Raw genomic sequence first — 72,089 nt, forward strand, 5'->3', positions numbered from 1 at the left:
GCTATAAACAAACTTCTGTGTGTGAATCAGAGCTGAGAGCTAACGTGATAGAAGATTACAGTGCGGGGAAGACGGGAAACCTTCATATAGAGGCCAGTTATTTCGCATGTTGCGTGTAATGAATATCTCCTGCAGTATTGCTAATGACGATTCCAGGGTCGGTAAATGAGACGAGAATTAGCGTTATGGAAGATGAGTCTATTGGGAACGTATTCAGCTGCCGACTCCGAGGAAGAAACTGCTTGTTGTCTGTGGCCTAAATATATAGGATTTATTAGTAGATGTAAAGAAGGAAACTAAATACTGTAAAATAATAGATCTCCTCATATGTTTCCCTTATTATCTCCAGTAATTGTATTATTACACAGGATTCTTATGATGTTACATTGGCTCATCTTCTCATTCAGGTCTCTACAATATTGGATCCTCTCAGTGAAGATCTTCTACAAAAAAACATTTTCCTGATTTACCCATCAAAGATGGATATGGACAGAGACAAGATGGCGGAGAGGATATTACACCTCACCCTAGAGATCCTCTTCCGGCTTACTGGAAAGGTGAGAGATTCTGATGACGTCACATTACATCATTCTTATCTATGGGAATAACAGATGGACAGAACTGGGGAGGTGAGGACACTGGAAATGTCTGTAGTGAGATTTATTATTGTGTCTCTCCATTACCAGGATTACACAGTGGTGAAGAAGACCTCTAGTGATCGCTGTCAGGACCCTGTGTCTGAGGGATGGGGAAGACCCCTGAGCCCAATCACGGGGCCTCCACCTCACCCCCTGATCCATGAGGACATCAATGACCAGAAGATCCTAGAACTCCTCTACAAGATGATTGAGCTGCTGACTGGAGAGGTGACACTGCTGGGAATGCTGGGACATTATACAATAACACTATGAAGGGATCGGGGGATGACGGTATCATTGTATGTGTCAGGTTCCTATAAGGTGTCAGGATGTCGCTGTCTATTTCTCCATGGAGGAGTGGGAATATTTAGAAGGACACAGAGATCTGTACAAGAACGTCATAATGGAGGTTCCCCAGCCCCTCACATCTCCAGGTAATAGACAGGACTAAATACACACGGCCTATAATTATCTGTATGTAAAGAATGAATTCACTCCCTGTATGTGTTTCCTCCAGATGTATCCAGTAAGAGGACAACACCAGAGAGATGTCCCCGTCCTCTTCTTCCACAGGACTGCAAACAAGAAGATCCTAATGCTCCTCAGGATCATCAGGTAGATGGAGAGAAGGTGTCAGGAGATCTCCCCTATGATGTGTAGACGCCGGTGAAGGTCTTGTGCTCAGTCTTGTTTTATCCACCAGTATTATATGTTTTATACTTGTGTAATGAGAACGGTGGAGATGGCAGGATTAGAGCTGATCATAGAGGTGACTTCTCCATCTGTCGGTGACTTTTACAATATTTGTTTCAGGGTGAAGATCTGACCCATATTAATACTACAGAGACATATGTGAGGGGGGATGAGCGGTGTAAAGAGGAGATTCCCACATATGGCTACCCAGGTGAGGAGTAACCACTGAATGCAGAGAAGTCACAGATTCTTCTCAGTCACCGGCTGTGGCTGCTTTATCGGTGGTGTAGTCCGGCCGTATTACCATGATCACCATTTTGCCTCTAGACCACAACATTCTCCTCCACCCAAAACTGTTCAAATGACTTTGGTCATTAAAAGCCCTTTTCTATAGAACTCACAACCTGGTAGATCCACCTACCCCCTGGGTTTAGGAGATGCTGTTACCTGCCCAGATCTGTAAACTATAAAGTCAAATGACAGCGTACGTAGAATGTGCTGACAAGATAGAAAATCACCTGAAGAAAAATATGATGATGGGCCTGTAAGAGAAAGCGGGGGGTAATGATGCTGTTGGCTTCCTAGAACCCTGAGATCTTATCGGAGGAATCTCCCTTCTCTCCCTTCTGTGCTGCTGAATGTGATCATATGGTCCCTACAAGACCAGGTCCCGTCTTTCTGGCCAAACTTCACTTTTATGATCGACAACATTAAATGTGCAGTGAGGCCAAGTGTGAATTTCTGGACAATAACAGAGTTTCCCTTTATCCCGACTTTTCAATTTGTATTAAAACCGACTAACTTCCAGGAGGATTGTGATAATCTACATAAACCCATCACACCGGTGCCATGATATATCTCTGAGCTGTGCGTGGCTGATGGCTGTAATATACATTTATTCCCGCCTGCAGGAGATGTGTTGGCTCCAGCCCTGGTTTCATGGATTCACTCCACCTCATAAATTACATTGTTTTTGATCCAAAGAAATTCAGATTACTGCACAATCTCTCCTGAAATGGGGAGCAATATTATTTTCTCTAATCTTCTGGGCAGTATTCATAGTAGCTCCAATGGTCCACCATAAATGAATGCAACTCTGGTTTACTGTTGTGGAATCTGTATTTGTAGTTTTCAGTTAATGGGATTCTCGTGCTCAGTGAGTGGGGCTGTGGGCGGGGCTTTATGTGGTGCTCTGGGGCGGGGCTGTGGGCGGGGCTTTATGTGGTGCTCTGATGACATATTCATCTGTATTGGCCTATGACCGGTCGCTGATCCCTCACTGTCCTGCCCCCATTTTTACATAATGCATATAATAGTGTTGATATTATTGTTGATAATGCCTATAATATTGTGGTTATTGGGAGGCTTAGAAAAAAAATTTATCCAGCAAAATGAAACCAGAGGCGCTTGTCCAGTAGCATCTATCTCTAACTTATAGAAGCTACTGCGCAGGCACCGCCATCGATCTTATGACCTGTTATAGGCCAATACAGATTCATATGTAATCAGAGCACCACATAAAGCCCCGCCCACAGCCCTGCCCCAGAGCACCACATAAAGCCCCGCCCACAGCCCCGCCCCAGAGCACCACATGAAGCCCCGCCCACAGCCCCGCCCCAGAGCACCACATAAAGCCCCACCCACAGCCCCACCCCAGAGCACCACATAAAGCCCCACCCACAGCCCCGCCCCAGAGCACGAGAGTCTCATTAACTGAAAACTACAAATTTTCAGTTAAAACAGGTTAAACAACAACCACAAGACGGATTTCATCACCAGGTATCAGTGTAATCAGTATAACGGCACCAACCTGACAGTGTCTGTAGTCACTGAGCACAATCCTGCTGACAGGTTCCGTTTAAGACATCTCCGCTCTGCACTATTATACACTAGGGTTGAGCGAAACGGGTCGTTCATTTTCATAAGTCGACGACTTTTGGCAAAGTCGGGTTTCATGAAACCCGACCCGATCCCTGTGTGGGGTCAGCCATGCGGTATGCGACTTTCGAGCCAAAGTCGCGTTTCAATGACGCTAAAAGCGCCATTTCTCAGCCAATGAAGGTGGACGCAGAGTGTGGGCAGCGTGATGACATAGGTCCTAGTCCCCACCATCTTATAGAAGGGCATTGCAGTGATTGGCTTGCTGTCTGCGGCGTCACAGGGGCTATAAAGGGGCGTTCCCGCCGACCGCCATCTTACTGCTGCTGATCTGAGCATAGGGAGAGGTTGCTGCCGCTTTGTCAGAAGCAGGGATAGCGTTAGGCAGGGTCCATTAACCCCGAAACCGCTTGTGCTGTAGCGATTTCCACTGTCCAACGCCACCTTTTGTTTGCAGGGACAGTGGAGGCTACATTTTTTTTCCTCAGCGCTGTAGCTCATTGGGCTGCCCTAGAAGGCTCCCTGATAGCTGCATTGCTGTGTGTACGCCGCTGTGCAAACCAACTGCTTTTTTCAAAGCACAAATCCTGTTGTTCCTTCCTTTCTGCACAGCTATCTTGTTTGTTTGTCCACACTTTTGATTTAATTTGTGCAGCAGTCCACTCCTTGTTATTGCTGCTTGCCATACCTTGCTGAAATTACTGCAGGGAGATAGTAATTGTAGGACAGAACCTTTTTTTTGCTTTTTTTTTAATTCTCCCTGAAAAAAAATAAATAGTAGGAGATTAATATTGGCATTTGTGCTTGAGTGCCAGTCGTGTGTGCCATCTCTCTCAAATTGTGGGGCACAGAAAGCCTAGTGTGTAATACTGGGCCTGATTTCATGACAATTCTCCCAGAAACAAAAAAATAGTGGGAGATTAATATTGGCATTTCTGCTTGAGTGCCAGTCCTGTGTGTGCCATCTCTCTCAAATTTTGGGGCACAGAAAGCCTAGTGTCTATAATACTGTTTTTTTGGGGGGGCGTTTAATTCTCCCTTAAAAAAAAAAAGTGGGAGATTAATATTGGCATTTGTGCTTGAGTGCCAGTCGTGTGTGCCATCTCTCTCAAATTGTGCTGCACAGAAAGCCTAGTGTCTATAATACTGTTGTATTTTTTTGGGGGGATTTAATTCTCCCTTAAAAAAAAAAAAAGTGGGAGATTAATATTGGCATTTGTGCTTGAGTGCCAGTCGTGTGTGCCATCTCTCTCAAATTGTGGGGCACAGAAAGCATAGTGTCTATAATACTGTTTGTTTTTTAAATTCTCCTTAAAAAAAAATAGTGGGAGATTAATATTGGCATTTCTGCCTGAGTGCCAGTCCTGTGTGTGCCATCTCTCTCAAATTTTGGGGCACAGAAAGCCTAATGTGTAATACTGGGCCTTATTTCTTGATAATTCTCCCAGAAACCAAAAAATAGTGGGAGATTAATATTGGTATTTCTGCTTGAGTGCCAGTCCTGTGTGTGCCATCTCTCTCAAATTTTGGGGCACAGAAAGCCTGGTGTGTAATACTGGGCCTGATTTCTTGGTAATTCTCCCAGAAACCAAAAAATAGTGGGAGATTAATATTGGCATTTCTGCTTGAGTGCCAGTCCTGTGTGTGCCATCTCTCTCAAATTTTGGGGCACAGAAAGCCTAATGTGTAATACTGGGCCTTATTTCTTGATAATTCTCCCAGAAACCAAAAAATAGTGGGAGATTAATATTGGTATTTCTGCTTGAGTGCCAGTCCTGTGTGTGCCATCTCTCTCAAATTTTGGGGCACAGAAAGCCTGGTGTGTAATACTGGGCCTGATTTCTTGGTAATTCTCCCAGAAACCAAAAAATAGTGGGAGATTAATATTGGCATTTCTGCTTGAGTGCCAGTCCTGTGTGTGCCATCTCTCTCAAATTTTGGGGCACAGAAAGCCTAGTGTCTATAAAACTGTTTTTTTTTTTTTTTTGGGGGGGGGGTAAGTTCTCCCTTAAAAAAAAAATGTGGGAGATTAATATTGGCATTTGTGCTTGAGTGCCAGTCGTGTGTGCCATCTCTTTCAAATTGTGGGGCACAAAAAGCCTAGTGTCTATAATACTGTTTTTTTTTTGTTTTTTTTAAATTCTTCCTAAAAAAAAAATAGTGGGAGATTAAGATTGGCATTTCTGCTTGAGTGCCAGTCCTGTGTGTGCCATCTCTCTCAAATTTTGGGGCACAGAAAGCCTAGTGTGTAATACTGGGCCTGATTTCTTGATAATTCTCCCAGAAACCAAAAAATAGTGGGATATTAATATTGGCATTTCTGCTTGGGTGCCAGTCCTGTGTGTGCCATCTCTCTCAAATTTTGGGGCACAGAAAGCCTAGTGTCTATAATACTGTTTTTTTTTGGGGGGGGTTAATTCTCCCTTAAAAAAAAAAGTGGGAGATTAATATTGGCATTTGTGCTTGAGTGCCAGTTGTGTGTGTCATCTCTCTCAAATTGTGCTGCACAGAAAGCCTAGTGTGTAATACTGGGCCTGATTTCTTGATAATTCTCCCAGAAAGCAAAAAATAGTGGGAGATTAATATTGGCATTTCTGCTTGAGTGCCAGTCCTGTGTGTGCCATCTCTCTCAAAATTTGGGGCACAGAAAGCCTAGTGTCTATAATACTGTTTTTTTTTGGGGGGGGGTTTAATTCTCCCTTAAAAAAAAGTGGGAGATTAATATTGGCATTTGTGCTTGAGGGCCAGTCGTGTGTGCCATCTCTCTCAAATTGTGGGGCACAGAAAGCCTAGTGTCTATAATACTGTTTGTTTTTTTTTAATTCTCCCTAAAAAAAAAAATAGCGGGAAATAAGATTGGCATTTCTGCTTGAGTGCCAGTCCTGTGTGTGCCATCTCTCTCAAATTTTGGGGCACAGAAAGCCTAGTGTGTAATACTGGGCCTGATTTCTTGATAATTCTCCCAGAAACCAAAAAATAGTGGGAGATTAATATTGGCATTTCTGCTTGAGTGCCAGTCCTGTGTGTGCCATCTCTCTCAAATTTTGGGGCACAGAAAGCCTAGTGTGTAATACTGGGCCTGATTTCTTGATAATTCTCCCAGAAACCAAAAAATAGTGGGAGATTAATATTGGCATTTCTGCTTGAGTGCCAGTCCTGTGTGTGCCATCTCTCTCAAATTTTGGGGCACAGAAAGCCTAGTGTCTATAATACTGTTGTTTTTTTTTTTTTTTGGGGGGGGGTTAATTCTCCCTTAAAAAAAAGTGGGAGAATAATATTGGCATTTGTGCTTGAGTGCCAGTCGTGTGTGCCATCTCTCTCAAATTTTGGGGCACAGAAAGCCTAGTGTGTAATACTGGGCCTGATTTCTTGATAATTCTCCCAGAAACCAAAAAATAGTGGGAGATTAATATTGGCATTTCTGCTTGAGTGCCAGTCCTGTGTGTGCCATCTCTCTCAAATTTTGGGGCACAGAAAGCCTAATGTCTATAATACTGTTTTTTTTTTGGGGGGGGTTTAATTCTCCCTTAAAAAAAAAAGTGGGAGATTAATATTGGCATTTGTGCTTGAGTGCCAGTCGTGTGTGCCATCTCTCTCAAATTGTGCTGCACAGAAAGCCTAGTGTCTATAATACTATTTTTTTTTTTTTTTTAAATTCTCCCCAAAAAAAAATAGTGGGAGATTAAGATTGGCATTTCTGCTTGAGTGCCAGTCCTGTGTGTGTTAGGGCTAGCGGAACGCACCAAATAATAAGACTGATAGTGTACGGTGCGTTCGTAGCCCGGGGTCCACCGTGCAGAGATGGAACCTGCTGCTGAGTAATGACAGACTATATGGCGGTACTCATAAGTATACTCGCGTGGGTTAAACTTCACCCAACGTGAAGGAAGCGATCCTGTTGCGTCACAGGATCGCGGTACCGCACATAGAAGGCGAGCAAGCAGTCAGCGAACTTAACCCCAACTAGGATTGAAGTCCGATTAGACCACTTGCTGACACAACACCGCAACAGGGTGTGTTAGGCAACTCTTATAATTAGAGCACCGAAGTGCGAACTGTGCCGTGCTGGCAGGCACCACTAAGCACCCAGACGTGGGTCAGGAAGCGCACTACTGGCGCGTGGCGCCGCACTGGCGGTCACAGCAATAGACGCTGATACGTGTGTGACACGTTGAGTGATTTGTCGGGCGCTAGATAGCAGCCATACTCCATACGCGAACAGTCATACAATAGGGTAGGGGTATTTAATGAACGACTTGCACTCACAACAAACACACGTATTCAATTGTACACTAGCGCATGGCCGTGCGGTCATGCGCAGTTTATATAATTGCAGGACAGGAAGTGGCCACAGAAACGTTGCCCTTCCAGGGCCTGCCAAGAGGATCAATGGAATGCGCTGCAGAGCCAGAGCACATGACCCTCGATCTCCAACGGGAGATCTTGCTCTGGGCATGCTCAGTGTGCGCAAACAAGGACTTAGTCCCAGGGAAGTCCGCTCGCCGCTGACCAGCACTGACTTTAATGGCAGGAGCTGAAGAAGCAGCAGTAACTCTCTGTACAGAGTGAGAGCGAGCAAGACACTGGGATCGACGTCCCTGCTGAGCAGACTCCACTGCGGCTGGAGGAGAATGGGAGACCGCAGCGGAGACGGATCGAGATTCCCCCTGTGCAGCAGAGGAAACTCGACTCCTAACATTACCCCCCCTCCTAGGGCCCCCCCCTCCTTGGGCCTCGCTACGCTCGAAGGCAGCAATGAGCTGTGGGGCCCGAATGTTTTCAGCAGGCTCCCAAGACCTGTCCTCTGGACCATAACCCTTCCAATCCACCAAATAAAACTTTTTGCCGCGTACCACCTTGCACCCCAAAATAGCGTTCACCTCGTAATCGTCCGTAGACGAACCCGATGTCCCGGCAGATGACTCGGAAAACCGGGACATGTATACGGGTTTCAAGAGGGACACATGAAAGGTGTCGGTGATACCCAAGCGTGGAGGAAGAGCCAGGCGGTAGACCACAGGATTAACCTGTTCGAGAACCTTGAAGGGACCCAAGTAGCGAGGAGCAAACTTAATGGACTCAACTCGCAGCCTGATGTTACGGGCGGAGAGCCACACCAAGTCGCCAGGGGCAAAAGTCGGAGCGGGGCGCCGATGAACATCGGCGGAGGACCTCATTCTCTTCTTGGAGGCCCGAATGGCATCCTGCGTGCGATCCCAAATGTCCCGTGCCTCCACAACCCAGTCTGCCACCCTGGGATCAGCGGAAGACACAGGCATGGGCACAGGAACACGCGGATGCTGGCCGTAATTTAAGAGGAATGGAGTCTGACCGGTGGAGTCGGCTACGGCATTGTTAAGTGCAAACTCTGCCCACGGTAGCAAGGATGCCCAGTCATCCTGTCTGGCAGAAACAAAATGTCGCAGATATGTGACCAAGGTCTGGTTGGCTCTTTCTACCAACCCATTCGTCTCGGGATGATATGCCGAAGAGAGATTTAACTCAATACTGAGTAGACGACATAGCTCCCTCCAGAATCGAGACGCAAACTGGGGACCCCGGTCACTAACAATTTTGTCTGGCATACCGTGTAAGCGAAAGATATGCTTGATAAACAAGACAGCCAACGCCCGTGCAGATGGTAGCCGTGGAAGAGGCACCAAATGCACCATTTTGGAAAAATGATCGGTGATCACCCAGATAATGGTGCAATTACGAGACTTGGGTAAGCCAACCACAAAGTCCATCCCGACCATCTCCCAGGGCCTGTCAGCCACGGGCAGAGGATAAAGCAAACCAGCTGGCCGTTGCCGAGGAGTCTTGTTCCTGGCGCAAGAGACACACGCCCGAACGTACTCTGCGACATCATGAGCCATATGCGGCCACCAGTATGCCCTCGCCAGTAACTCTGATGTCCTTTTAGTACCAAAATGTCCACCCACCCTGGACGAGTGCGCCCAAGAGAGAACCTCCGGTCGCAAACTAGATGGAACAAAAGTCTTGCCCGGGGGCACAGACTCCAGCGAAACCGGGGCCACGGTTCTCAAACTCTCGGTGGGGACAATAAGCCGAGGCTCCTCCTCCTCCTCCTCCGCAGATGACACAACGGAGCGAGAGAGAGCGTCAGCCCGAATGTTCTTCTCCCCAGAAAGGAAATGGAGGGTGAAATGAAACCGGGAGAAGAACAAGGACCATCTGGCCTGGCGAGAATTCAACCGCTGAGCTGTCTGCAGATACACCAAATTTTTGTGATCTGTGAAGACTTGGAAGGGAAAACGTGCTCCCTCCAAGAGATGTCTCCACTCCGAGAAAGCCAACTTCATGGCTAGCAACTCCCTGTCCCCGATGGAATAATTCCTCTCTGCTGGTGCGAAGGTCTTGGAGAAAAAGAAGCAAGGATGCTTCCGACCTTGAGCATCCTTTTGGAAGAGGACTGCTCCAGCACCAACAGAAGAGGCATCCACCTCCATGATAAATGGCTTATCAACATCGGGGCGATGAAGAATGGGAGCGCTAGCGAAGTGTGACTTTATAGAGATAAAAGCCTTGGAGACCTCCTCAGACCACAATTTGGGATTCGCCCCCTTCTTGGTGAGGGCAACCAAGGGAGCTACCAAAGTTGAGAAATGCGGGATGAACTGGCGATAATAATTGATGAACCCCATAAAGCGCTGCACCGCTTTAAGAGAATGGGGTTCCTGCCAGTCCATCACAGCCTGTAGTTTGGCAGGATCCATAGCCAATCCCTGGGCTGAGATGATGTAGCCTAGGAAAGGTAAGGACTCCTGCTCGAACATACACTTCTCCAACTTGGCATAGAGGGAGTTTGCCCGTAGGAGGTCGAAGACTTTGCAAACATCTCTCCGGTGGGAGTCAATATCTGGAGAGTAGATGAGAATATCATCCAGATAGACTACGACCGAGGTGGAAAGCATATCCCGGAAGATATAATTCACAAAGTCTTTGAAAACGGCTGGGGCATTACAGAGCCCAAAGGGCATCACCAGATATTCATAGTGCCCATCTCTGGTGTTAAAAGCCGTCTTCCATTCGTCCCCCTCACGGATGCGAATCAGGTTGTAAGCACCCCGCAGATCTAATTTAGTAAATACCCTTGCTCTCCGAAGCCTTTCAAACAGTTCAGATATCAAAGGCAAAGGGTATTTATTCTTAACGGTGATGGCGTTAAGACCCCTGTAGTCTATGCATGGACGCAATTCCCCACTCTTCTTCTGCACGAAGAAGAACCCTGCCCCAGCAGGTGACACTGACTTCCTGATGAACCCTCTTGCCAGATTTTCCTGGATGTACTGTGACATTGCCTCCGTCTCCGGGAGAGATAGCGGATAGACTCGACCCGGGGAGGCTCAGCACCAGGCAAGAGGTCAATAGGACAGTCATAAGGGCGATGGGGCGGAAGGGTCTCCGCCGCCTTTTTGGAGAATACGTCTGCATACGACCAATACTGCTTGGGGAGAGAGGAAAGATCTGTGGGTACCTCAGTTGTAGCTACCTGAACGCACTCCCTCTGACACCTACCCCCACAAGATTCACCCCATCCCAGAATTCTGCCTGAGGACCACTCGATATGAGGAGAGTGGTACCGTAGCCAAGGTATTCCCAACAGGACTTCATCAATTCCCTCTGGAATGACGAGCAGAGAAATAATCTCCTGATGAGATGGCGACATGGACAGAGTAAAAGGGATGGTCTGGTGAGTTATCTGTGAGGGCAGAGTCGACCCATTCACCACTCGTACCGTTACAGGTTGAGCTAGCATAACCAGAGTTATTGCATGGCGTTGGGCGAAGGCAGAAGACATAAAATTGCCCTCCGCCCCAGAATCCACGCAGAGCTCTACCGAGTGGGAGAATGAGCCTAAAGTAATTGTCCCCTTAAAGGACAATTTAGAGGCAAACGTCGCCGTGTCTAGTGCACCTCCACCTACGACCACTAGACGCTGACGTTTTCTCGAACGCTGAGGACATCTGGTGGCTAAATGTCCAGACTGCTGGCAAACATGACAGACCCTGAGTGGACAAGCGGTCTGGGACTTAGGTCCCGCTTGTGACACTTCCCTGGCCTCATGTGACTCAGGAACCAGGACCGGAGATTCCAGAGGTTTGGCGAAAGTAGGAGCCAGCCGAAACCTCTGCCTACACTGGGCTCGCTCTAACCTCCGCTCGTTAAAACGGAGGTCAATTCGAGTGGAGACTGTTATTAACTCCTCCAGTGTGGCAGGAATCTCCCTAGTGGCCAGAGCGTCCTTTACATGGTCAGCCAAGCCCCTCCAAAATATGGGGATAAGAGCTTTATCCGACCATTCCAGCTCAGATGCTAAAGTGCGGAATTGGACGGCAAAATGACTGACCAAGGACTCACCCTGAGTTAATGCCAGCAGTTGGAGCGCAATGTCATGGGTGACTTGAGGTCCTAAAAAGACCTGTTTTAAAGTGCTCAAAAACAGAGGAGCACTCTGCACCACATGATCGCCATGCTCCCACAGCGGCGTAGCCCATTCCAACGCCCTGTCCGACAATAGAGACACAATAAATCCCACCTTAGCCCGCTCTGTGGGGAAACGTGCAGCCAGAAGCTCGAGATGAATAGAGCACTGACTCACGAATCCCCTACAAAATTTGCTATTACAAGAAAAATTTTCTGGCAGCGGGAGGCGAGAAAATGTCGGAACAGGGGTGGCAATGGACAAAGTTGCTGCAGCCACGCTGGCAGCCTGTACAGCAACTGCGGTAACATCCACAGCTGGGGTTGCGCTCTCGAGAGCCGCCAACCTACCCTCCAGCTGCTGTATATACCGCAGGGATTGCTGTTTGTCCGTCATCACTAGCCAGACCCTGGCGCTAGTGTAATGTTAGGGCTAGCCGAACGCACCAAATAATAAGACTGATAGTGTACGGTGCGTTCGTAGCCCGGGGTCCACCGTGCAGAGATGGAACCTGCTGCTGAGTAATGATGGACTATATGGCGGTACTCATAAGTATACTCGCGTGGGTTAAACTTCACCCAACGTGAAGGAAGCGATCCTGTTGCGTCACAGGATCGCGGTACCGCACATAGAAGGCGAGCAAGCAGTCAGCGAACTTAACCCCAACTAGGATTGAAGTCCGATTAGACCACTTGCTGTCACAACACCGCAACAGGGTGTATTAGGCAACTCTTATAATTAGAGCACCGAAGTGCGAACTGTGCCGTGCTGGCAGGCACCACTAAGCACCCAGACGTGGGTCAGGAAGCGCACTACTGGCGCGTGGCGCCGCACTGGGGGTCACAACAATAGACGCTGATACGTGTGTGACACGTTGAGTGATTTGTCGGGTGCTAGATAGCAGCCATACTCCATACGCGAACAGTCATACAATAGGGTAGGGGTATTTAATGAACGACTTGCACTCACAACAAACACACGTATTCAATTGTACACTAGCGCATGGCCGTGCGGTCATGCGCAGTTTATATAATTGCAGGACAGGAAGTGGCCACAGAAACTTTGCCCTTCCAGGGCCTGCCAAGAGGACCAATGGAATGCGCTGCAGAGCCAGAGCACATGACCCTCGATCTCCAACGGGAGATCTTGCTCTGGGCATGCTCAGTGTGCACAAACAAGGACTCAGTCCCAGGGAAGTCCGCTCGCCGCTGACCAGCACTGACTTTAATGGCAGGAGCTGAAGAAGCAGCAGTAACTCTCTGTACAGAGTGAGAGCGAGCAAGACACTGGGATCGACGTCCCTGCTGAGCAGACTCCACTGCGGCTGGAGGAGAATGGGAGACCGCAGCGGAGACGGATCGAGATTCCCCCTGTGCAGCAGAGGAAACTCGACTCCTAACAGTGTGTGCCATCTCTCTCAAATTTTGGGGCACAGAAAGCCTAGTGTGTAATACTGGGCCTGATTTCTTGATAATTCTCCCAGAAACCAAAAAATAGTGGGAGATTAATATTGGCATTTCTGCTTGAGTGCCAGTCCTGTGTGTGCCATCTCTCTCAAATTTTGGCGCACAGAAAGCCTAGTGTCTATAATACTGTTTTTTTTTTTTTTGTTTTTTTTTTTTGGGGGGGGGGTTAATTCTCCCTTAAAAAAAAAAAAGTGGGAGATTAATATTGGCATTTGTGCTTGAGTGCCAGTCGTGTGTGCCATCTCTCTCAAATTGTGGGGCACCGAAAGCCTAGTGTCTATAATACTGTTTTATTTATTTATTATTTTTAATTCTCCCTTAAAAAAAAAATAGTGGGAGATTAATATTGCCATTTGTGCTTGAGTGACAGTCCTACGTGTGTGGCATCTCTCTCATTTTGTGCCACAGAAAACATAGTGTGTAACATTGTGCCTGATTTTCTTTGCAGTCTCACCCACCTATAAAGGGATATATAAATCCAACAGAAGTTTTAGTTCACCTTGTAAGTTGTTTTACAGTAACAAATACCGTTACTTTGGTTACGTTTTGCAAACAATGAGGAAGTCTGGTGGAAGAGGTCGTGGCCGTGATCGGTCATTGCCAGCTGGTAATGATGGTAGTGGTGGTGGAGCATCAGGTGGTCGTGGGAAAAGCAATATAGCACCTAAGTCTCGAGTTGTGGAGCCAGGTTCGTCGTCTGGCTACACAAGGCCTCGAACACTCCCTTTTCTGGGAGTAGGAAAACCACTTTTAAAGCCAGAGCAGCAAGAGCAAGTTTTGTCTTTCCTTGCTGACTCAGCCTCTAGCTCTTTTGCCTCCTCTTCTGAAACTGGTAAATGTAAAAGCAGCGCGTCGTTAGTGGATGTTCACGGTCAGGGACAAGTCGCTTCCTTGTCCTCTTCAGCAAAAACAACAACAGAGAAGGATGCGTCAGGCGACACAATGGGTTACTCCATGGAGCTCTTTACACATACCGTTCCTGGGTTAGAAAGTGAAACAGTTAACAGGCCATGCCCATTAGAAGTTGAATCGGACATGGAGTGCACAGATGCACAGCCACAGCCAGATTACTATGCTGTTCCTTTGACTCAGACCAGAACATTGCCCTCGCAGTGTACTGATCCAGAATCAGACCCTGATGAGACTATGGTGCCCCATCACGAACGCTATACCACCGGCTTACATGGTGACACAGACTAAGTTGCACACGAGATAGAAGAGGAGGTCATAGATGACCCAGTTGTTGACCCCGATTGGCAGCCATTGGGGGAACAGGGTGCAGGCGGCAGTAGTTCTGAAGCGGAGGAGGAGGGGCCGCAGCAGGCATCAACATCGCAACAGGTTCCATCTGCCGGGCCCGTATCTGGCCCAAAACGCGTGGCAAAGCCAAAACCAGTTGGAGGACAGCGTGGCCATCCGGTTAAAGAAGCTCAGTCTGCAATGCCTGAAAAGGTATCCGACGGTAGAAAGAGTGCAGTCTGGCATTTTTTTAAACAACATCCAAATGATCAGCACAAAGTCATCTGTCAAAAATGTTCAACTACCTTAAGCAGAGGTCAGAATCTGAAAAGTCTAAATACAAGTTGCATGCATAGACATTTAACCACCATGCATTTGCAAGCCTGGACTAACTACCAAACGTCCCTTAAGGTTGTAGCACCCTCAGCCAATGAAGCTAGTCAGCAACGCTACATCCCTTCCGTCACTGTAAGGCCACCATTTCCCGCACCACCTGCATTATCTGTGCAGGTTTCGTTGCCAGGCCAAAGCAGTCATGGAATCACCAGTTTCGTAGTAGGAAACACTGCATGTAGGGCACCGGCAAGAATACCGTCTCCAACCGTCTCTCAGTCTGCCATGTCCACCGGCACCCCCGCTAGTTCCACGCTCTCCAGCTCTCCAGTCCAGCTCACCCTACATGAGACTCTCATTAGAAAAAGGAAGTACTCATCCTCGCATCCGCGTACACAGGGTTTGAACGCCCTCATTGCTAGACTAATCTCGTTAGAGATGATGCCCTACCGGTTAGTTGAAAGCGAAGCTTTCAAAGCCCTGATGGACTATGCTGTACCACGCTACTAGCTACCCAGTCGACACTTCTTTTCGAGAAAAGCCATCCCAGCCTTCCACCAGCATGTTAAAGAGCGCATCGTCCATGCACTCAAGCAATCTGTGAGTACAAAGGTGCACCTGACAACAGATGCATGGACCAGTAGGCATGGCCAGGGACGTTACGTGTCCATCACGGCACACTGGGTGAATGTGGTGGATGCAGGGTCCACAGGGGACAGCAATATTGGGACAGTTCTGCCTAGTTCATGGTCCAGGAAACAGTTGGCTGTAGCCGTTCGACCCCCCTCCTCCTCCTCATCCTCCTGCAGAAGCTAGAGCTCGTCCACAGACTGCAGTCGCACAACCACTCCATCCGCAGCTCCCACTGTTGCACACCATGTGTCCCATTATGGGGCAGCTACTGGCAGGCGTCAGCAGGCTGTATTGGCAATGAAGTGTTTGGGCGACAACAGACACACCGCGGAAGTTCTGTCCGAGTTCTTGCAGAACGAAACACAGTCATGGCTGGGCACTGTACATCTTGAGGCAGGCAAGGTAGTGAGTGATAACGGAAGGAATTTCATGGCTGCCATAGCCCTTTCCCAACTGAAACACATTCCTTGCCTGGCTCACACCTTAAACCTGGTGGTGCAGTGCTTCCTGAAAAGTTATCCGGGGTTATCCGACCTGCTCCTCAAAGTGCGCAGACTTTACTCGCATATCCGCCGTTCGCCCGTACACTGCAGCCGTATGCAGAACTATCAGCGGTCTTTGAACCTTCCCCAGCATCACCTAATCATCGACGTTGCAACAAGGTGGAACTCAACACTGCACATGCTTCAGAGACTGTGCGAACAGAGGCGTGCTGTTATGTATTTGTGGGAGGATACACATACACGGGCAGGCAGTAGGATGGCAGACATGGAGTTGTCAGGTGTGCAGTGGTCGAAGGTACAAGACATGTGTCAAGTCCTTCAGTGTTTTGAGGAATGCACACGGCTGGTTAGTGCAGACAACGCCATAATAAGCATGAGCATCCCCCTAATGCATCTGCTGATGCAAAGTTTGACGCACATAAAGGAGCAGGCGTCTGCAGCAGAGGAAGAGGAAAGCCTTGATGACAGTCAGCCATTGTCTGGTAAGGGCAGTGTACAGGACGAGGTAGTGGGCGAACAGGAGGAGGAGGACGAGGAGGATGGGGATGAGTATTTTTTTTAATGAGGAAGCTTCTCCGGGGCCAATGGAAATTGGTGGCGTGGCAAGGCCGGGTTCTGGTTTTTTGAGGGACACAAGTGACGTAGATTTGCCTGTATCTGCCCCTCAACCCAGCACAACCGCAGATTTGACAACTGGAACTTTAGACCACATGGCGGATTATGCCTTACGTATCCTCAAAAGGGACCCACGCATTATTAAAATGATGACCGATGACGATTACTGGTTGGCCTGCCTCCTTGATCCTCGCTATAAAGGCAAATTGCAAAATATTATGCCACATGAGAACCTGGAACAAATATTAGCAACCAAACAATCAACGCTTGTTGACCGTTTGATTCAGGCATTCCCAGCACACAGCGCCGGTGATGGTTCTCACACGAGCTGCAGGGGGCAGCAGGCCAGAGGTGAGGTGTTAGAGGTGCACAAATCAGAAGTGGCGTTGGACAGAGGGGTTTTCTGACCAGGTTGTGGAGTGATTTTGCAATGACCTCAGACAGGACAGGTACTGCAGCATCAATTCAAAGTGACAGGAGACAACATTTGTCCAGTATGGTTACTAACTATTTTTCATCCCTTATCGATGTTCTCCCTCAACCGTCATTCCCATTTGATTACTGGGCATGCAAATTAGACACCTGGCCAGAATTGGCAGAATATGCATTGCAGGAGCTTGCTTGCCCAGCAGCTAGTGTGCTATCAGAAAGAGGATTCAGTGCTGCTGGTTCAATATTAAAGGGAACCTGTCACCCCATTTTTTCAGTAGGAGATAAAAATACCGTTAAATAGGGCCTGAGCTGTGCTTTACAATAGGGTATTTTTTGTCCCCTGATTCCCTACCTATGCTGCCGAAATAGCTTACAAAAGTGGCCTTTTTCGCCTGTCAATCAGGCTGGTCAGGTCAGATGGGCGTGGTCACAGTGCTGTTTCTCCCCCACATCTTGCTTATGTTCCCATTGGTGGCGTAGTGCTTTTCACATGCGCAAGTGCCGAATGCACTGCGCAGCTGTAGAAAAAGAGCGCGCTCGCCGCTATTCAGCGGTTTCTCGGTGGGCGCGGCCATCTTCCTGAGGCCGCGCCTGCGCAGATGGAGTCTCCTGCTTCCCGGGGCTTCAGGAAAATGGCCGCGGGATGCCGCGCGTGCGCAGATGGACATCGCGACGGCCATTTTCCTGAAGCCGAGTTCGAATCTCGGCTTCAGGAAAATGGCCGCCGCGATGTCCATCTACGCACATGCGCGGCATCCCGCGGCCATTTTCCTGAAGCCCCGGGAAGCAGGAGACTCCATCTGCGCACGCGCAGCCTCAAGTAGATGGCCGCGCCCACCGAGAAACCGCTGAATAGCGGCGAGCGCGCTCTTTTTCTACAGCTGCGCAGTGCATTCGGCACTTGCGCATGCGAAAAGCACTACGCCACCAACGGGAACATAAGCAAGATGTGGGGGAGAAACAGCACTGTGACCACGCCCATCTGACCTGACCAGCCTGATTGACAGGCGAAAAAGGCCACTTTTGTAAGGTATTTCGGCAGCATAGGTAGGGAATCAGGGGACAAAAAATACCCTATTGTAAAGCACAGCTCAGGCCCTATTTAACGGTATTTTTATCTCCTACTGAAAAAACGGGGTGAAAGGTTCCCTTTAACCGAAAAAAGGACTCGTCTGGCTACCCAAAATGTTGATGATCTAACCTTCATTAAAATGAACCACTCCTGGATTTCGAATTATTTTGCCCCACCTTTCCCGGCTGACACCTAGCTTTCCTATTAAAAGGTCTTGCTTGTGGACTGGTCTGACTGAGTGTTCTAATCTGGTAATTTGCAGCAGCTATTTGTCCAGCATACGACATGTTTACACCTCCCTAAATGGGCAAACTCCCCCCACGGGGCCGTGGTCTCGCCACTTGGCGCAAGCACCCGTGAGAGTGCCGTTTGTCTGAAGAGGTGGGTGTGCACGCTTTTGGTTGACTGCACTGCCACTGGGTCCCTCATAGTACAATAAAGTGTCTCTGGCAGTGGTTGTGCACAACCAACGTCAGACACACTGTTGTAACATGAGGGGCCCTGGGCCTGTACCGCCGGCCACAAGACAGTTCCCCCCCAGCTCAAACAGTGCTCTACAATTTGCAAAATTATCTCTCACAGCTCCACTAATGTTTAGTCTATGCGCTGACATCCTTCAATGCCTGGCACTGACAATACCAATGTGTTGACATGTATGATGCAACTTAAAATAGTCAGGGGAGTGTCCTATATTTTCACCAGTAAATACTAGGTCTGAAACTCAGCAGAGGAGCCCACCCCTGTACCTAAGTATGCTACCCTTTTGTTTTTGGGTTTTGTTGTGTTGCGAGACATTAACATCTATTAATTTTTTGGGAGTACTAACTGTCAGACACTCCTTACAATCGGCCTCCGCTGACAACACCAATGCTGCCTGTGTACCCCTGCAAGATAATTCCAAGTGCATAGAGCCTACTTTTGTTATGTTAGGCCTACTAAGTCTGTCTGCGGTCCATAATTGAAATTGTCCTCCACTGACCACACCACTGCTGCCCGTGTACCCCTGGAACTTATTTTAAAGTGCCTACAGCCTACTTTTGTTATGTTAGGCCTACTAAGTCTGTCTGCGGTCCCTCCTTCCAATAGTCCTCCACTGACCAGACCAATGCTGGCTGTGTACCCCTGGAACCTATTTTAAATTGCATAGAGCATCCTTTTATTAATTGTAGGCGTACTAAGTCTGTCTGCGGTCCATAATTGAAATTGTCCTCCACTGACCACACCACTGCTGCCCGTGTACCCCTGGAACCTATTTTAAAGTGCCTACAGCCTACTTTTGTTATGTTAGGCCTACTAAGTCTGTTTGCGGTCCCTCCGTCCAATAGTCCTCCACTGACCAGACCAATGCTGGCTGTGTACCCCTGGAACCTAGTTGAAAGTGCATAGAGCCTACTTTTTTTCTTTATTTTACATTTGTAAAGCCCATATGGACTACGCTGTACCACAGTACGAGCTACCCAGTCGTCACTTCTTTTGCGAGAAAAGCCATCCCAGCCCTCCACCAGCATGTAAAAGTCCTCATTGTCCATGCACTCAGGCAATCTAAGAGTAGAAAGGTGCACCTGACAACAGACGCATGGACCAGTAGGCATGTCCACAGAAGGTTACGTGTCCATTACGGCGCACTGGGTTAATGTGGTGGATGCATGGTCCACAGGGGACAGCCTACTAAGTCTGTCTGCAGTCCCTAATTCAAATTGTCCTCCGCTGACCAAACCAATGCTGCCTGTGTACCCCTGTAACCTTTTTTAAACTGCATTGAGCCCAATTTTTTGTTTAAGGCCTACTACCTGTGTCTGTCTGCGCCACTCAATACAGCTGTCCTGCTCTGAAAAAAGCTGAGCGTCAATTGTCTGGTTTTCAGCCTATAGGAATTTGAAAACTGCATTGGGGCTACTATTTCGGTAGGGCCTACTAACGGTGTCTGCCACTCCAAGGTGTTCTCCTGGTTGCCTTTCCTGAGCTTCGATCTTCAGGCTCTTGTTAAATAGTTTTTTAATCAAACTGCAGTGGGGCTAGTACTAGGGTTGGGGCCTACTACCAGTGTCTGCCGCTCCAAGGTGTTCTCCTGGTTGCCTTTCCTGAGCTTCGATCTTCAGGCTCTTGTTAAATAGTTTTTTTATCAAACTGCAATGGGGCTAGTACTAGGGTTGGGGCCTACTACCAGTGTCTGCCGCTCTAAGGTGTTCTCCTGGTTGCCTTTCCTGAGCTTCGATCTTCAGGCTCTTGTTAAATAGTTTTTTAATCAAACTGCAGTGGGGCTAGTACTAGGGTTGGGGCCTACTACCAGTGTCTGCCGCTCCAAGGTGTTCTCCTGGTTGCCTTTCCTGAGCTTCGATCTTCAAGCTCTTGTTAAATAGTTTTTTAATCAAACTGCAGTGGGGCTAGTACTAGGGTTGGGGCCTACTACCAGTGTCTGCCGCTCCAAGGTGTTCTCCTGGTTGCCTTTCCTGAGCTTCGATCTTCAGGCTCTTGTTAAATAGTTTTTTAATCAAACTGCAGTGGGGCTAGCACTAGGGTTGGGGCCTACTACCAGTGTCTGCCGCTCCATGGTGTTCTCCTGGTTGCCTTTCCTGAGCTTCGATCTTCAGGCTCTTGTTAAATAGTTTTTTAATCAAACTGCAGTGGGGCTAGTACTAGGGTTGGGGCCTACTACCAGTGTCTACCGCTCGAAGGTGTTCTCCTGGTTGCCTTTCCTGAGCTTCGATCTTCAGGCTCTTGTTAAATAGTTTTTTAATCAAACTGCAGTGGGGCTAGTACTAGGGTTGGGGCCTACTACCAGTGTCTACCGCTCCAAGGTGTTCTCCTGGTTGCCTTTCCTGAGCTTCGATCTTCAGGCTCTTGTTAAATAGTTTTTTAATCAAACTGCAGTGGGGCTAGTACTAGGGTTGGGGCCTACTACCAGTGTCTGTCACTCCAAGGTGTTCTCCTGGTTGCCTTTCCTGAGCTTCGATCTTCAGGCTCTTGTTAAATAGTTTTTTAATCAAACTGCAGTGGGGCTAGTACTAGGGTTGGGGCCTACTACCAGTGTCTGCCGCTCCAAGGTGTTCTCCTGGTTGCCTTTCCTGAGCTTCGATCTTCAGGCTCTTGTTAAATAGTTTTTTAATCAAACTGCAGTGGGGCTAGTACTAGGGTTGGGGCCTACTACCAGTGTCTGCCGCTCCAAGGTGTTCTCCTGGTTGCCTTTCCTGAGCTTCGATCTTCAGGCTCTTGTTAAATAGTTTTTTAATCAAACTGCAGTGGGGCTAGTACTAGGGTTGGGGTCTACTACCAGTGTCTGCCGCCCCAAGGTGTTCTCCTGGCTGCCTTTCCTGAGCTTCGTTCTTCAGGCTCTTGTTAAATAGTATTTTAATCAAACTACAGTGGGGCTAGTACTAGGGTTGGGGCCTACTACCAGTGTCTGCCACTTCAAGGTATTCTCCTGGTTGCCTTTCCTGAGCTTCGATCTTCAGGCTCTTGTTAAATAGTTTTTTAATCAAACTGCAGTGGGGCTAGTACTAGGGTTGGGGCCTACTACCAGTGTCTGCCGCTCCAAGGTGTTCTCCTGGTTGCCTTTCCTGAGCTTCGATCTTCAGGCTCTTGTTAAATAGTTTTTTAATCAAACTGCAGTGGGGCTAGTACTAGGGTTGGGGCCTACTACCAGTGTCTGCCGCTCCAAGGTGCTCTCCAGGTTACCTCTCCCTAAATTCTATCTTCAGGCTCTTGTTAAATTGTTTTTAATATAACACTGCATTTGGCCTACTTGTTTTGTTGGCCCTACTAACGGTGTCTGCCGCTCCTTGATGTTCTCCTCCACTGATCAAACCAGTGCCGCCTGTTTACTTCTGTTACCAATTTCGAACTGCATTTAGCCTACTTACTGATTTGGGCCTACTCACTGTGTCAGCCTCTCATTACAGTTGTACTCCACTGAACAAAGCAATGCCCCCTGGTTAGTCCTGTTACCAATTTTGAACTGCATTTAGCCCACTTTATTCTTTGGGTCTATATCTGTGTTTCCTCCTCATCCTGCCCATTGCCCAGCCAGTGATAGATGAGTCTGCTGGTGCATTGACCCATAACGCAACATTCCCCGTGCACGCTACACAGCCAGAATGTGACCCTGCTGAAAGTCAGGTTCCCCTTCCCGCATACCATACCACCTTTCACGGGGACAAAGAGGAAGGTGCAGATGAAAGTGCAGGTTCCTTCATCAGGTGTGGGGGGGGGGAATACTCTTTGGCGACGTCACTGGCACAGGGCCCCTCATAGTACGCAAAAGTGTCGCTGCCGGTGGGAGGCGCCCCCGCCGTGCAAACACACCGCCGTACTTTGAGGGGCCCTGTGCCAGTGCCAATGCCAAACAGTGCGCCCCCCCTGCTTGCTCAGGAACAAAGCACTTGCAAAGTTGAAATACTTACCTCGCCCTGCTCCACTGCCGTGACGTGGTCCAGATTTCCTGGGCCCACAAAATACTTGAACCAGCCCTACCCCCAACAACTTTAGCCAAATGACCCCCAATTTCCAATGCCTAACTATTATTTTAAGGGAAATTAAGATTGACAAGCTTCATTAAGAAGAATGGATGTTTTTGCCATTAAAATGGGCGCTCTAGGTGTTTTCCTGGCCCCCACTCACTGCCGACTATGCTGCCCCATTGACTTGCATTGGGTTTCGTGTTTCGGTCGATCACGATTTTACGACATAATCGGCCGATTTCACTCGACCCGACTTTTGAGATAGTCGGGTTTTGCGAAACCCAACTCGACTCTAAAAAAGTCAAGGTCGCTCAACCCTATTATACACAGTTCCCTTTAAATGTATAATATTTCTTCTTGAAACTCATCTGACAGAAAATATTGGAGCTTCCGATAGTTTAGATTGTGAAGTCACTGAGCCCCGTGCTCCAATTCCCCCAGAGAGGTTTCACCACTAGCTGCTCATTTATTACTGATGGAGACTGTTCAGTTTGAGCATTTCAGTAGATGTTATTGTCTATAGTCAGTTTTTGATTTCAGTAGTGTCCAGAATCCTCTGATTTAACCTCTTCCCGCAGCCAGTTTTGGGTTCTTAATCAGACCCCATTTTTACAATCTATATAGAAAAGGTAGGCTGCCCCTCCAAAGGTTAATTATAAATAATAAGGTGCTACACCATGTTGGAAAATGAACAATGGAAAAAAACTAGGAGATAAAAGACCAACAAATAATTATTGAATGCTGGATACAGTCAGTAATATAATGACACAGCAATAATCATACAAAAAAATCACAACTGGTTAGTCACAATATAAGCAGCCAGAAGAAGGGCACCAAGATGGCCAGTATGGTCAGAAGCAAATATCATAAAACACAAGTTGCTTGGTATGGATATAGCCAAGAATGAGAGGAAAAGGGAAAGGTGCCAGTGCCTCAATGATGAGGTGTTTAATGAAGCACTCTATGATCTAATAAAGACAAAAGGTTGTCATGGGAAAAGAATGTGACCCAGAAAAAAGGCTACATGGGTAGCTCAAGCATGAGAGGAGCCCATATAAAGCCCGAGTGGGCAGTCAGTCATATGAGGCAGGGGTGTGGGAAGACCCCACGCGTATCGCTGTACAGGACAGCTTCGTCAGGGGAAGTCTGTATCGGGGTCTACATGCATTTATTATATACAAGGTACTAATAGGTCCAAGTATGTGCCGGTGTGTGAAAAGCACCCCATAGGTCATGACTGGGAGGAAGAGAGTCACGGAAGTCATGGTATACAGTCCATCACATAGTTCTCGCACGTCCGGTTGTAAGGTGGCGCAGGCGCATAGCTCTATCAGATTTCAAACGGGCTGAAGAAAACTTATTGCACGTGCGCAGTCCACGAAATGAAGTCCAAATTGGAAATCCACATTAGAAACTCAAAGCGCATGCGCTATATTAGATCAAAATTAAGCCATGGGTATGCACGCTGCGCATGCGCCAGAATTGCCCAATAAACCGCATACAAATGCCATCTGCAAGCACCAAAGGTGTTACAGACGACCAGTCGTGGGGTCATCAAGAAAATCAACCTATAATTAACATAATGTCTAACTAGGGTAATAATAATAAAGAGGTAATATTAAAAGATGGCGCAATAAGCAGCAGACGTGCAAAATTGTCCCAAATGGCATGCGCTGAATCAAGTTATTAAAGCATATGAATGCCAAGTGGTCAAGTTAGTGAGCGCAGAATACAAACACCAGCTGAGGGAATGACATAGATGAATGAGCCATTGGCAATTAGGAAATAAATCTCCCAAAAATCAATGTGGGTAGTGCCCGATCATAGAGTTAAATGAAAAGATAATAAGTTTAAAATAATAATGAGCAGAAACAAAAATATGTGCTTGAAGAGCAACCAAATCAATAACATAAATGGCAAACTGTGGAAAAAAAGGGGGGGGGGTGGAAATAACCTGGAAAAACAAGCCGGAAAGCAACAAGTAATTGTAAGATGATGGTACCACATAAAGAGGAATGCCTTCAAAACCGTGCATCTTGGCAAAAGGATGGGAAGGTATCCATAGCATGCAATGGAGCAGAATATAAGAGGGAACCCCTGAAAACCCAAAGGATGTCCATACCATGCAGGAATCACTTAAGGGCCTACCATCCAAATATATCCACAATGTATAGCTAATACAATTCCATGTTGGATTGGCCAACAAACAAGCCTTAGACAGATACTGAAACAGCTCAGTGGAGATGTTAATCCTTCCAGCTGTATGAAAGCTCCCCATCATGGATGAACTCCAAAATTTCATGAATACATGGTTCCAAGGACTGGCCCAGAAGCTTGACAGAAAATGGAGGAATTATTCCAAATGCTGTCCCTGATAATAAAAAGGGGGGGGGGGAATTATACATTTATGTAAATGTCAATAAAAATAAACATGACTGAAAAAGAGGGTGAGTAATAATGAGCATGAGAGCAGTCCAAAAAAAGTCATCAACCCAAAAAGCCTGTAGATAATAATTCCTCATTGAGGCCAGTGGGGGCAACAGTCTGAAGCTGAAAGATCCATTTGGACTCCATTTGCAAAGGGCGCCTATGGCTATTGCCTCCCCTAACACTGTTGGTAATTTTTTGAAGACCAATAATTTTGAGATTAGATGGAGATCCGCAGTGTTGTTAAAAAATGGTTCGCTACAGGAGTAAGGGTCTTACCTTTCCTCTGATCTGCTGCAGACAGATGAATGGTGGAAAAGTGTTTTTGGGCCCTCTTTCGTAACTCCTGTGAGGATTGCCCCACATAAAGTTTTTTGCAGGGCCAAATAATCGCATAGATAACATCCCTGCTTTTACAGTTGACATATGGCCTGAGCGGGTACCTCTTTAAATTAAGAGGATTTAGGAACGCATCACGTGTCGGGGCTCATGTACGGACAAACATTACAGTCTCCGCATGGGAAGGATCCTTTCAAGGTAATGCCTCTATTTAATCTATAGGTAGGCCGTGAAAAGTGACCCCTAGTAGGCAAATCACGTAAGTTTGGCGCTCGTCTAGCCATTAAAAGAGGGCGCGAGCTGATCACCATTGGGGTCTGGCTATCAGTAGTTAAAATTGGCCAATGTTTGGTTAATACATCTCTCACCTGGTGCCAGATGTTGTTCTATTCATTAATGAATCTCGGATGAGAGTCCTGTTCGGCTACACGCAGAGAAAGCAGAGAGATCTGATTTTGCTGATTCGCCTTCTGAAACACCGAAGAGATGACCCTCCTAGGGTAGCCCCCTTGCAAGAAGCGATTAGTAAAGTCACTAGCTTGAGAAAGAAAGTCCTGGTCACTAGTGCAGTTCCGTCTGTCTCTGAGAAATTGTCCAGTAGGCCCTCCCATCTTTGTATGCATGGGATGAAAACTATTGAATTCCAATAAGGAATTTGTGGCAGTGGGTTTACCATAAAGATCCATGGCCAGTCGATTTTCATGCAAAAAAATCATTAAAGGGAATCTGTCGCCTACTGTTTCGTATATAAGCTGCGGCCACCACCTTATCTCCAGTATTCTGTAATGCATTCTGTAATGCTGCAGATAAGCCCTCGATGTAACCTGAAAGATAAGAAAAACAAGTTATATTGTACTCACCTGGGGGGGGCGGTCCGGTCCGATGGGCATCACGGTCTGGGACTGGCGCCTCCCATCTTCATGCGATGACATCCTCTTCCTTGCTCCCTGTCGCGGCTCCTGCGCAGGCGTACTTTATCTGCCCTGTTGAGGGCAGAGCAAAGTATTGCAGTGCGCAGGTGCCTGGAAAGGTCAGAGAAGCCCAGCGCCTGCGCACTGCAGTACTTTGTGCTGCCCTCCACAGGGCAGATAAAGTATGCCTGCGCAGGAGCCGCGACAGGGAGCAAGGAAGAGGACGTCATCGCATGAAGATGGGAGGCGCCGGTCCCGGACCGCGACGTCCATCGGACCGGACCGCTCCCCAGGTGAGTATAATATAACTTGTTTTTCTTATCTTTCAGGTTACATCGGTGGCTTATCTACAGGATTACAGAATGCTGTAGATAAGCCCCTGATGGCGGTGGCCGAAGCTTATATACGAAAAAGTAGGTGACAGATTCCCTTTAAATCCAAAAAGGTCATAGAGCTGGATGAAAATGTATAAGTCAAAAGGATATTATGAGAATTCCGATTTAGTTCATTTAGGAATTGTGCACATTCCATCTCAGTACCCACCTAAAGAAAGAATATGTCGTCAATATACCGATGCCAATGGCGAATCTGTTCCTTGAAAGCCTTGCATGGGGCACATTCTCCTCCCACCATCCAAAGAAGATATTAGCATGCGCTGGTGCATATCGAGCCCCCATGACGACTCCAGAGATCTGTCGAAAAAATGCCCTATCAGAGGTGAAGTAATTATGGTATCGATAATGGAGTCATGCCTGTGGTCTATATGATTACATCTGTCCTTAAAAATGGCAACAGCATTGTCTCCATCACTGTGATTGATGTTGGAGTACAACGACACGACATCGCAAGTCACCAAGAGAGCATTCGTCGGCAGAACAATATCCCGGCAGATCTCAATGAAATGAGTCGTGTCCTTGATGAAGGAAGGTAAAGTTAGTACTAAGGGTTGTTGGAAAAAATCCACATAAGCGCAGGCTTTTTCACATATGCTTCCAATGCTGGAAACTATTGGACGGCCAGGCTCCTTGTTGACATTTTTGTGGATCTTCGGCAACATGTAAAAGGTGGAAATAAGAGGATCTGTTATGTTTGCTAATGACAGGTGTTATGAAGGCAATCCAGAAACACAGTGTGCTTAGCGATCAGAGCGCACACAGTGATCTGACAAATACCCAAAAATACAAGAACGAGCTCTGAGACGTGGAAACTCTGTAGACTGCACACCTGATCCTATCCTAAACACAACTAAAAGTGGCTGTGGATTGCGCCTAACAACTACCTAGGCAACTCGGCACAGCCTAAGAAACTAGCTAGCCTGAAGATAGAAAAATAGGCCTGACTTGCCCCAGAGAAATTCCCCAAAGGAAAAGGCAGCCCCCCACATATAATGACTGTGAGTAAGATAAAAAGACAAAACGTAGGGATGAAATAGATTCAGCAAAGTGGGGCCCGATATTCTAGGACAGAGCGAGGACAGTAAAGCGAACTTTGCAGTCTACAAAAAACCCTAAAGCAAAACCACGCAAAGGGGGCAAAAAAAACCCACCGTGCCGAACTAACGGCACGGCGGTACACCCTTTGCGTCTCAGAGCTTCCAGCTAAACAAAAGACAAGCTGGACAGAAAAAAAGCAACAAAAAAGCAAAAGGCACTTAGCTATACAGAGCAGCAGGTCACAGGAACAATCAGGAGAAGCTCAGATCCAACACTGAAACATTGACAAGGAGCAAGGATAGCAGCATCAGGCGGAGTTAAGTAATGAAGCAGTTAACGAGCTCACCAGAACACCTGAGGGAGAAAGCTCAGAAGCTGCAGTACCACTTGTGACCACAGGAGTGAATTCAGCCACAGAATTCACAACAGTACCCCCCCCTTGAGGAGGGGTCACCGGACCCTCACCAGAGCCCCCAGGCCGACCAGGATGAGCCGCATGAAAGGCACGAACAAGATCGGAAGCATGAACATCAGAGGCAAAAACCCAGGAATTATCTTCCTGAGCATAACCCTTCCATTTAACCAGATACTGGAGTTTCCGTCTAGAAACACGAGAATCCAAAATCTTCTCCACAATATACTCCAATTCCCCCTCCACCAAAACCGGGGCAGGAGGCTCAACAGATGGAACCATAGGTGCCACGTATCTCCGCAACAACGACCTATGGAATACATTATGTATGGAAAAGGAGTCTGGGAGGGTCAAACGAAAAGACACAGGATTGAGAACCTCAGAAATCCTATACGGACCAATAAAACGAGGTTTAAATTTAGGAGAGGAAACCTTCATAGGAATATGACGAGAAGATAACCAAACCAGATCCCCAACACGAAGTCGGGGACCCACACGGCGTCTGCGATTAGCGAAAAGTTGAGCTTTCTCCTGGGACAAGATCAAATTGTCCACTACCTGAGTCCAGATCTGCTGCAACCTATCCACCACAGAATCCACACCAGGACAGTCCGAAGACTCAACCTGTCCTGAAGAGAAACGAGGATGGAACCCAGAATTGCAAAAAAATGGAGAAACCAAGGTAGCCGAGCTGGCCCGATTATTAAGGGCGAACTCAGCCAACGGCAAAAAGGACACCCAATCATCCTGGTCTGCAGAAACAAAACATCTCAGATATGTTTCCAAGGTCTGATTGGTTCGTTCGGTCTGGCCATTAGTCTGAGGATGGAAAGCCGAGGAAAAGGATAGGTCAATGCCCATCCTACCACAAAAGGCTCGCCAAAACCTAGAAACAAACTGGGAACCTCTGTCAGAAACAATATTCTCAGGAATGCCATGCAACCGAACCACATGCTGAAAGAACAAAGGTACCAAATCAGAGGAGGAAGGCAATTTAGCCAAGGGCACCAGATGGACCATTTTAGAAAAGCGATCACAGACCACCCAAATGACTGACATCTTTTGAGAAACGGGAAGGTCAGAAATGAAATCCATCGAAATATGTGTCCAAGGCCTCTTTGGGACCGGCAAGGGCAAAAGCAACCCACTGGCACGAGAACAGCAGGGCTTAGCCCTAGCACAAATCCCACAGGACTGCACAAAAGTACGTACATCCCGTGACAGAGATGGCCACCAGAAGGATCTAGCCACTAACTCTCTGGTACCAAAGATTCCAGGATGACCAGCCAACACCGAACAATGAAGTTCAGAGATAAGTTTATTAGTCCACCTATCAGGGACGAACAGTTTCTCTGCTGGACAACGATCAGGTTTATTCGCCTGAAATTTTTGCAGCACCCGCCGCAAATCAGGGGAGGTGGCAGACACAATGACTCCTTCCTTGAGGATACCCGCTGGCTCAGATAAACCCGGAGAGTCGGGCACAAAACTCCTAGACAGAGCATCCGCCTTCACATTTTTAGAGCCCGGAAGGTACGAAATCACAAAGTCGAAGCGGGCAAAAAATAACGACCAACGGGCCTGTCTAGGATTCAAGCGCTTGGCAGACTCGAGATAAGTCAAGTTCTTATGATCAGTCAATACCACCACGCGATGCTTAGCTCCTTCAAGCCAATGACGCCACTCCTCGAATGCCCACTTCATGGCCAGCAACTCTCGATTGCCCACATAATAATTACGCTCAGCGGGCGAAAACTTCCTGGAAAAGAAAGCACATGGTTTCATCACTGAGCAATCAGAACCTCTCTGTGACAAAACCGCCCCTGCTCCAATCTCAGAAGCATCAACCTCGACCTGGAACGGAAGAGAAACATCTGGCTGACACAACACAGGGGCAGAACAAAAACGACGCTTCAACTCCTGAAAAGCTTCCACAGCAGCAGAAGACCAATTAACCAAATCAGCACCCTTCTTGGTCAAATCGGTCAATGGTTTGGCAATGCTAGAAAAATTACAGATGAAGCGACGATAAAAATTAGCAAAGCCCAGGAACTTTTGCAGACTTTTGAGAGATGTCGGCTGAATCCAATCCTGGATGGCTTGGACCTTAACTGGATCCATCTCGATAGTAGAAGGGGTAAAGATGAACCCCAAAAATGAAACTTTCTGCACACCGAAGAGACACTTTGATCCCTTCACAAACAAAGAGTTAGCACGCAGGACCTGAAAAACCATTCTGACCTGCTTCACATGAGACTCCCAATCATCTGAGAAGATCAAAATGTCATCCAAGTAAACAATCAGGAATTTATCCAGATACTCACGGAAGATGTCATGCATAAAAGACTGAAACACAGATGGAGCATTGGCAAGTCCGAACGGCATCACTAGATACTCAAAATGACCCTCGGGCGTATTGAATGCAGTTTTCCATTCATCTCCTTGCCTGATTCTCACCAGATTATACGCACCACGAAGATCTATCTTAGTGAACCAACTAGCCCCCTTAATCCGAGCAAACAAGTCAGATAACAATGGCAAGGGATACTGAAATTTAACAGTGATCTTATTAAGAAGGCGGTAATCAATACACGGTCTCAGCGAACCATCCTTCTTGGCTACAAAGAAGAACCCTGCTCCCAGTGGTGATGACGATGGGCGAATATGTCCCTTCTCCAGGGATTCCGTCACATAACTGCGCATAGCGGCGTGTTCGGGCACGGATAAATTAAATAATCGACCTTTAGGGAATTTACTACCAGGAATCAAATTGATAGCACAATCACAATCCCTATGCGGAGGTAGAGCATCGGACTTGGGCTCTTCAAATACATCCTGATAATCAGACAAGAACTCTGGGACCTCAGAAGGGGTGGATGACGAAATCGACAAAAATGGAACATCACCATGTACCCCCTGACAACCCCAGCTGGATACCGACATGGAATTCCAATCCAATACTGGATTATGGGTTTGTAGCCATGGCAACCCCAACACGACCACATCATGCAGATTATGCAACACCAGAAAGCGAATAACTTCCTGATGTGCAGGAGCCATGCACATGGTCAGCTGGGCCCAGTATTGAGGTTTATTCTTGGCCAAAGGTGTAGCATCAATTCCTCTCAATGGAATAGGACACCGCAAAGGCTCCAAGAAAAACCCACAACGTTTAGCATAATCCAAATCCATCAGATTCAGGGCAGCGCCCGAATCCACAAACGCCATGACAGAAAACGACGACAAAGAGCATATCAAGGTAATGGACAGAAGGAATTTGGACTGTACAGTACCAATGACGGCAGACCTAGCGGACCGCTTAATGCGCTTAGGACAATCAGAAATAGCATGAGTGGAATCACCACAGTAGAAACACAGACCATTCAGACGTCTGTATTCCTGCCGTTCAACTCTAGTCATAGTCCTATCGCACTGCATAGGCTCATCGTACAGCAATCCGAGCGCCAGGAAAAACGCATCGACACTACTCAATGCAGGGTCTCCTGGCGCAAGAGAAAATGCCCAGTCTTGAGGGTCGCCGTGCAAAAAAGAAATAATAATCAAAACCTGTTGAATAGGATTACCAGAAGAATGAGGTTTCAAGGCCAGAAATAGCTTACAATTATTTTTGAAACTTAGAAACTTAGTTCTATCTCCAAAAAACAAATCAGGAATAGGAATTCTTGGTTCTAACATAGATTTCTGATCAATAGTATCTTGAATTTTTTGTACATTTATAACGAGATTATCCATTGAAGAGCACAGACCCTGAATATCCATGTCCACACCAGTGTCCAGAATCACCCAAATGTCTAGGGGAAAAAAAAAATGAACACAGAGCAGAAAAAAAAAAAAAAAAATGATGTCAGAACTTTTTCTTTCCCTCTATTGAGAATCATTAGTTTGGCTCCTTGTACTGTTATGTTTGCTAATGACAGGTGTTATGAAGGCAATCCAGAAACACAGTGTGCTTAGCGATCAGAGCGCACACAGTGATCTGACAAATACCCAAAAATACAAGAACGAGCTCTGAGACGTGGAAACTCTGTAGACTGCACACCTGATCCTATCCTAAACACAACTAAAAGCGGCTGTGGATTGCGCCTAACAACTACCTAGGCAACTCGGCACAGCCTAAGAAACTAGCTAGCCTGAAGATAGAAAAATAGGCCTGACTTGCCCCAGAGAAATTCCCCAAAGGAAAAGGCAGCCCCCCACATATAATGACTGTGAGTAAGATGAAAAGACAAAACGTAGGGATGAAATAGATTCAGCAAAGTGGGGCCCGATATTCTAGGACAGAGCGAGGACAGTAAAGCGAACTTTGCAGTCTACAAAAAACCCTAAAGCAAAACCACGCAAAGGGGGCAAAAAAAACCCACCGTGCCGAACTAACGGCACGGCGGTACACCCTTTGCGTCTCAGAGCTTCCAGCTAAACAAAAGACAAGCTGGACAGAAAAAAAGCAACAAAAAAGCAAAAGGCACTTAGCTATACAGAGCAGCAGGTCACAGGAACAATCAGGAGAAGCTCAGATCCAACACTGAAACATTGACAAGGAGCAAGGATAGCAGCATCAGGCGGAGTTAAGTAATGAAGCAGTTAACGAGCTCACCAGAACACCTGAGGGAGAAAGCTCAGAAGCTGCAGTACCACTTGTGACCACAGGAGTGAATTCAGCCACAGAATTCACAACAAGGATCATACCATATTGTTCCACTTTAATGAGTTATATATGCAAATTGGTGAGAAAAACCGATGTTGAATCAGAAGGTAATTTCAAATAAAACCTAGAATCTCCCAATTGTCTAGTTGCGTCCTCCAAATATATGTGGGTAAGGCAAAGAACCACATTTCTGCCCTTGTCAGCCTCCTTAATTATTAAGGCAATGTTTTTTTTAGCGAAAAGAGTGCCTGCTTCTCAGCCCTCGACAGATTGGGTGAAGTACTAACCTGAGGAGACATAAGCAAAATGTCTTGTTTGACCATTTCGAAAAATATCTTCACTGCGGGTACCAATGAAAATGAAGGGGCTTTTGTGGACTTATTCATGTATGGAAAGGGACCTCTGATGGTGGTGGAATGATTTTCTTCAAGAAGCTCAAGCAGATCTAGAAAAGCTTGATGCTCCTCCTCCGGAAGTGTTTGCACAATGTCAGGCTTCTTGTACATCACCTGGAATGTCAAATTTCTGCAAAACAAATAAAGATTAGTGATGGGCGAGTAGCATTGTTGCTTGGGTCTCCCCGAGCGTGCTTCGGTGATCTCCGAGTATTTTGGCGTGCTCGGAGATTTAGTTTTCGTTGCCTTAGCTGCATGATTTGCGGCTGCTGGACAGGCTGAATACATGTGAGGAATGCCTGTTTGTTAGGGAATTCCCACATGTATTCAGCCTGTCCAGCAGCCGTAAATCATGCAGCTGAGGCAACGAAAACTAAATCTCCAAGCACGCCAAAATACTCGGAGACCACCCAAGCATGCTCGCTCATCACTAATAAAGTTCTTTAATAAGATTGAATTTATCGGCATTATGGATTGGTACAAAATTGAGACCCTTTTGTAAAACTGAAATCTCCTGGGAAGACAAGACATGATCAAAAAGAATAATGACTTGTAACGATTGAGAGCTCACCTCTGGACCTTCCATTGTAGGGGATGGCATATGCCCAGGGGTTACTTGCACCTGATTCCGTAAGTCTGTCAAAAGGGCGATGTCCGACTCCTGAACCTGGTTGGCCTCCTTCTTGTTGTTCTTGTGTTTTCCACCACGTCGGGTCCGGTGTCTAGCTCGCTTCCGTCTGATGACAAAAAAATCACTGGAGCTGGCCTCACCCGATGAGGGATCCATTGTGGCCATAGTTTGGAAATTTTGTTATTAGCCCCGGTGTAACGGGCATTACCACTATGCTTCCACCTAAAAACTGTGTGGTGCTCAAAGTCCAGTTTATCTCTCTGAAACTTTTTCTGTTTTCTGGAAATTACATCCGACTAATAATTATCTAAAATCTCCTTTAACTTTGTCCTGAAACTCATGGCCTGTGCTGAGCCAAATTTCACTCCGGAAGTGTGTGTCAGGCTTCTTGTGCATCACCTGGAATGTCAAATTTCTGCAAAACAAATAAAGATTAGTGATGGGCGAGTAGCATTGTTGCTTGGGTCTCCCCGAGCATGCTTCGGAGATCTCCGAGTATTTTGCCGTGCTTAGAGATTTAGTTTTCGTTGCCTTAGCTGCATGATTTGCGGCTGCTGGACAGGCTGAATACATGTGAGGAATGCCTGTTTGTTAGGGAATTCCCACATATATTCAGCCTGTCCAGCAGCCGTAAATCATGCAGCTGAGGCGACAAAAACTAAATCTCTGAGCACGCCAAAATACTCGGAGACCACCCGAGCATGCTCGCTCATCACTAATAAAGTTCTTTAATAAGATTGAATTTATCGGCATTATGGATTGGTACAAAAGCGAGACCCTTTTGTAAAACAGAAATCTCCTGGGAAGACAAGACATGATCAAAAAGAATAATGACTTGTAACGATTGAGAGCTCACCTCTGGACCTTCCATTGTAGGGGATGGCATATGCCCAGGGGTTACTTGCGCCTGATCCCATAAGTCTGTCGAAAGGGCGATGTCCGACTCCTGAACCTGGTTGGCCTCCTTCTTGTTGTTCTTGTGTTTTCCACCCCGTCGGGTCTGGTGTCTAGCTCGCTTCCGGCTGATGACAAAAAAATCACTGGAGCTGGCCTCACCCGATGAGGGATCCATTGTGGCCATAGTTTGGAAATTTTGTTATTAGCCCCGGTGTAACAGGCGATACCACTATGCTTCCACCTAAAAACTGTGTTTTGCTCAAAGTCCAGTTTATCTCTCTGAAACTTTTTCCGTTTTCTGGAAATTACATCTGACTCATATTTATCTAAAATCTCCTTTAACTTTGTCCTGAAACTCATGACCTGTGCTGAGTCAAATTAACTCAGCATGGACTCCAGCTCATCAATATGGATTTTAGTGGTGGAAAAGAGGTTTTTGTCATGTTCAAGCAGCATATTAATTTATATATTAGAACATTGTGTGAGCCCTTTCTCCCAAGTTTTACGGAAAGAATCAGAGGGTTCCCAAGTGGGAAAAATAGCCACACGTAAACCCCGAGGTATGCCTTGAGGTATTCCTTCAAACTCCTTATGTTCCACAATGCGTGCCATTAATTGTTGTTGTTGGTCTTTTTTCTCCTCGTTTTTTCCATTTTTAAAGTCTAACGTGTGTCACTTTATGTGGGGATAACTTTGGAATTATTCACAAAGGATAATAGAAAACAAATGGATCTTACAAATTATTCTTCAACTTCTCACAATACCCTACATACGATTGTACACTACTCTCTGGGCACACGGCAGTGTTCAGAAGAGAAGGAGCGCCATTTAGGTGTTTGACTGCAGATCTAGCTGCAGATTCCGGCCATGTGCTTTGAGCTTTAGTAGGGTGTGGTACTTTCTAGTTGGCTGAAGTAGGGAGCAGATTACTCCAGCTGGACAGCAGGAACAGATCCCAGATGAGATTGGACACATCATATACAGAAGCCCTAATATAACTAAATGACAGAAAACCAGAAAAGTCGAAATCCCCATAAAGTGATTCAATTTTATAAATCAATTAACTGATGTTATAATCTATACATATGTGGTCAAAATTGTTGGTACCCCTCGTTTAATGATAGAAAATCCCACAATGGTCACAGAAATAACTTGAATCTGACAAAAGTTATAATGAATAACAAATCTATGACAATGAACAAATGAAAGTCAGATATTGCTTTTCAACCAAGCTTCCACAAAATGTAAAAAAAAATAAAACTCATGAAATAATAATAATCTTTATTTTTATATAGCGCTAACATATTCCGCAGCACTTTACAGTTTTGCACACATTATCATCACTGTCCCCGATGGGGCTCACAATCTAGAATCCCTATCAGTATGTCTTTGGAATGTGGGAGGAAACCGGAGTGCCCGGAGAAAACCCACGCAAACACAGAGAGAACATACAAACTCTTTGCAGATGTTGTCCTGTGTGGGATTAGAACCCAGGACCCCAGCGCTTCAAGGCTGCTGTGCTAACCACTGAGCCACTGTGCTGCCCTGAAATAGGCCTGGACAGAAATGATGGCACCCCTGAAAATAATGTGACAAAAGAGACATGTTAAATCGTGGTGTGTCCACTAACTAGCATTACGGGTGTTAGGACTGGCGGAACGCACCAAGTAAGATGATATAGATGCGTTCGCAGTCCGGGGTCCACCGTGCAGGCGAAACCCGCTGCTAGTGAATGACAGACTATATGGCGGTACTAAAAGTATAAACACGTGGGTTAAACCTCACCCAACGTGAAGAAAGCGATCCTGTTAAGTCACAGGGCCGCGGTACCGCACATAGAGCGCGAGCAAGTAGTCAGCGAACTTAACCCCGAAAGGGATTGAAGTCCGATTAGACCCTTGCTGGCACAACACCGCAACCGGGTGTGTAATGAACCTTATTAGTAATAAATGAGCACAAGAGTGCGTGCGATGCCGCACTGACGGACGCCACTAACCACCCAGGCTTGGGTATGGAAAGCGCAAGGCAAGCGCACGGCGCCGTAATGGCAGGCACAGCTATAGGACGCTGTGATGTGTGTAACATACAGATGGATAGTCGGGCGCTAGAGAGCTACCATCATCCGCGAGCAGTCAACAACTCTAGGGAGGGATACTTAGGAGCTTTCATCCATCGACATACATCCATCTACACACACACATAATAATTGTACACTAGCGCATGGCCGTGCGGTCATGCGCAGTTTATATAGTTGCAGGACAGGAAGTGGCCACAGAAACTTTGCCCTTCCAAGACCTGCCAAGAGGACCAATGGAATGCGCTGCAGAGCCTGAGCACATGACCCTCGATCTCCAACGGGAGATCTTGCCCTGGGCATGCTCAGTGTGCGCAAATAAGGACTTAGTCCCAGAGAAGTCCGCTCGTTGCTGACCAGCACTGACTTTAATGGCAGGAGCTGAAGAAGCAGCAGTAACTCTCTGTACAGAGCGAGACCGAGCAAGACGCTGGGACTGACGTCCCTGCTGAGCAGACTCCACTGCGGCTGGATAGGAATGGGAGACCGCAGACGGCTCGAGATTCCCCCTGTGCAGAAGTGGGAACTCGAGACCTAACAACGGGTGTCTACAATTTTGGAATCATTGAGTGGCCGGTATATAAGGCTACAGATACTCGCTGTGCTGTTTGGTGACATGGTGAGTATCTGTTAGCCGGAGTATTACCACAGCAGCGCGTGTTACTTCATATAAGCAGCAGAATCCAACGTAAGGCAAACTGTGTTTAATATATGCAGCTTGAACTGGAACAAAATAAGAAAGCTTTGACAGTAACTACCGATATAATCTAGTCCATGTAACACATGTCTCTCTGTGAAGGAAACAGCAGCAGAATGATGCAATCAGTGAGAGTCCTCTGACCTTTTTTTTTTTTTGTACAAACTTTAACAATCACAGCATAGCTGACAAATGAACACTCATAGACATTCAATGCAGACTACAACAGGAATGGAGTTGTTGCATTTAAACTTATTCCAACACCCCCACTCAACAACTGCTTATCCTGTTAGTCCCATTGCAGTTCTGAATTCTTCAAACTTGGCTCTTGACAATGGCTTTGTCAAAACATCTGCTAACATCTTGTCAGATTCACAGTAAACAAACTTTAGAACTTCACGCTCTACTAAGTCACGCAAGTGATGATGTTTAACATCAATGTGCTTTGTTCTTGCACTTATCCTTTCACTGCTGGCGAGCTTGATACATCCTTGGTTGTCCTCATAGATAACAGTTGGTTCAGCTAGTGGTTTGCCGAATTCTTCCAAAAGTTGCTTCAACCAAATTAACTCTTGACTTGCATGAGCAGCTGATGTATATTCTGCTTCTGTAGAAGACAATGCAACTGACACTTGTTTTCTACTGGACCATGAGATTGAAGTGTGTCCTAACTTGAACAAGTAACCACTTGTTGATCTTCGATCACTTGAGTCTCCAGCCCAATCTGCATCTACATATCCTCTGAGAATTAGATCTCCTGATGCAGAAATCTTTAGACTTAACTCTTGGGTTGCCTTAAGATACTGAAGAAGTCTCTTAATTGCATTCCAATCTCTTTGGCGTGGCTTGCTTACACGTCGGCAGAGAATTCCCACTGTGGCTGAGATATCTGGACGGGTTGTGGTTGCTATGTATAGAAGTGCCCCCACTGCTTGTCTGTAACTGTCATTTGTGGGTAGCAGATCTTCTTCTCCTTCCAATTTTAGGTAAGATGGATCCATTGGAGTTGATATGCCTTTGGCTTCTGACATTCCAAACTGGTTTAGAACTGTGGAGATTTTAGAATTTTGATTAAGAAGAAAACTTCCATCTTCCTCTCTCTGGATTTGGATTCCCAAATAGTATGTCACATCTCCAAGGTCCTTGGTCTCGAAATGCTTGTTCAGAATTTGACCTAGCTTTGAAATTTCTCTCTCTTCTTGATGCGCTATTATTACATCATCCACATATAGAATAACATACATCCAATCTTGTGATACACCTTTTGTATACAAACATGGATCCGCTTGAGACCTTTTAAATCCTTCGTCGATTAACACTTTGTTCATCTTAGTGTTCCATGCTCTTGCTGATTGCTTAAGGCCGTAGAGAGATTTTTGCATTCTGCAAACAAGGTTCTCTTTACCCCTTTTAACATAGCCTTCTGGTTGAGTCATGTACAGCTCTTCTTCAATGTCTCCATGTAGAAAGGCTGTTTTGATGTCAAAATGTCTTACTTTCATCTGCTGAACAGCAGCTATGGATAATAAAGTTCTGAATGTAGTTTGCTTGGCAACTGGAGCAAAAGTAGCATCATAATCTTCACCATATTTTTGTGAATATCCTTTTGCGACCAATCTTGCTTTAAAACGGTGAACATTACCTTCGGAGTCATATTTGTTCTTAAAGACCCACTTACATCCAATTGCTTTCTTGCCTTGAGGTAGCTCTGTGAGCTCCCATGTTTTGAGCTTATGAAGGGATTCCATTTCTTCATCAGCAGCTTTTATCCATTTTTGCTTCTTATGAATAGGCAGTTTTTGCATTTCCTGCCATGACTGTGGCTCTTCTTCTGGAATTGATCTGACCATATAAGAAAGGCGTTTAGCTGGAATTCCTTTATTTGATCTTTCTGATCTTCTGATCTCCTGAGGTTGGCTTGGTTCTTCTGTTTCTTTTTCAGTACTTTCAGAGCATATCCAGACTTCAGTATTTTCTTTGAGATTCTCTTCAATGTCTGGAATCACTGACTGAAATTCTTGTTCCTTAGGTTGAATTATTTGCGTAACCTCATGAAATTTGAGCGATACTGAGTTTTCATCAATCACTACATCTCTGCTGATTGTTACTGTGTTGGTCTGTGGGTGCAGGATTCTGTATCCTTTCTGAGTTTCACTGTACCCCACAAGAACTCCTTCCTTTGCATGAGATTCCCACTTAGAACGTTTTTCTTTGGGAACATGCACAAAAGTTTTGCTTCCGAATATCCTGAGATGCTTCAGGTTGGGTTTCTCACAGTTCCATAGCTCATATGGAGTTTTACTTGTAGCTTTACTTGGCAGTCGATTTTGAAGATAGGTAGCAGTCATGATGGCTTCTCCCCAATATGTTGTAGGTAGGTTTCCATCAAATAGCATACTTCTTCCACTTTCACAAAGAGTTCGGTTCTTTCTCTCTGCTGTGCCATTCTGCTCTGGGTTGTATGGAACGGTTGTCTGGAACACGATTCCATTCTTTTTCAGGATGGTTTGCACTTTACCACTTGTATATTCAGTTCCATTATCTGCTCGCAGTACCTTTGGTATTCTTCCAAATTTGTTAAGAACTGCAGCAAGATATTCTTCAAGTTTCTGTGGAACTTCATCTTTACTTTGAAGTAGGTAAGTAACAGTATATCTGGAATAATCATCAATGAATGTGAGAAAATATCTCTTCTTGCTGGGAGTAAGAACACTCATTGGACCACACACATCTGTATGTATCAAATCCAGTATCTGTGCAGATTTAGTAGTGCTTACTTTAGGAAACGATTTTCTGGACATTTTCCCTTTTAGGCAACTTGTGCACTTCATTGTTTGATTACACTGGTTGATTGCAATACCATTTGCAAGTTGAGCTAGTTTCTTTACTGCTTCTGGATCTCTGTGGCCTAGGCGTCTGTGCCACACATGAATACAGTCCTTATGAAAATCTTGTCTAGCACTGTAAACAGTTTCATTGCATTTCAGCTGATAAAGTTCATCTTTGATTTTTCCTTCGGCAAGGGTATGACCCTTCTTTGAAATGATGCATCTGTCATCCTTAAATGTAACTATATTTCCCTGTTGTGCAAGCTTCTTTACAGATAAAAGGTTACTTTCAAGTTTGGGAACATACAGCACGTCTTTAACTGGGATTTTTCTGACTTGTGCTGAGGATTGAACTTGACAATGGAGATAACCATCTCCTATTCCTTCTGATGTCATATAGTGACCATTAGCTAAAATTACCTTTTCAGACTTGCTTTCATCTAGATTAATGAAGAAATCTTTATCACGTGTCATGTGAGCAGTCGCTCCAGAGTCAATACACCAAACATGGTTTGCATATGGGCTTGTGCTGACCCCAAATGCAGTCGCAATACATGCATCTTCCTTCTTTACAGCTGTTTTAACCTTTTGATGACTGTCCTGCTTTTTAAACTGATTCATTCTTGCTTTCCACACTCTGCAGTCTGCTTTAAGGTGACCAGGCTTTTTACAGACAAAACATTCACGAGTTTCCTTTAAATGACTCTGAGCTTTAGAAAAGTACTGTGTCTTTAATGCTGCTTCTGCTTTGCATATATTATTGCTAATAGTCTCTGACTTTCTCTTGTATTCATCTGCAAGTTTCCCTTTCACATATTCTAGTGTGAGTTCATCATCTGGTCTGGCATCTAATGCAGTCACAAGCGTGTCATAACTTTCTGGAAGACCACTTAATAGTAATGCAGCAACATGAAAATCTTTAATTTCTTCACCAATACCCCTTAGGCGCTCCACAATCTCTAGGGTGTTTCTGATATAGTCCTGCATATGCTGGCCATCACTTAATTTAGACTGATACAGCTTTCTCATAAGATATAGCTTATTGCTGAGATTTGACCTTTCATGCACTTTCTGTAATTCTTCCCACATTTTCTTTGCAGTATCACATTTGCATACATGTACAATCTGGTTATCATCTATGCTGAGGGAAATAGTGCTTTGTGCTTTCTGATCAGTCTCTAGCCAATCACCCGGTACTGGGTCAGGCACAGGCTGTTCAATACATTTCCATGTACCCTCTCTTATAAGTAACATCTTTACCTTGAATTTCCAGGAGCTGTAATTGTGATTTGTGAGACTTGGCACTGTGTACTTCACTGCATTCCTTTCTGTAGACATTCTTGTCTCTTGTACCTTTTTTGTTTGTTACTGGCCCTTTAAGCTGCGCTGTCCGGTGCTCTGTACACTGCGGTACCTTTGCGTTCCGGTGTCCTTGTATTCCGGGGGTTCCTCTGTGCTGTCTGCGCTTGGCTCGCTGCTTATTCCGGTGACTGGGCTTTTTACCATTTACTTTCCGGTGGCTGGGCCCATAACCTGTTAGCCGGAGTATTACCACAGCAGCGCGTGTTACTTCATATAAGCAGCAGAATCCAACGTAAGGCAAACTGTGTTTAATATATGCAGCTTGAACTGGAACAAAATAAGAAAGCTTTGACAGTAACTACCGATATAATCTAGTCCATGTAACACATGTCTCTCTGTGAAGGAAACAGCAGCAGAATGATGCAATCAGTGCGAGTCCTCTGACCTTTTTTTTTTTTTGTACAAACTTTAACAATCACAGCATAGCTGACAAATGAACACTCATAGACATTCAATGCAGACTACAACAGGAATGGAGTTGTTGCATTTAAACTTATTCCAACAGTATCACTCTCAACATGGACCAGAGGAAGCGAAGGAAAGAGTTGTCTCAGGAGATTAGAAAGAAAATGAAAGTCAAACATGTTACCGGTAAAAGTTCTAAGACCATCTCCAAGCAGCTTGATGTTCCTGTGACTTCAGTTCCACATATTATTCAGAAATGTAAGATCCATGGGACTGTAGCCGACCTCCCTGGACGTGGCCACAGGAGGAAAATTGATGATAAATCAAAGAGACAGATAATACGAATGGTAAAAGAGCCCAGTAAAACTTCTAAAAAATTAAAGGTGAACTTCAAGCTCAAGGAACATCAGTGTCAGATTGCATCATGCGTCGTTGTGTGAGCCAAAGTGGATTTCATGGGAGACGACCAAGGAGGACACCATTGTTGAAAAAAATCATAAACAAGCCAGACTGGAATTTGCTAAAACTACATGTTGACAAGCCACAAAACTTCTGGGAAAATGTCCTATGGACAGATGAGACAAGAGTGGAACTTTTTGGCAAGGCACATCAGCTCTACGTTCACAGATGGAAAAATGAAGCATCTCAAGAAAAGAACACTGTCCCTACTGTGAAACATGGAGGAGGCTCTGTTATGTTCTGGGGCTGCTTTGCTGCATCTGGCACAGGGTGTCTAGAATCTGTGCAAAGTACAATAAAATCTCAAGACTATCGAAGGATTCTAGAGTGAAATGTGCTGTCCAGTGTCAGAAAGCTTGGTCTCAGGCGCAGGTCATGGGTCTTGCAACAGGATAATGACCCAAAACACACAGCTTAAAGCACCCAAGAATGGCTAATTGGGAAACATTGGACTATTCTGAAGTGGCCTTCTATGAGCCCTGACATAAATCTTATTGCACATCTTTGGATAGAGCTGAAAAGTGCCGTCTGGAAAAGGCAACCTTCAAACACGAGACAACTGGAGCAGTTTGCTCTTTAGGAGTGTTTTGTTACGGATTCAAGGATTGTGATGAATAATAAATGCTCATACGAAAATTGAGTAAACAAAAATGAATTTACTTAATAAATAATAAAAAAATAAACAGTCACTAAAAGCAGTAAAATAACATTATTCATACATTACATTATTATGGTAGAATTTAATCAGGCTGTCTCTGTATCTCCCATCTCTCTTCCATGTGTCTTCCTTTCTCACTAAAGTTCCAGTCCTCTTTTTATATCTTAAACTATCCATACAAACTAATGTAAAAGCTTTGATCTTCCAAAGGATGACAGGGAGAAACCCTCTTAAGGTATCGTCACATTTAGCGATGCTGCAGCGATATAGACAACGATGACGATCGCTGCAGCGTCGCTGTTTAGGTCGTTGTGTGGTCGCTGGAGAGCTGTCACAAAGACAGCTCTCCAGCGACCACCGATGCCAAAGTCCCCGGTAACAAGGGTAAACATCGGGTTACTAAGCGCAGGGCCGCGCTTAGTAACCCGATGTTTACCCTGGTTACCATTGTAAAAGTAAAAAAAAACAGTACATACTTACATTCCGGTGTCTGTCCCCCGGCGTCAGCTTCTCTGCACTGTGTCAGCGCCGGCCGGCCGTAAAGCAGAGCACAGCGGTGACATCACCCCTCTGCTTTACGGCCGGCGCTTACACAGTGCAGGGAAGCTGAGGCCGGGGGACAGACACCGGAATGTAAGTATGTACTGTTTGTTTTTTTTTACTTTTACCATGGTAACCAGGGTAAACATCGGGTTACTAAGCGCGGCCCTGCGCTTAGTAACCCGATATTTACCCTGGTTACCAGAGAACACATCGCTGGATTGGCATCACAAATGCCGATTCAGCGATGTCAGCGGGTGATCAGCAACCAAAAAAATGGTCCTGATCATTCCCAGCGACCAACAATCTCCCAGCAGGGGCCTGATCGTTGGTCGCTGTCACGCATAACGATTTAGTTAATGATATTGTTGCTATGTCACAAAAAGCAACGATATCGTTAACGAAATCGTTATGTGTGAAGGTACCTTTAAGGTACCGTCACACTTAGCGACGCTGCAGCGATACCGACAACGATCCGGATCGCTGCAGCGTCACTGTTTGGTCGCTGGAGAGCTGTCACACAGACCGCTCTCCAGCGACCAACGATGCCGGTAACCAGCGTAAACATTGGGTAACTAAGCGCAGGGCCGCGCTTAGTAACCCGATGTATACCCTGGTTACCATCCTAAAAGTAAAAAAAAACAAACACTACATACTTACCTACAGCCGTCTGTCCTCCAGCGCTGTGCTCTGCTCTCCTCCTGCACTGGCTGTGAGCACAGCGGCCGGAAAGCAGAGCGGTGACGTCACCGCTCTGCTTTCCGGCTGACCGACGCTCACAGCCAGTACAGGAGGAGTGCAGAGCACAGCGCTGGAGGACAGACGGCTGTAGGTAAGTATGTAGTGTTTGGTTTTTTTTACTTTTAGGATGGTAACCAGGGTAAACATCGGGTTACTAAGCGCGGCCCTGCGCTTAGTTACCCGATGTTTACCCTGGTTACCAGTGAAGACATCGCTGAATCGGTGTCACACACGCCGATTCAGCGATGTCTACGGGGAGTCCAGCGACCAAATAAAGTTCTGGACTTTCTTCCCCGACCAGCGACAGCACAGCAGGGGCCTGATCGCTGCTGCCTGTCACACTGGACGATATCGCTAGCGAGGACGCTGCAACGTCACGGATCGCTAGCGATATCGTCTAGTGTGACGGTACTTTTAGTCCAAATAGATAAGATTTCACCACATGACATCCCTGGGGACTTAACAAGTATCTAACATATAATTAACATATACATGATACCTTCTCCTGGGAAAGGTCTAATCAGTTGACTCTCATTTTGAATGCCAAAAATCCTTTGTTAGTAGATAAACAAATTACTGGTCATTTACATTCCTTGGTTAAATTGACCATGTGGCTAAAGGTGCATTTAAGCTTCAATGATCTTCTGCTAACCTCCTTGTATGTAAGAATATACTGTATATATTATATAATAAACTGAAACCATATCAATATCTCTCAATAATTAGTATTAAATTTTTGGAGTGTTGAAACCATTAAAAGATAACTACTACACAAGGAGCTGCCAAAATACCTGTCGAGAGGTGCAGAAATCTCATTGACAGTTACAGGAATCGTTTGATTGCAGCGATTGCCTCAAAAGGTTGTGCAACAAAATATTAACCCTTTCATGCCAGAGCCTGTTTTTGCTTTTATGACCGGGCCAATTTTTTCAATTCTGACCAGTGTCACTTTGTGAGGTCATAACTCTAAAATGCATCAATAAATCCTGATTATTTTCTCATGACATATAGTTTTAAGGGTTAAAAGTTCACCAGCGATTTCTCATTTTTACAACAAAATTTACAAAACCATTTTTTTAGGGACCACATCACATTTGAAGTGAGTTTGGGGGGTCAATATGACAGAAAATACCGAAAGTGACACCATTATAAAAACTGCACCCCTCGAGCTGCGCAAAACCACATTCAATAAGTTTATTAACCCTTCAGATGCTTCACAGCAATGAATGTGGAAGGAAAAAATAAACATTTACTTTTCTTTCACAAAAATTTTCCTTTAGAACTAATTTTTTTTTACATTCGCAAGGGTAACAGGAGAAAATGGACGATACATTTTGTTTTGCAATTTCTCCTGAGCATGCCGATACCCAATATGTGGGGAAATCTACTGTTTGGGGACACGGCAGGGCTCGGAAGGGAAGGAGCGCCATTTGACTTTTTGAATATAAAATTTGCTGGAATAATTAGCGGTTGCCATGTTGCGTTTGGAGAGCCCCTGATGTGCTTAAACAGTGGAACCACCCACAAGTGACACCATTTTGGAAACTAGATCCCCAAGGAACTTATCTAGATGTGTGGTGGGCACTTTGAACCCCCAGATGCTTCACAGAAGTTAATTACGTAGAGCCGTGAAAATAAAAAATCGTATTTGTTCGCCCTCAATTTTTTTTAAAAAAGGGTAACAGGAGAAATTGGACCCCAAAAGTAATTGTGTAATTTGTCCTGAGTATGCTGACATCCCATATGTGGGGGTAAACCACTGTTTTGGCGCATGGCAGAGCTCAGAAGGGAAGGAGCGCCATATTGGAGAGCAGGTTTTGCTGGAATTGTTTGTAGGTGATATGTGACATTGTCAGAGCCCCTGAGGTGCCAGAAGAGCATAAGCCCCCAAAAGTGACTGCATTTTACACAATACTTCCCTGAATGAATTCTTCTAGTGGTGCAGTGAGCATACTGACACCACAGCTGTTCCATAGAAAATTATACCATTGGGCAGTGAAGAAAAAATAATTACATTTTTACCACTAAAATGTTGCTTTAACCCGAGAATTTACATTGGAAAATAGGTAGATAGGTAAATGGTCACTACACCCATAGATTAATAACCAGAGGGGTGTCATTTCCAAAATGGGGTCACTTTAGGAGGGATTTTGCTGTTATGGCACTTTGGAGAGCCGCTAAGTGACAAAACAACAGAATCTCCCTGAAGTGACCCCATTTTGGAAATGATACCCCTCTGGTTATTCATCTATGGATATAGTGACCATTTTCAATACACGGATGATTTCCAGAAACACATAGTGGAAGTTTTAGAGCAAAAATTGCAAAAAATTCATTGTAGTGCCAAATATATTGTGCCCAGCTTCCCCCCACCTACCCCTGGAAATTGTTAAGTCAGCTCTACTGAGATGTGTCTGTCACTAAATAAACCAAATGCTTGAATGTCAAAACAGTTTAAAAACGTGGTTCTGTGTGGAAGATTATAAAGCAGTCATGGAGGCATAAGGCCGGCAATGATGGGTGTTGTGGGCAATAATAGCGGGTATCATGCCTCATTCCTCTCTTGGAACATACACGACATCTTCTCTGGAGGTTCTTTCTTGTTTCAATTGCTCGAATGAGTACAATAAAATGTCGCTCAGTGAGTCTTCTGACATCTTCAGATTCTAAAGGATTGCCGGGGACAAAATTTTCTAAAACAAGAATTTTAATTACCTTTTCCTGATAATGAAGGAAAGTATCTGCATTTCCGGCTTTTTTGTATAGCACAAAAGAATTATATGAGGCCACCTGAAACAAATAAATGACTTTTTATACCATGTGATGCAGTGACCCCTGTGACAGCTAGGGGGCGCTGTGAGTGCTCCTTGGAATGTGCATGGAGGCATATCTATTGTGATAATCGAGGTGAAACAGTGACTGGCTGTGTTGCGAATGGCCGATATGTGTCGCAGAGGGAGTCTGCGTAGTAAGTCTGACGCGATGTTGTTGTTCTGGGACCTGTAGTCCCTCAAGAGTGTATATGTATGGTGTAGTGGTAAGGGAGACTTACTAGGCTTGTTGTGTGAGATGGGCAGGACAAACTAGCCACACATCCACACTCCCACCCAGGGGAGTGGTTAAGGATATATAACGTGACCAGGGTGTGGGTCACATGTTCCCATGGTTCCTCAGTGGTTCCAGTGGAAGGTCCTGGAGAGCCTGTGTGTTGGGAGGTCTTGGGAGTAGGACCGGATCCCTGAATAGCACACTGAACCACCTGTGTTGGATTTCCTGGGAGTAGGAGTCCTGAATAGCACATGGTGGGGCTTTGGACCTGGTGAGCCTGGTGTGTTGGATTTTCCTGGGAGTAGGAGTCCTGAATAGCACATGGTGAGGCTTTGGACAAGGAGTCAGCAGGTGGAGCAGGAGCTCCCGTTAGGTACCTATACAGACTGTTGGTGCTTGTAATCTTCTATGAACTGTGTGGTCTCCCACGGTGACTGAACGGAGTGAGGTTTGGTGTGTTTAGAGACCGTGACCCAGTGTCATATACGCTGTATGTGACTTGGGACATTGGTGAACTGTACGGCGTACGGACACCCATGGTAACTGGACAAAGTGAGAGGTCCAGCATGTTTAGTGTCCATGAGTCAAAGCCGTATATGAAGTGTTTAAGATAAAGCTGCAAGTTAATATCACCAGTTGGTGCTTATTGTGTTCTATGGAATGTATAATATGGACTGTGCACAACTCGGTTATGACCCTTTAATAAACCGTATGGACTGTTTTGTGTTCAAAAATCGTGCCTGACTACGTTAATCCCGTGCCAAGCGAGTGTCCCCCAATACACTTAGTGAGAGCAATCTTACAACCAGATGTATGATTTTCTTGATACCTGGTATGGCTGTAGAACCTGATCTGCAAGGTCCACACCTCCCATTTATTTGTTTTATACAACGACAGACACAGGTTTTGGAGTAGTGGATCCCTGTTGGTCTGCAATGGCCCTTGTGGAATCTGTGTGGATCAAGCTCAGGATAAAAATATCTTTTTCCTTATTCTTATGTGCAAGCATCTCTCCTTTGTGTAAAGTCTCTGACTGCCCCTTTCGGAACTTTTTGCTGACTAATGATTGTGGAAACCCCTGACGGTTTTTGCGAATGGTCCTATAATCCCCCATGTTATATTCAACCAGACTTTTAAATAGGGGTATGCTGGTGTAGTAGTTGTCAACGTACAGATTGTAGCCTTTTTGTAATAATGGAGTTATCAGCTCCCAAACGATTTTTCCAGATGTCCCAAGATAAATAGGGCATCCTGGAGGGTTTAGTTGGCTATCTTTCCCCTCATAAATGCGAAAAGCTGATGTGTGTCCGGTTGAACTCTTGCACATTTTATAGAACTTTATTCCGAACCTTGCCCTCTTAGATATTTGTTTGTGGGACAATATGCTCTAGCAAGCTAATAGAAAACTCTGATGTGACATGACTGACATGACCAAATTATTGGCGAGACAATTGATAAAAGCTTAATTCTTTAGCCTAACCCTAACTTTAGAATAAACCCAAACCCTAACTTTAACCTTACAGTAACCCTAACTCTAGCCTAAAGGCCCCGTCACACATAGCGAGATCGCTAGCGAGATCGCTGCTGAGTCACAAGTTTTGTGACGCAACAGCGATCTCAGTAGCGATCTCGCTATGTGTGACACGTACCAGCGATCAGGCCCCTGCTGTGAGATTGCTGGTCGTGTCGGAATGGCTTGGGCCATTTTTTGATCATTGAGGTCCCGCTGACATCGCTGAATCGGCGTGTGTGACGCCGATTCAGCGATGTCTTCGCTGGTTACCAGGGTAAACATCGGGTAACTAAGCGCAGGGCCGCGCTTAGTAACCCGATGTTTACCCTGGTTACCATCCTAAAAGTAAAAAAACAAACGCTACATACTTACCTATCGCTGTCTGTCCTCGGCGCTTTGCTTCTCTGGTCTGGCTGTGAGCGCCGGTCAGCCGGAAAGCAGAGCGGTGACGTCACCTCTCTGCTTTCCGGCTGCTGTGCTCACAGCCAGACCAGAGAAGCAGAGCACCGAGGACAGACAGCGATAGGTAAGTATGTAGCGTTTTTTTATTTTTACTTTAACGATGGTAACCAGGGTAAACATCGGGTTACTAAGCGCGGCCCTGCGCTTAGTTACCCGATGTTTACCCTGGTTACCGGGGACCTCGGGATCGTTGGTCGCTGGAGAGCTGTCTGTGTGACAGCTCTCCAGCGACCAAACAGCGACGCTGCAGCGATCCGGATCGTTGTCGGTATCGCTGCAGCGTCGCTATGTGTGACGGAGCCTTAACAGTAACGCTAACTTTAGCCCCAACTCTATCCCTAGCTATAGCACTAACCTAACCTACCTTATGGTTTTTTTTTTTACTTTATAGCAAAATCGCTGACTGACACAGCTGTTACCAGCAGCTCTTGTAACACTGTTTCTCCTCTAATCTCTCACTGACAGGAGATCTGAGGAGAAACAGCATTTTTATGAGGCAGATCGCCCGCAAAAGTTGGTTGCTACAACAAACTTTCCCAGTGATTTGTCTCATTGGCTGGTGTAACGCTGATGTCATCAGGACCTGAACCAATCAGGTCTCGATGAGGTCGGGGGGTCACACAGGAACTGTTGTGCGCCGCAATCCCCTCATTATAAGGTACGTGGGGGTTCCGATTAGCACAAAATCGCCGACCATAGACAAACAGTAGATAAACATCTGCGTTAGCAGGGTTTTGTGTAGCGCCGACGTTTTAGCTACCGTTGATGGTCACGAAGCAGCTAAGGGTACCATAATTTCTGTCCAAGCCTATTTCATGAGTTTTATATTTTTTTAAATTCTGTGGAAGCATGGTTGAAAAGCAATGTCTGACTTTCATTTGTTCATTTTCATAGATGTTTTATTTATTTTGTCAGATTCAAGTTATTTCTGTGACCATTGTGGGTGTTTCTGTCATTAAATGAGGGGTACCAACAATTTTGACCACGTGTGTAGGTGGAATGAATATTTTGACTCCACAGCCACTTTCCGGAAATTAACACGCAGTGGATGTTGGAGAGTGAAAAGTACACATTTGCCATTTTATTACTCAGCACCTAGTGCCCAAATTGTGCTCCAGGAGACACACACCGCAAATTAGCTGGATTCTTCTCACTATAAGGCCGGCGTCACACTAGCGAGTTTTACAGACGTATGAGCGCATAAAATACGTCCGTAAAACACGCATTACACACGGCCCAATTATTCTCTATGCCCCTGCTCCTATCTGCCGTATTTTACTGATCCGTATTATACGGCTTTGTACGGCCGTAGAAAATCGCAGCATGCTGCGTTTGTTTGGATTACACACGGACCAGCAGTGTGACTTGCGAGAAATACGCAGCGGTGTTAGAGAGAAAAGCCAACAATTCAGTGCGGTGTACAGTAAAATCACACTGACAGCTTACAGTAGAATAGGTAGAATAAATGTGTACACATAGAATAGGTAAATATATATATATATATATATATCAGTGAGACACATATATATATATTATTATTTCATACAGCGCGAGATAGCTTTAAAGCCAGTAATTCAATTGCCGGCTTTTGCTATCTCCTTCCTAAACCCGACATGATATGAGACATGGTTTACATACAGTAAACCATCTCATATCCCCATTTTTTTGCATATTCCACACTACTAATGTTAGTAGTGTGTATATGCAAAATTTGGCCGTTCTAGCTATTAAATTAAAGGGTTAAATGGCGGAAAAAATTGGCGTGGGCTCCCGCGCAATTTTCTCCGCCAGAGTAGTAAAGCCAGAAACTGAATGCAGATATTAATTAAATTACCGGCTTTAAAGCTATCTCGTGCTGTATGAAATATTAATATATATACATATATGTGTCTACTGACATATATATATATATATATATATATATACATATATATTAATATATATATATATAGACAGTATATATGTTTGTTTTTTTTACACATGGATCCCTTGTATAGCCGTATGTCGGTTTTGCAAGTTTGCGAGAAAATCTCGCAGTACGGATGCCATACGGATTACATACGGAGGATGCCATGTGCAAAATACGCTGACACACCCTACCTACGGAGGAGCTACGGACCAGTATTTTGGGGACTTTTCAGCGTATTACAGCCGTAATATACGGACCGTATTGTCTTACGCCGAGTGTGACGCCGGCCTAATATTGCTAAATACAGGGATCCTAAATGTTGTTTGAACACACTGCAAGACTCAGAAGTGAGAACGGATTTTGCTGGATTGGATTATAGAAACTTTGTTGCTTTTCAACTGCCTTTGAGCCACTAATAGTGTGGGAACCTCTGTTTTTTCCATTGACAGATGATGGACCTGAGTGGGGACTTGTTTTTTGTGAGATGAGAATTAGTATTATTTTCACCTGCATAACATTGATTGGTTTCTTTTTATTTGATATTTGGGAGGCAGAATGAACAAACAGTTGAACACCACGCACTACTGGTTCATCCAACAAGGTTTTCTATTAGACTGTGAACTGTCATTGTCTTGGTAAATAATTCAAGTTTTTTTTACATAGCTTGCCATTTTTATGGACAGTTTAAGTAGAATTGTTCAAAAATGTAAAAGGATATTTTATTAAAAAATATATATATTTTTTATCTTAGCAGATGACTGTACAAGGAGATCAGAGGGACAGCTGATATCTTCAATTTTTAAATCTGATGATCTTGAGATCCTACAAGATACAACTGAAGTGATTGCTGTTACTCCAGATATATCATCATCCATTCACAGCAAAGATCTGTCATCTGATCCTATGAAACAGGTCCCATCTTCTGTTTCATTACTGACTACTAAGGAAAATCAAAATCACAAAAGACGCATTAAAAAACAAACTACTCCTAAAGCAAGGAAGTCATTTTCATGTTCAGAATGTGGGAAATGTTTTAACCAGAAATCAGATTTGGTTACTCACCATAGAACTCACACAGGGAAGAAGCCTTTTTCATGTTCAGACTGTGGGAAATGTTTTTCTCACAATTCACATCTTATTAAACATGAGATAACGCACACAGCAGAGAAGCCATATTCATGTTCAGAATGTGGGAAATGTTTTAAAAGGAAATGGCATCTTGTTAGTCACCAGAGAACTCACACAGGGGAGAAGACTTTTTCATGTTCAGAATGTGGGAAATGTTTTAACCAGAAATCAGATTTGGTTAATCACCATAGAACTCACACAGGGGAGAAGCCTTTTTCATGTTCAGAATGTGGGAAATGTTTTGCACATAAATCATATTTTGTTACTCACTATATAATTCACACAGGGGAGACGCCTTTTTCCTGTTCCGAATGTGGGAAATGTTTTGCACGTAAATCAAATTTTGCTATCCACCAGAGAACTCACACAGGGGAGAAGCCTTTTTCATGTTCAGAATGTGGGAAATGTTTTAGCCAAAAAGAGAATCTTGTTAGTCACCAGAGAACTCACACAGGGGAGAAGCCTTTTTCATGTTCAGAATGTGGGAAATGTTTTAACAAGAAATCAGATTTGGTTAAACACCATAGAACTCACACAGGGGAGAAGCCTTTTTCATGTTCAGAATGTGGGAAATGTTTTGCACGTAAATCACATTTAGCTATTCACCAGAGAACTCACACAGGGGAGAAGCCTTTTGCATGTTCAGAATGTGGGAAATGTTTTAGCCACAAATCAGAGTTGGTTAATCACCATAGAACTCACACAGGGGAGAAGCCTTTTTTATGTTCAGAATGTGGGAAATGTTTTGCACGTAAATCAAATTTTGTTACTCACCAGAGGAATCACACAGGGGAGAAGCCTTTTTCATGTTCAGAATGTGGGAAATGTTTTAACCTAAAATCAGATCTTGTTATTCACCAGAGAACTCACACAGGGGAGAAGCCTTTTTCATGTTCAGAATGTGGGAAATGTTTTCACAATAAATCAAATTGTGTTAAGCACCAGAGAACTCACCCAGGAAAGAAGCCTTTTTCCTGTTCAGAATGTGGGAAATATTTTGCACGTAAATCACATTTTGTTACTCACCAGAGCAGTCACACAGGGGAGATGCCTTTTTCATGTTCAGAATGTGGAAAATGTTTTCGCAATAAATCAAATTGTGTTAAACACCAGAGAACTCACACAGGGGAGAAGCCTTTTTCCTGTTCATAATGTGGGAAATGTTTTGCACGTAAATCACATTTTGTTAATCACCAGAGCAGTCACACAGGGGAAAAGCCTTTTTCATGTTCAGAATGTGGAAAATGTTTTCACAATAAATCAAACTGTGCTAAGCACCAGAGAACTCACACAGGGGAGAAGCCTTTTTCTTGTTCAGAATGTGCAAAATGTTTTAATTGGAAATCGGTTCTTTATAGGCACCAAAGAGCCCACACAGGGAAGAAACCCCTTTCATGTTAAATGGAAAATGAATCTTGATCGCCATCAGAGAATCCACACAGTGGAGAAGCCTTTTTCCTATTCAGAATGTGGGAAATGTTTTAACCAGAAATGGAATCTTTACAATTGTCACAGGTTCCTTCTCTGGTATCACACAATCAACAGAACAAGAGAATAGTGAACAATTCCAGAACCTTTATTTAGGCAAAACACGAAAGGTCCATATGATCCACCACACTGAGGATACAACAGTCCAACAATCCAGCACAGAGGATAACATTCCATATTCCCTTCTTTCTCTCTCTGACGTGCTGTCTTCACATTATTCCACACCAGACTGATCTCTGTGTCTCACCTCCCTGATATTTTCAAATCTCCCACCTCATTCACAGGCCAGGAGGGGGAAGGTCTCAGGGGCTCATTGTTTCAACAAGCTAGGTCAACATGTCATTAGCATATTAGCAAACAACATTATTCACTGACCCTGTGGAGAGATAACAATACAGAACTGTGGGGAGAATATCAGATGGCAAATAACAACTCATCCTACAAGATACAGTAAAGGTACCTTCACACTAAACAACTTTACAACGATATCGCTAGCGATCCGTGACGTTGCAGCGTCCTGGCTAGCGATATCGTTGTGTTTGACACGCAGCAGCGATCAAGATCCTGCTGTGATGTCGTTGGTCGGAGCTAGAAGACCAGCACTTTCTTTCGTCGCTGGACCTCCTGTAGACATCGCTGAATCGGCGTGTGTGACACCGATTCAGCGATGTCTTCACTTGTAACCAGGGTAAACATCGGGTTACTAAGTTCAGGGCCGCGCTTAGTAACCCGATGTTTACCCTGGTTACCATCGTAAAAGTAAAAAAAACAAACACTACATACTTACCTTCTGCTGTCTGTCCCCGGCGCTGTGCGTCGGCCAGCCGGAAAGCACAGCGGTGACGTCACCGCTCTGCTTTCCGGCCGCTGTGCTCACAGTCAGTGCAGGAAAGCAGAGCGCCAGGGACAGACAGCAGAATGTAAGTATGTAGTGTTTGTTTTTTTTACTTTTACGATGGTAACCATGGTAAACATCGTGTTACTAAGCGCGGCCCTGCGCTTAGTAACCCGATGTTTACCCTGGTTACCGGCATCGTTGGTTGCTGGAGAGCTGTCTGTGTGACAGCTCTCCAGCGACCACACACCGACGCTGCAGCGATCGACATCGTTGTCGGTATCGCTGCAGCGTCGCTTAGTGTGAAGGTACCTTAACACCATGATAATCAGTAAAATAGAAATATACACAAAAATGATACCCACATAGCATATCACCCCATCACAACAATAATAATCTTTCTTTTCATATAGCCCTAACATATTCCGCAGCGCTTCACAGTTTGCAAAGATTATCGCTGTCCCCAATGGGGCTCACAATGTAAATTACATAGTAACAGTTAGCAAGGCCGAAAAAGACATTTGTCCATCCAGTTCAGCCTATATTCCATCAGAATAAATCTCCAGATCTACGTTTTTCTAAAGAACCTAATAACTGTAATGTACAATATTGTTCTGCTCCAGGAAGACATCCAGGCCTCTCTTGAACCCCTTGACTGAGTTCGCCATTACCACCTCCTCAGGCAAGCAATTCCAGATTCTCACTGCCCTAACAGTAAAGAATCCTCTTCTATGTTGGTGGAAAAACCTTCTCTCCTCCAGATGCAGAGAATGCCCCCTTGTTCCCGTCACCTTCCTTGGTATAAACAGATCCTCGGATAGATATTTGTATTGTCCCCTTATATACTTATACATGGTTATTAGATCGCCCCTCAGTTGTCTTTTTTCTAAACTATATAATCCTAATTTTGCTAATCTCTCTGGGTATTGTAGTTCCCTCATCCCCTTTATTAATTTTGTTACCCTCCTTTGTTCTCACTCTAGTTCCATTACATCCTTCCTTCGGACGTATTAAACATGAACAGGAAGCCAGGGCCGCGGCTGCTCTCTGCTTCATGATGCTTGATTTGTCCGAAGGTAGGGACAGTGACGTCAGCGCTGATTGGGCACAGGGATCACATGACGTAAAAACGTCAGAAGAGCCCCAAGAACAAAAGCGCCAACACCAGTGAAACGGCGCCACCATGGGAGGTTTGTATGAGGATTTTTACTTTAACAGGACCAAACATGAGGAATGAGAAGGGCTTGTCCAACTAGTTGTCAACCTTTATAAACAGCAAAAATCTCACACAGGGAGAAGTCATTATTATACCTAGAGGGTGAGAAATGAATTACAAGAAAATCGTATTTTGTTCACCATCAAAAATAACTCGGACGGGGAGAAGCTATATATATTATTGACAAATTGTACAAAAACATGATGTGCGCGGCGTGCATTCAAGGTGAGAATATTATACGGGAGTTTTATAGGATAAACCAAATACAGAAAATAAATGACCCAAAACAAACATTTATCAGTAAAAAAAACTCTTTATTAGGTAAAGTATAAAAGAATATACAATTAAAAACCAAGTTTAACCCCTTAACCACCAGAGATATTTTTGGTTTAGCAGTTTCATTTTTTGCTCCCCTCCTTCCCAGAGCCATAACTTTTTTTTTTATTTTCCATTAATATGACCATGTGAGGGCTTGTATTTGTGGAATGAGTTGTACTTTTTAACAACACCATTGGTTTTAACATATCTTGTACTGGAAAACGAGAAAAAAAAATCAAGTGCAGTGAAAAAAAAGAGCAATCCCACAGTTGTTTTTTTTTTTTTCATGTTAACTAAATGCTAAAACTGAGCTGCCATTATGATTCTCCAGGTCATTATGAGTTTATAGACGCCTGACATGTCTAGGTTATTTTTTATTAAAGTGGTGAAAAAAAAATTCCAAGTTTGTAAAAAAAAATTGCGCCATTTTCCGATACCCGTAGCATCTCCATTTTTCATGATCTTGGGTTGGGTCAGGGCTTATTTTTTGCGTGCTGAGCTAGCGTTATTAATTTTACCATTTTGTGCAGATAAGTTCTTTTGATTGCCCGTTATTGCATTTTAATGCAATGTTGCAGCGACCGCAAAAAAGTAATTCTGGAGTTTTGACTTTTTTTTTGTTACGCTGTTTAGCGATCAGGTTAGTTCTTTTTCATATTGATTGGGCGATTCTGAAAGTGGCGGTACCTAATATGTGTCTATTTGTTTTATTTTATATTGCATTGGGGTGAAGGGTAGGGTTGAGCGACTTTTGTTTTTATAGGATCGGGTTGGATTTCACGAAACCCGACTTTTTCAAAAGTCGGGTCGAGTGAAATCGGCCGATCCTATAGAAAAGTCAGGGTCGGGGTCAGCCGAAACACGAAACCCAATGCAGTGCATTGGGTTTCTAATGGTTCCCAGGGTCTGAAGGAGAGGAAACTCTCCTTCAGGCCCTGCGATCCATATTAATGTGTAAAATAAAGAATAAAAATAAAAAATATTGCTATACTCACCCTCGGACGCGCCCTGGTTGTAACCGGGAGCCTTCCTTCCTAAGAATGAGCGCCTGAAGGACCTTTCGATGACGTCGCGGCTTGTGATTGGTCGCGTGAGCGGTCACATGGGCGTCACGCGACCAATCACAAGCCGCGACGTCATCGAAAGGTCCTTCAAGCGCTGATTCTAGGAAGGAAAGCTGCGGGTTAGAACCAGGGCGCGTCCGAGGGTGAGTATATACCTGTTAGGAAGGGTGAGTATAGCAATATTTTTTATTTTTATTCTTTATTTTACACTTAAATCTGAATTCCGATACCGATTCCCGATATCTTAAATATATCGGGAATCGTTATCGGAATTCCGATACCAGATTCAGAAGATCGCCGACCTCATGGCCGACCCCACACAGGGGTCGGGTCGGGTTTCATGAAACCCGACTTTGCAAAAAGTCGGCGACTTCTGAATCTGGCCGACCTGTTTCGCTCAACCCTAGTGAAAGGGGGTGATTTGAACTTTTATATATATTTTTTTTTCTTTTTCTTTTTGGCAGGGTGAATAGTCATCTGGTTAATTAACCAGATGACTATTTTTAGGAAACTAAGAATAATAGAATGTTATCTGTATGTTGGCTTTCAAATTTAAGTGTTGATTTCTGGTTGGTCAAGAAAATAAACTTTTGTTTGTATAAGCGTGGAATATTGACTTTTATTGTGGCTTATCCATGATCACTAGTGATGTTTGCTGAAATGCTAATTATGCATTGTGTTATTGAGCCAGTTTGTTGACCTTTACAGCAGAGAGGGAAAAACTATGCAAATATTTTAAGTAATAAGTAATGCTACTTGATCTCGTCTCCATTCTTACCCTTTATGTAAATACTGAATGAGGGACACTTGTTAAGTCTGAAAATAAGTTACATGCCTCTGTATAAAGAGACTGACAGAGATAAACAGCCAGAGAGATTCTGCCAAGACATCCATACATCCAAAGGACCAGAGCCTGGATAGCAGTCATATTACATCTTGGCTCCATAACGATGGACGCGGATCTATCATTCTATAGGAAACAACCTAGGGGTTTTTCAGCCTCGGTTGGAAGAATAGAGATCTACTCCATTGACCATCGCTGAACCATGGATACATTTGGAGAAGCCAGGTTGTGATACTCGGATCAACTGGCATTGTATGGACTGTCCTCTTCCTACGCTTGTCGTTACCTTCTCTCTGTATGCATGCCACGGGTGAAGTAGCGCCCCTGGAAGATCTGAAGTCACAGGTGCCATTATCCCAGTGAGTCAGCGGAAGGGTGAGACTCTGCAATGTTCACTATCTTGGGTACTGTACTTGGACTGTTCTATGTGTTATCTGCCTGTTTTGTGGTTCAATAAATCATTGCTGCACTGTTTAACCCTCACCCTGTGTTGTCTGAGTAGTGTTTTGCCCATATTAAAAGAATAGCAGGGATATGGCTGGACAATCCCTGGTCCATGCAGTTTCAGTTAGGCTAGCGGATTGGGGTGCCCGCTGACACCCCCCTCCCCATGTCTCTTCAATAGTCTCCATGGGAGACTAGAAGCTGTCAACGCGATTGGCTCTGCTACATACAGGCGAAGATCAGATCGCCTGTATGTAGCAGACTTAATCACTTGCTATGAGTGCCGACCACCGGGCGGCGCTCATAGCAATCTGGCAGTGACAACTACAAAGGTCTGCTGGAGACCTCTGGTTGTCATACCAACCCATCGGTGACCCACGATCACGTGACGGGGTCACGATGGGCAGGATTCCCGGAGTGCTCGCTGGAAGAGCGCTTCAAATTCTGCTGTCAGAGGCTGTTAGGTGTTGTGAATTCCGCTCTTGGGCTCCCTCCGGTGGTTGTAAGTGGCACTTTTGTGAGTTCTGCTCTTGGGCTCCCTCTTGTGGTTTCAAGTGGTATGGCTGCTCCTTGGAGTTAGCTGTCATCAGCTGCCTCCACTTATCATCTCTTCTGCTCGGCTATTTAGGCCTGGCTCTTTCCTTCAGCCAGTGCCACTTGTAAATGGTTCCTGGTTGGATTCACATCTCTTTGGATTTCCCTGTTATCCTGACCAGTTCAGCAAAGCTAAGTTTTTGCTTGTTCTTTTCTGTCCATAGATTGTGGACTTATCCGTTCAGTGCTTTCTATGTTTGTCCAGCTTATCAGTATGAATTAATTCTGTCTTGCTGGAAGCTCTGGGAAGCAGATTTACCCTCCACACCTTTAGTCAGGTGTGGAGATTTTTTGTAAACTCTGCGTGGATTTATTGTAGTGTTTTATACTGACCGCACAGTATTCCATCCTGTCTTATCTATTTAGCTAGACTGGCCTCCTGTGCTCATCCTGGTCTCAGTCTGTGTATGTATTTTCCCTCTCCACTCACAGTCATTATTTGTGGGGGGCTAATCTATCCTTTGGGGATTTTCTCTGAGGCAAGATAGCTTTCCTGCTTCTATCTTTAGGGGTAGTTAGCTTTTAGGCTGTGATGAGGTGCATAGGGAGAGTTAGGAGCATCCCACGGCTACTTCTAGTGTTGTGTTGAGCTTAGGGACTGCGGTCAGTACAGTTACCACTTCCTTCAGAGCTCGTTCCATGTTGCTCCTGTATCATAACAGTTAGGGGCACATGTGCCATTAAGGATGGGAGCTCAGCGTCGGAGCCCACATCATAGGGAAGGAGTCTATGTCGGAAAGGCATTACAGGGGATTATTTTTACAGAGTCAGAAGTGATAATCAATAATGTATACATACAATAAATTACAAAAATACACAGCTTATAATGATAAATAGTATATAGTTAAGACAAGAAAATATAATCTGAGTGAACCATGTGTAGATATAAAAATTCAGGCAAATTCACGCCCCCTGAAGAAGTGTGGACGAAACGCCCATCAGGGTCGAGGGACTTGGCACTCATCTCACACATTGTAAGCATTGATTTGTTCATTGATTTACCTTAATGGCTATACTGGGTTTCTCTGCTTCCCGGGAATAGGAGTTAGATGTATGGATACCTTATAGATATGTATACTTGAACATTATGAGTCTATAATAAGAGGACTGTGTTGTCCATATGCTGCATAAATTTGTATTATGGCTTTTATTTGATAATATTAATATTTATGGGTCCTAGGTAGGGTTGAGCGACTTTTACTTTTTTAGGGTCGAGTCGGGATTCGCGAAACCCGACTATCTCAAAAGTCGAGTCGAGTGAAATCGGCCGATTATCGTAAAAAGTCGGGGATCGACCGAAACACGAAACCCAATGCAAGTCAATGGGCAATCTCTCTCTCTCTCTCTACAGAAAAGCTGGTGTTACACATTGCAAATCGCTACAGCGCACAAGCGAGAAGATGGCGATAGGCGTGCACGCCCCTAAGACCTATGTCATCACTCTGCCCATGCTCCTTCATTGGCTGAAAAATGTCGCCAAACGCGTCATACGAAACGCGACTTTGGCGCGAAAATCGCCTACCGCATGGCCGATCCCACACTAGGATCGGGTCGGGTTTCATGAAACCCAACTTTGCCAAAAGTCGGCGACTTTTGAATTTGTCCGATCCGTTTTGCTCAAGCCTAGTCCTAGGGATACTAATTATTATAAAAGGGAACCAATTACCAATTGTTAATTCACTGCGGGCATCCAATGTGTTTAATGAGATCAGTAGCCTTACAGTCCCTCACATTTGAGGTATTGGTTAACTAGTTTGTATTGTAGTCATGTTAATATCTTTAATTTTCTAATAAAAAAAGATTTTATTATGAAGTGGGGATATTGTGCTTTTCTGTTTACGGGCATGTATGGTTAAACGGACGGAATTGTAAATGTTGTAGCTAGGGTTGAGCGACCTTGACTTTTTTAGAGTCGAGTCGGGTTTCGCGAAACCCGACTATCTCAAAAGTCGAGTCGAGTGGAATCGGCCGATTATCGCGAAAAGTCGGGGATCGACCGAAACACGAAACCCAATGCAAGTCAATGGGGGAGCATAGTCGGCAGTGAGTAGAGGCCAGGAAAACATGTACAGAGCCCATTTTAATTGCAAAAACATCCATTCTTGTTACTGAAGCTTGTCAATCTTAATTTAGCTTATAATAATTGTAAGGCATTTGAAATTGGGGGTCATTTGGCTAAAGTTGTGGGGGGTAGGGCTGGTTCAAGTAATTAGTGGGCCCAGTAAATCTGGACCACGTCACGGCAGTGGAGCAGGGACAGGTAAGTATTTCAACTTTGCAAGTGCTGTGATCCTGAGCAAGCAGGGGGGGCCCACTCGTTGGCATTGACACAGGCACAGGGCCCCTCAAAGTACAGCGGTGTGTTTGCACGGCGGGGGCGCCTCCCACCGGCAGCAACACTTTTGCGTACTATGAGGGGCCCTGTGCCAGTGACGTCGCCAACGAGTGTTCCTCCCCCCACCTGATGAAGGAACCTGCACCTTCATCTGCACCTTCCTCTTTGTCCCCGTGTAAGGTGGTATGGTATGCGGGAAGGGGGACCTGACTTTCAGCAGGGTCACAATCTTGCAGTGTAGCGTGCATGGGGAATGTTGCATTATGGGTCAATGTACCAGCAGACTCATCTATCACTGGCTGGGCAATGGGCAGGATGAGGAGGAAACAGATATGGGCCCAAAGAATAAAGTGGGCTAAATGCAGTTCAAAATTGGTAACAGGACTAACCAGGGGGCATTGTTTTGTTCAGTGGAGGACAACTGGAATGAGAGGCTGACACAGAGAGTAGGCCCAAATCAGTAAGTATTCTAAATGCAGTTCAAAATTGGCAACAGTAGTAAACCGGCGGCACAGCTTTGTTCACTGTAGGAGAACAGCAAGGAGCGGCAGACACAGATAGAAGGCCCCAACCCAACTAGTAGGCCAAATGCAGTGTTGTTTTCAACAACTACTAAACGAGAGCCAGAAGATGGAAGCAATGGAGAGGAAACCTGGGGAACACCTTGGAGTGGAAGACACCGTCTCTACACCCCAGACCCAACTTGTAGGCCGAATGCAGTGTTGTTTTCAACAACTACTAAACAAGAGCTTTAAGATTGAAGCAATGGAGAGGCAACCTGGGGAACACCTTGGAGCGGAAGACACCGTCTCTACACCCCAGACCAAACTTGTAGGCCAAATGCAGTGTTGTTTTCAACAACTACTAAACAAGAGCTTTAAGATTGAAGCAATGGAGAGGAAACCTGGGGAACACCTTGGAGCGGAAGACACCGTCTCTACACCCCAGACCCAACTTGTAGGCCGAATGCAGTGTTGTTTTCAACAACTACTAAACAAGAGCTTTAAGATTGAAGCAATGGAGAGGCAACCTGGGAAACACCTTGGCGCGGAAGACACCGTCTCTACATCCCAGACCCAACTTGTAGGCCGAATGCAGTGTTGTTTTCAACAACTACTAAACGAGAGCCAGAAGATTGAAGCAATGGAGAGGCAACCTGGAGAACACCTTGGAGCGGAAGACACCGTCTCTACACCCCAGACCCAACTTGTAGGCCGAATGCAGTGTTGTTTTCAACAACTACTAAACAAGAGCTTAAAGATTGAAGCAATGGAGACGCAACCTGGGGAACACCTTGGAGCGGAAGACACCGTATCTACACCCCAGACCCAACTTGTAGGCCGAATGCAGTGTTGTTTTCAACAACTACTAAACGAGAGCCAGAAGATTGAAGCAATGGAGAGGCAACCTGGAGAACACCTTGGAGCGGAAGACACCGTCTCTACACCCCAGACCGAACTTGTAGGCCGAATGCAGTGTTGTTTTCAACAACTACTAAACAAGAGCTTTAAGATTGAAGCAATGGAGACGCAACCTGGGGAACACCTTGGAGCGGAAGACACCGTCTCTACACCCCAGACCCAACTTGAAGGCCGAATGCCGTGTTGTTTTCAACAACTACTAAACGAGAGCCAGAAGATTGAAGCAATGGAGAGGCAACCTGGAGAACACCTTGGAGCGGAAGACACCGTCTCTACACCCCAGACCCAACTTGTAGGCCGAATGCAGTGTTGTTTTCAACAACTACTAAACGATAGCCAGAAGATTGAAGCAATGGAGAGGCAACCTGGAGAACACCTTGGAGCGGAAGACACCGTCTCTACACCCCAGACCCAACTTGTAGGCCGAATGCAGTGTTGTTTTCAACAACTACTAAACAAGAGCTTTAAGATTGAAGCAATGGAGACGCAACCTGGGGAACACCTTGGAGCGGAAGACACCGTCTCTACACCCCAAACCAAACTTGTAGGCCGAATGCAGTGTTGTTTTCAACAACTACTAAACAAGAGCTTTAAGATTGAAGCAATGGAGACGCAACCCGGGGAACACCTTGGAGCGGAAGACACCGTCTCTACACCCCACACCCAACTTGTAGGCCGAATGCAGTGTTGTTTTCAACAACTACTAAACGAGAGCCAGAAGATTGAAGCAATGGAGAGGCAACCTGGGGAACACCTTGGAGCGGAAGACACCGTGTCTACACCCCAAACCCAACTTGTAGGCCGAATGCAGTGTTGTTTTCAACAACTACTAAACAAGAGCTTTAAGATTGAAGCAATGGAGACGCAACCTGGGGAACACCTTGGAGTGGAAGACACCGTCTCTACACCCCAGACCCAACTTGTAGGCCGAATGCAGTGTTGTTTTCAACAACTACTAAACAAGAGCTTTAAGATTGAAGCAATGGAGAGGCAACCTGGGGAACACCTTGGAGCGGAAGACACCGTCTCTACACCCCAGACCAAACTTGTAGGCCAAATGCAGTGTTGTTTTCAACAACTACTAAACAAGAGCTTTAAGATTGAAGCAATGGAGAGGAAACCTGGGGAACACCTTGGAGCGGAAGACACCGTCTCTACACCCCAGACCCAACTTGTAGGCCGAATGCAGTGTTGTTTTCAACAACTACTAAACAAGAGCTTTAAGATTGAAGCAATGGAGAGGCAACCTGGGGAACACCTTGGCGCGGAAGACACCGTCTCTACATCCCAGACCCAACTTGTAGGCCGAATGCAGTGTTGTTTTCAACAACTACTAAACGAGAGCCAGAAGATTGAAGCAATGGAGAGGCAACCTGGAGAACACCTTGGAGCGGAAGACACCGTCTCTACACCCCAGACCCAACTTGTAGGCCGAATGCAGTGTTGTTTTCAACAACTACTAAACAAGAGCTTAAAGATTGAAGCAATGGAGACGCAACCTGGGGAACACCTTGGAGCGGAAGACACCGTATCTACACCCCAAACCCAACTTGTAGGCCGAATGCAGTGTTGTTTTCAACAACTACTAAACAAGAGCTTTAAGATTGAAGCAATGGAGACGCAACCTGGGGAACACCTTGGAGCGGAAGACACCGTCTCTACACCCCAGACCCAACTTGTAGGCCGAATGCAGTGTTGTTTTCAACAACTACTAAACGAGAGCCAGAAGATTGAAGCAATGGAGAGGCAACCTGGGGAACACCTTGGAGCGGAAGACACCGTGTCTACACCCCAAACCCAACTTGTAGGCCGAATGCAGTGTTGTTTTCAACAACTACTAAACAAGAGCTTTAAGATTGAAGCAATGGAGAGGAAACCTGGAGAACACCTTGGAGCGGAAGACACCGTCTCTACAACCCAGACCTAACATGTAGGCCGAATGCAGTGTTGTTTTCAACAACTACTTAAGAAGAGCCAGAAGATCGAAGCAATGGAGAGGCAACCTGGGGAACACCTTGGAGTGGAAGACACCGTCTCTACACCCCAGACCCAACTTGTAGGCTGAATGCAGTGTTGTTTTCAACAACTACTAAACGAGAGCTAGAAGCTCTAAGCTATGGAGAGGAAACCTGGGGACCACCTTGGAGCGGCAGACACCGTTAGTAGGCCCTACCGAAGAAGTAGTAGTAGCCCCAATGCAGTTTTCAAATTCCTATAGGCTGAAAACCAGACTATTGACGCTCAGCTTTTTTAAAAGGAGGACAGCTGTATTGAGTGGCGCAGACAGACACAGGTAGTAGGCCTTAAACACAACATTTGGCTCAATGCAGTTTAAAAAAGGTTACAGGGGTACACAGGCAGCATTGGTCTGTTCAGTGGAGGACAATTTCAATTATGGACCACAGACAGAGTTTGTATGCCTACTATTAAAAAAGGATGCTCTATGCAATTTAAAATAGGTTCCAGGGGTACACGGGCAGCAGTGGACAGGTCACTGGAGGACTAGTGGAAGGAGGGACCGCAGACAGGCGTAGTAGGCCTAACATAACAAAATTTGGCTGTAGGCACTTTAAAATTGGTTCCAGGGGTACACGGGCAGCAGTGGTCTGGTCAGTGGAGGACTAGTGGAAGGAGGGACCGCAGACAGGCGTAGTAGGACTAACATAACAAAATTTGGCTATAGGCACTTTAAAATTGGTTCCAGGGGTACACGGGCAGCAGTGGTCTGGTCAGTGGAGGACTAGTGGAAGGAGGGACCGCAGACAGGCGTAGTAGGCCTAACATAACAAAATTTGGCTATAGGCACTTTAAAATTGGTTCCAGGGGTACACGGGCAGCACTGGTCTGGTCAGTGGAGGACTAGTGGAAGGAGGGACCGCAGACAGGCGTAGTAGGCCTAACATAACAAAATTTGGCTGTAGGCACTTTAAAATTGGTTCCAGGGGTACACGGGCAGCAGTGGTCTGGTCAGTGGAGGACTAGTGGAAGGAGGGACCGCAGACAGGCGTAGTAGGCCTAACATAACAAAATTTGGCTGTAGGCACTTTAAAATTGGTTCCAGGGGTACACGGGCAGCAGTGGTCTGGTCAGTGGAGGACTAGTGGAAGGAGGGACCGCAGACAGGCGTAGTAGGCCTAACATAACAAAATTTGGCTGTAGGCACTTTAAAATTGGTTCCAGGGGTACACGGGCAGCAGTGGTCTGGTCAGTGGAGGACTAGTGGAAGGAGGGACCGCAGACAGGCGTAGTAGGACTAACATAACAAAATTTGGCTATAGGCACTTTAAAATTGGTTCCAGGGGTACACGGGCAGCAGTGGTCTGGTCAGTGGAGTACTAGTGGAAGGAGGGACCGCAGACAGGCGTAGTAGGCCTAACATAACAAAATTTGGCTATAGGCACTTTAAAATTGGTTCCAGGGGTACACGGGCAGCAGTGGTCTGGTCAGTGGAGGACTAGTGGAAGGAGGGACCGCAGACAGGCGTAGTAGGCCTAACATAACAAAATTTGGCTGTAGGCACTTTAAAATTGGTTCCAGGGGTACACGGGCAGCAGTGGTCTGGTCAGTGGAGGACTAGTGGAAGGAGGGACCGCAGACAGGCGTAGTAGGCCTAACATAACAAAATTCAGCTGTAGGCACTTTTACATTGGTTCCAGGGGTACACGGGCAGCAGTGGACAGGTCAATGGAGAACTAGTGGAAGGAGGGACCGCAGACAGGCGTAGTAGGCCTAACATAACAAAATTTGGCTGTAGGCACTTTAAAATTGGTTCCAGGGGTACACGGGCAGCAGTGGTCTGGTCAGTGGAGGACTAGTGGAAGGAGGGACCGCAGACAGGCGTAGTAGGCCTAACATAACAAAATTTGGCTATAGGCACTTTAAAATTGGTTCCAGGGGTACACGGGCAGCAGTGGTCTGGTCAGTGGAGGACTAGTGGAAGGAGGGACCGCAGACAGGCGTAGTAGGCCTAACATAACAAAATTTGGCTGTAGGCACTTTAAAATTGGTTCCAGGGGTACACGGGCAGCAGTGGTCTGGTCAGTGGAGGACTAGTGGAAGGAGGGACCGCAGACAGGCGTAGTAGGCCTAACATAACAAAATTTGGCTGTAGGCACTTTAAAATTGGTTCCAGGGGTACACGGGCAGCAGTGGTCTGGTCAGTGGAGGACTAGTGGAAGGAGGGACCGCAGACAGGCGTAGTAGGCCTAACATAACAAAATTTGGCTGTAGGCACTTTAAAATTGGTTCCAGGGGTACACGGGCAGCAGTGGTCTGGTCAGTGGAGGACTAGTGGAAGGAGGGACCGCAGACAGGCGTAGTAGGACTAACATAACAAAATTTGGCTATAGGCACTTTAAAATTGGTTCCAGGGGTACACGGGCAGCAGTGGTCTGGTCAGTGGAGGACTAGTGGAAGGAGGGACCGCAGACAGGCGTAGTAGGCCTAACATAACAAAATTTGGCTATAGGCACTTTAAAATTGGTTCCAGGGGTACACGGGCAGCAGTGGTCTGGTCAGTGGAGGACTAGTGGAAGGAGGGACCGCAGACAGGCGTAGTAGGCCTAACATAACAAAATTTGGCTGTAGGCACTTTAAAATTGGTTCCAGGGGTACACGGGCAGCAGTGGTCTGGTCAGTGGAGGACTAGTGGAAGGAGGGACCGCAGACAGGCGTAGTAGGCCTAACATAACAAAATTCAGCTGTAGGCACTTTTACATTGGTTCCAGGGGTACACGGGCAGCAGTGGACAGGTCAATGGAGAACTAGTGGAAGGAGGGACCGCAGACAGGCGTAGTAGGCCTAACATAACAAAATTTGGCTGTAGGCACTTTAAAATTGGTTCCAGGGGTACACGGGCAGCAGTGGTCTGGTCAGTGGAGGACTAGCGGAAGGAGGGACCGCAGACAGGCGTAGTACGCCTAACATAACAAAATTTGGCTGTAGGCACTTTTACATTGGTTCCAGGGGTACACGGGCAGCAGTGGACTGGTCACTGGAGGACTAGTGGAAGGAGGGACCGCAGACAGGCGTAGTAGGCCTAACATAACAAAATTTGGCTGTAGGCACTTTTACATTGGTTCCAGGGGTACACGGGCAGCAGTGGACAGGTCACTGGAGGACTAGTGGAAGGAGGGACCGCAGACAGGCGTAGTAGGCCTAACATAACAAAATTTGGCTGTAGGCACTTTTACATTGGTTCCAGGGGTACACGGGCAGCAGTGGACAGGTCACTGGAGGACTAGTGGAAGGAGGGACCGCAGACAGGCGTAGTAGGCCTAACATAACAAAATTTGGCTGTAGGCACTTTTACATTGGTTCCAGGGGTACACGGGCAGCAGTGGACAGGTCACTGGAGGACTAGTGGAAGGAGGGATCACAGACAGGCGTAGTAGGCCTAACATAATAAAATTTGGCTGTAGGCACTTTTACATTGGTTCCAGGGGTACACGGGCAGCAGTGGACAGGTCACTGGAGGACTAGTGGAAGGAGGGACTGCAGACAGGCGTAGTAGGCCTAACATAACAAAATTTGGCTGTAGGCACTTTTACATTGGTTCCAGGGGTACACGGGCAGCAGTGGACAGGTCACTGGAGGACTAGTGGAAGGAGGGACCGCAGACAGGCGTAGTAGGCCTAACATAACAAAATTTGGCTGTAGGCACTTTTACATTGGTTCCAGGGGTACACGGGCAGCAGTGGACAGGTCACTGGAGGACTAGTGGAAGGAGGGACCGCAGACAGGCGTAGTAGGCCTAACATAACAAAATTTGGCTGTAGGCACTTTTACATTGGTTCCAGGGGTACACGGGCAGCAGTGGACAGGTCACTGGAGGACTAGTGGAAGGAGGGACCACAGACAGGAATAGTAGGCCTAACATAACAAAATTTGGCTGTAGGCACTTTTACATTGGTTCCAGGGGTACACGGGCAGCAGTGGACAGGTCACTGGAGGACTAGTGGAAGGAGGGACCGCAGACAGGCGTAGTAGGCCTAACATAACAAAATTTGGCTGTAGGCACTTTTACATTGGTTCCAGGGGTACACGGGCAGCAGTGGACAGGTCACTGGAGGACTAGTGGAAGGAGGGACCGCAGACAGGCGTAGTAGGCCTAACATAACAAAATTTGGCTGTAGGCACTTTTACATTGGTTCCAGGGGTACACGGGCAGCAGTGGTCTGGTCAGTGGAGGACTAGTGGAAGGAGGGACCGCAGACAGGCGTAGTAGGCCTAACATAACAAAATTTGGCTGTAGGCACTTTTACATTGGTTCCAGGGGTACACGGGCAGCAGTGGACAGGTCACTGGAGGACTAGTGGAAGGAGGGACCGCAGACAGGCGTAGTAGGCCTAACATAACAAAATTTGGCTGTAGGCACTTTTACATTGGTTCCAGGGGTACACGGGCAGCAGTGGACAGGTCACTGGAGGACTAGTGGAAGGAGGGACCGCAGACAGGCGTAGTAGGCCTAACATAACAAAATTTGGCTGTAGGCACTTTTACATTGGTTCCAGGGGTACACGGGAAGCAGTGGACAGGTCACTGGAGGACTAGTGGAAGGAGGGACCGCAGACAAGCGTAGTAGGCCTAACATAACAAAATTTGGCTGTAGGCACTTTTATAATGGTTCCAGGGGTACACGGGCAGCAGTGGTCTGGTCAGTGGAGGACTAGTGGAAGGAGGGACCGCAGACAGGCGTAGTAGGCCTAACATAACAAAATTTGGCTGTAGGCACTTTTACATTGGTTCCAGGGGTACACCGGCAGCAGTGGACAGGTCGCTGGAGGACTTGTGGAAGGAGGGACCGCAGACAGGCGTGGTAGGCCTAACATAACAAAATTTGGCTGTAGGCACTTTTACATTGGTTCCAGGGGTACACGGGCAGCAGTGGACAGGTCACTGGAGGACTAGTGGAAGGAGGGACCGCAGACAGGCGTAGTAGGCCTAACATAACAAAATTTGGCTGTAGGCACTTTTACATTGGTTCCAGGGGTACACGGGCAGCAGTGGACAGGTCACTGGAGGACTAGTGGAAGGATGGACCGCAGACAGGCGTAGTAGGCCTAACGTAACAATATTTGGCTGTAGGCACTTTTACATTGGTTCCAGGGGTACACGGGCAGCAGTGGACAGGTCACTGGAGGACTAGTGGAAGGAGGGACCGCAGACAGGCGTAGTAGGCCTAACATAACAAAATTTGGCTGTAGGCACTTTTGCATTGGTTCCAGGGGTACACGGGCAGCAGTGGTCTGGTCAGTGGAGGACTAGTGGAAGGAGGGACCGCAGACAGGCGTAGTAGGCCTAACATAACAAAATTCGGCTGTAGGCACTTGCAATTCTCTTGCAGGGGTACACAGGCAGAATTTGTGTTGTCAGCGGAGGCCGATTGTAATGAGTGTCTGCCAGTTAGTACTCCAAAAAAATAAATAGATATTAATGTCTCGCATTACAACAATACCAAAACACAAAAGGGTGGAATACTTAGGTACAGGGGTGGGCTACTCTACTGAGTTTTAGACCTAGTAATTTGGCGCTGACTATGTTACGTACCATCATACATGTCAACACAATGGTATTGTCAGTGCCAGGCATTGAATGATGTCAGCGCATAGACTAAACATTGGTGGAAGTGTGAGAGATAATTGTGCAAGTGGTAGAGCAATGTTTGAGCTGGCTGGGAACTCTCTTGTGGCCGGCGGTTCAGGCCCAGGGCCCCTCATGTTACAATGGTGTGTCTGTTGTTGGGTGCGCACCACCACCGCCATCATACATGTCAACACAATGGTATTGTCAGTGCCAGGCATTGAATGATGTCAGCGCATAGACTAAACATTGGTGGAAGTGTGAGAGATAATTGTGCAAGTGGTAGAGCAATGTTTGAGCTGGCTGGGAACTCTCTTGTGGCCGGCGGTTCAGGCCCAGGGCCCCTCATGTTACAATGGTGTGTCTGTTGTTGGGTGCACACCACCACCGCCAGAGACACTTTATTGTACTATGAGGGACCCAGTGGCAGTGCCGTCGACCAAAAGCGGGCACACCCACCTCTTCAGACAAACGGCACTCTCACTGGTGCTTGCGACAAGTGGCGAGACCACGACCCCATGGGGGGAGTTTGGCCATTTAGGGAGGTGTAAACATGTCGTATGCTGGATAATCAGCTGCTGCAAATTACGCGATTTGAAAAGTCAGTCAGAGTAGTCCACAAGCAAGACCTTTTCATAGGAAAGCTAGGTGTCAGCTGGGCAAGGTGGGGAAAAAGAATTCGAAATCCAGTTGTGGTTCATTTTAATGAAGGTTAGATCATCCACATTTTGGGTAGCCAGACGAGTCCTTTTTTTGGGTAATATTGAACCTGCAGCACTGAATACTCTTTCTGATAGGACACTAGCTGCCGGGCAAGCAAGCTCCTGCAATGCATATTCTGCCAATTCTGGCCAGGTGTCTAATTTGGATGCCCAGTAATCAAATGGGAATGACGGTTGAGGGAGAACATCGATAAGGGATGAAAAATAGTTAGTAACCATACTGGACAAATGTTGTCTCCTGTCACTTTGAATTGATGCTGCAGTACCTGTCCAGTCTGCGGTCATAGCAAAATCACTCCACAACCTGGTCAGAAAACCCCTCTGTCCAACGCCACTTCTGATTTCTGCACCTCTAACACCTCAGTTCTGCTGCCCCCTGCAGCTCGTGTGAGAACGATCACGGGCGCTGTGTGCTGGGAATGCCTGAAGCAAACGGTCAACAAGAGTTGATTGTTTGGTTGCTAATATTAGTTCCAAGTTCTCATGTGGCATAATATTTTGCAATTTGCCTTTATAGCGAGGATCAAGGAGGCAGGCCAACCAGTAATCGTCATCGTTCATCATTTTAGTAATGCGTGTGTCCCTTTTGAGGATACGCAAGGCATAATCCGCCATGTGGGCCAAAGTTCCAGTTGTCAAATCTGTGGTTGTGCTGGGTTGAGGGGCTGTTTCAGGCAAATCTACGTCACTTGTGTCCCTCAAAAAACCAGAACCCAGCCTTGCCACGCCACCAATTTCCCGTGGCCCTGGAAAAGCTTACTCATTAAAAAAATACTCATCCCCATCATCCTCCTCATCCTCCTTCTCCTGTTCGCCCGCTACCTCGTCCTGTACACTGCCCTGATCAGACAATGGCTGACTGTCATCAAGGCTTTCCTCTTCCTCTG

The 72,089-nt window shown here is 45.8% G+C and overlaps 1 protein-coding gene across 1 annotated transcript; it reads left to right on the forward strand.

Annotated features, from left to right (window-relative positions):
- Positions 1-952: 952 nt before the first annotated feature.
- Positions 953-53,648, forward strand: LOC138662923 (zinc finger protein 84-like). Its single transcript, XM_069748927.1, has 4 exons — positions 953-1,072; positions 1,156-1,253; positions 1,452-1,542; positions 51,964-53,648. Exons 1-4 carry the CDS (start codon positions 988-990, stop codon positions 53,490-53,492), a joined length of 1,803 nt encoding a protein of 600 aa, XP_069605028.1. The 5' UTR covers positions 953-987; the 3' UTR covers positions 53,493-53,648.
- Positions 53,649-72,089: the final 18,441 nt, after the last annotated feature.

Source organism: Ranitomeya imitator, chromosome 2 (genome assembly GCF_032444005.1).
Source record: "Ranitomeya imitator isolate aRanImi1 chromosome 2, aRanImi1.pri, whole genome shotgun sequence".
NCBI lineage: Eukaryota > Metazoa > Chordata > Amphibia > Anura > Dendrobatidae > Ranitomeya > Ranitomeya imitator.

What these genes read in the sequence shown, in the direction of transcription:
- LOC138662923 (XM_069748927.1), top strand. Translation starts at nt 988, where the DNA reads ATGGAGGAGTGGGAATATTTAGAAGGACACAGAGATCTGTACAAGAAC. An exon ending in CCAGCCCCTCACATCTCCAG is followed by an intron (nt 1,073 to 1,155) that starts GTAATAGACAGG and finishes TGTTTCCTCCAG; the next exon opens with ATGTATCCAGTAAGAGGACA. An exon ending in TCCCACATATGGCTACCCAG is followed by an intron (nt 1,543 to 51,963) that starts GTGAGGAGTAAC and finishes TTTTTATCTTAG; the next exon opens with CAGATGACTGTACAAGGAGA.